Source organism: Lactuca saligna, chromosome 7 (assembly GCF_052625555.1).
Source record: "Lactuca saligna cultivar CGN05327 chromosome 7, ASM5262555v1, whole genome shotgun sequence".
NCBI lineage: Eukaryota > Viridiplantae > Streptophyta > Magnoliopsida > Asterales > Asteraceae > Lactuca > Lactuca saligna.
The window spans coordinates 30,403,751-30,475,839 of NC_136423.1; the positions used below are offsets into that span (position 1 = coordinate 30,403,751).

The following is a 72,089-nucleotide window of genomic DNA, read 5'->3' on the forward strand; positions in this document are numbered from 1 at the left end:
TAATAGAGTTTTTCAGAAATTGTTCACAATTTTTTATTTTAGAAAAAACAAGAAAAATAAACCAGCTAAAGATTGCGATGCAAGTAGTACGAATAATCGAGTGTGTAGAACCAGGAAGAAACCAAAAGTACACAAAAGATAAAGAAAAAAACAAGAATAGAAAAAGAAAAGGCCAAAACTTACGTGGCCAACGAATGTCCACTCGATGGTAACTAGTCGTGGGTCACTCTCTTCCCTACCACGTGTTGGCTACGCGTAAGCTCCGTTTCCCCTTCCCCTTTTGGCATCACGAATACAGACAGCTTGTTTTCATTCGTAAACTTTGGATTACGCTGCCCCACCACAACTCCTTTCGTCTACTCTCTTTTAAGAAAAAATTAAATTTAAAATAAGGTTTTCTTACTAACTTCTAATATATATATTTAATTTTTTTATCTTTTTGTTAAAAATACTCTAATTATTAATTTTGACACTTTTAAAAATTTTCTTTTGCTTTTATCAATCTACTTTAATTTAAGTATCTTTAACGGTAGATTTTTTAAATGTGTTTTTGATTTTGTCGTAAGTTAATATTTAATTTCTACATTTACTTTTACAAACCTCTTCTAATACGAGGAATTTTTGCAAAAGTTTCATTTTTTACTAATTAATGTTTATATTAATGTAGTTGTAAACATAAGTTATATATATCATCGTCTAGTTGTATTTATAAAGTCATCTCTGGTAATTCAATATTTATGTTAAAATATAACACGCATAGTTATATGCAAATATAATTTTTTGGTTAAGACCCGGAAGGTATGAGTAAGAAAAGAATTAGGGAAGTTTTTCCTTTTAACTGAACACATCCTGAGTTAGGGAAATGTGATGAGGGAAAGAGGTGAGAGAGCCCAATCCCTCGTTCTATCTTCTATTCCTATTGATCAATTTTTTTTTTGATTTTTTTAATACTTATTAAATTATATACATACTAAAAATTATAAAAAAAATATATATCAAAACTTATGGTTTTTAATTTCTTACAAAATAAATATAATATTTATAAGAAATATATATATATTTTTAAAAAAATAGTAAGGGAAGTTTACAACTCAATCATTAGGTTTAGATGAAGGAAAAGAAAGTAAGGGGAATGGTCTTGTGACCGACAAAAAATGATGTGAGTTTCACACCTACACCTTTCTTAAATGATACTTAGAATTTTCGTATATAAGTATATAATAAAAAAAATTAAATATCATTCTATACTTTGTTTTTATTCGTATAAAATACCAATATGTAAAACCCATTAATTTTCGTTCTCTTAAAGCTAATGCAAAGTCTACACGTATTCCAAAAATTGTTTGTTGTACTCCTTATGTCAGTGAGTGAGTGTGTATACCCTTAATGTTTGATTTTTTATTCGAGTAAGGGGGGATTCATACAGTAGCACAATTTCTTAATCCATTTCGTTGATTTTAACACTTGTCTTGATTTAATAAGTAAGAAGATACGTAATAACAAAATATTGGAAAATATTTGATCTCTTATATATAAATCAATGAAAGTTAGCGAAAAGATAAAAAACGATTTAGGGTGGATAATGACAAGAATTTTAATTTAAACTGTGTCTCATGACTTTATATTAGATCCATACGTACACTCATGATTAGAGTGATAATGGGATAGATAGCTTATGGCTGGAGGGAGTGGTGTCACACTCTATCATTTTGTCACACTCCAATACCATATAGAATGAATGATATACCATAAAAAGGGGAGAGAGAGAGAGAGAGAGAGAGAGAGAGAGAGAGAAAAAGAGAGAGAGAGAGAGAGGGAGAGAGAGAGAGAGAGAAACATTTCCTCATTTTTCCGCACACATAGGAGGGGTCGTGTTCACTACGATAAAACATACCATATAGGCTCTTACCGCATTCCACTCCCTCTAGTCTAATTTAGGGATAAGCGTAGGACGGAACTATAAGCGTAGGACGGAACTGGTACCAACCCGTCCCGTTCTCGATTTCCCGAATACGAATTTGATTGAAAGTTAATCCCGAGTACCGAACCGAATTAACATCACCGGTACCGGTATCGGCGGTACCAGTACCAAGTACCGTTTCGTATTTTTACATTCGGTACGGTTCGGTACCGGTTCCGGTACGTTACGGATCAGGATTTGAGACAAACTGTTCATCCCTAATCTAATTTTGGTGTCGGAATGAGTGTTCTCCTAAAAATCGAATCATTTATGTCTTTCCGAATATACCACTAAGTTACTAAATTGTTGTGTATGGATAAAAAAGTATTGTGTACGGATCATCACCCTTTTCAATTGCGGAAGTGATAACATGCCAAAGGCCTAAACCATTTTTTATTTTTATTTTATTTTTGAAATTGAAAATCTATTATACTAATTCCACTTTATATCCATTACGGGACTTGAACCTTCAACCTTAATGAGAAAGATAACATCAGATACCGTTGGACTAGAACCTCTTTAATGTCTAAGACAAAATAAAGGCAACAAACATACACACGAGGAAGAGATAGTCAAGATCTTCAACAACTATGTTACATAGAGGACATGAGAGTGAGTCAATATCGATGTCTTTTTTATTTAGATCAGATAGGGATGTATATATAAAGAGATATATACATGAAGAAATTTATTTTTTATTAGATCTAGTTATTGTGTAATGACTTATCACCATCCAACTTTTTAAAAAGTATCGATCCTTTATAATCCCCGCTAACAAGCTATATGAGAATATGCCATATTGTTTTCCTTTCAAATCCAAGAGTACACATCGATATACAAGCCATTGTTTTTAATGTTTGCCTTAAGTTCTTCAACATAGGAACGAATATGATTCTCAACTTTAAACCTTAATCAAACCCTTGATTATTTGCTTATGAGAGATTTTCCTTTAGATCAAAGGCCATATGAAAAGCACCTTAATAATATTGATTGAAAAATAGCATTGTCATAATTGATGACAACACTCATCCAACAAAATAACAACATCGACAAATAGTAGGTGAGGGATTATCGGCCTATCCTTTGGATGATACAATTTCATATAATGTGTTGACGTTCAAGGCCTCTAGCTTAACCTTGCGCTATTTATATTTTCCATGGAAAATATGAAACGAGAAAAGGAAAATGGACTCGTTTGATGAACCCTTCTTGAAACAAAAAACTCTTGAGTTGGAATCCCATTAACTAGAATTAGCGACTAAGATGACCCGACATATCCCAAAATTCACTTTCTCCACAAAGAACCAAAGCCATTTATGACATAAGTGAACTAAGGTCTAAGATGTACGAATTTAAAGTGTTTAACGTTTTTTCAAAGTCAACTTCAACAATCATGGTATTGTAATGGGGTATTCCGACCGAGCTGCAAACTTTGTTCACAATAAGTGGCTCGTTTATAATGTATATTTCTTTAATGAATGTCCTTTGTTCCTTTAAGGATTACAACATTCTCAATCACTTTGTAATCTAATTAATTTCTTGAATTCCTTTACAAATCTTTCAATGCCTCATTTACATACTCCCACAACCTTTTTGATGAAATTGGATGTGAAACCATGGGTCCGGGTGCCTTTTCATTCCACAAAAATTTTCAATTTCGAGCTAAAAAGTTAGGACGAGAGTGAGAGGTCTCATTGAATTTTGCATGGAAAATTTTGAAGACTTTATCCTTTATTATTTTAGGATTTGTGGTCCAACGTATTTTAACAGAGAGTCCATTAATTCTACATCAGTTTTTATTGCCATTGATGATGCTAGGATAATATTTTGAATTTTTTATCTACATCCAACATACAATTAGGTCTAATTGTTCGTTTTAGATAAAGCCTTCTTACATGGCTTAAGATGTCCCATTCATGGAGTACGAAGGTATTAATGGATTAAGACCAAGTATTAAGAGCTTTCTGGATGTCCAAAGTGATAAAGTTCGTGACTTCATGGGTCCTAGGCACATTTGGTCACTGGATCTGAAGTTTGGGCTTAAGTGCTTAAGCCATTAAGCACTTATTCAGATTTTGGCAAACCACTACGTACGCCCAACATAAATCAAGTATGCACAACGTACTGGGTCAACCACCCGATGGTGGTCAACATCAGTACGAGTACGCCCAGCGTACCAGAGGAGTACACCCCATGTATGTCCTCTATTGGGCCTTTGACACTTAAGCTTCGGGTTTTGGGCTGTTTGGACTAGTTGGATTTGGGCCTTTGCTGGACTTTATGAATATAGTGTTTTGGGTCAAGTTTTGATAATGGATCTTGGAATTAGGCCCAATTAGGGAGTTGGGCCCAATTTGGTAAATTGGGCCAATAATAGGCTTTGCATAAGGACTTTCAAGGTTATATACTTGGCATTGGGCCTTGGCCCAATAAAGAGAATGGACATGATGGATTGTTTGGAACCTTAGTCAAGAATGTTATGTTGTGTAATGACTTGGTATTTATTATGTGATAGTTTGGGATTTTCGGTGAGACAATGATCTGAGGTTTTCGGTACTTCGGCACTACTTGCGAGGTGAGTTACCTCCCTATACTAAGGGATCTAAGGCACCAAGGTCGGCCCATTAGATATGATATTCTGGCAGTTGGTAGTATGTTGAGTATGAGTTAGTGTTGCATGCTATTTGCTATGCCAATTAGGTAGATCTGTAGGACTACGTGTATGCATCTTCTCACTAATTATCTTATTACGTGATTATCTGTATGCACATTAGTTATGTTATATGTCGACATATTATGTAGGATGGGTTGAGGTGATATTGCTCCGTGCGGTAACCAACAAACCCAAAAGCATTCCAGATACGAGTTGAGGGCCAGGTGGGGCATGTCAGACTCGTACTGTGGGCTTAGGAGCATTCCAGATACGAATTGAGGGAGACTCGTGTTGTGGGCTCGGTGGCAATCCAGATGTGAGCTGTAGGCCCGGAAGGCAATCCATACTCACATTATGGGCCCAGGGGTAATCCAGTCTGTAAAGTTGTGGACCCAGTACATGCTGTTATTTGTATATGTGTTATGTGCAGTGTGTTAGTATTTAGGGGGAACTCACTAAGCTTCAGGCTTATAGTTTTAATTTATTGTTTCAGGTACATCAGGTGGTCTCGAGAAGGAAAAGGTGTGATCGTACAACTCCTCATATTTATGTTTATGTTTCTGGGATACTTTGATATTATACATTTTGAAAACAAGTTTTGTAATGATTAATGGTTTTGAAATGTTTTTAAAAGTTTAAATTAGGCATGATTTTTATGGGTGTTACAAGTTGATATCAGAGCCTTGGTTTGAGTGAATTGGAGGAACACTTATGTGAATCCAGTCTCAAACCAAGGAAAAGATTTTCAAAAAGGTTTTCAAAATACCAAAGGAGGATGCAGGGTGTACGATCAGTCGGAGCCAATAAGTAGACCCCAAAATACCATATGGTTATTTGATATTATGATATGTTAGAACAACATGTTAGTACTAGGCTAGGGATCTTCAGGAATTGCATGATATAATTGTTTGATTACATGATGCCTGCTAGCCTAGGGTTTCCTTTATATGAGATTGGCATGATTATTGTAGTTGTTTAGTGTATGCATTACAGTTATACATAATCAAGATCTTATAGCTTGAAAATGTTTGGTTTGGCCTTATGTTCTGTTCTTGTATGATTGGAGGCTTAGGGTAGGATCAAATATTCAAAAGTCTATAGGGTCCAACATTATGTATAGCTAGCATACATGAGTGTTCCAGGGTTGGAGGAAGTTTCATGGGTGGGTTGTGAGAGGTCGAGAGGCTAGTTATGAGATATCTAGCATTCCTCTAGTAGTGAGGATTGAGCGCTCGCTATGTTTATGTATATTGTTAGGGTGTTGTGGTGATACTTGAGACAAATATGGGTAGGTGTGGAAGGTAATATGGTCCCGTACTACTAAAAGCACATGACCCATACGCGTGTCAAGGAAGTCACAATCCCTAGAGTTTAGTCGGGAGTTGGGTCTCTATTATTATGCAGATTATCTGATATATTTTATGTTTTCTGAATGGTGGTTACGAGATGCTTTGTGGAAGGATCCGGATTGGGATCAGGATCAGGAGAGGGCGGCTAGGAGGGGTCGGCAACACCTGAGGTTTTGATACAAATGGGGACAGATGAGCTACACGCCAGGATTCGAGAGATCATGCATGATGAGGTTGCCACTTTGTTCTGGGCACAACTGCCAGAGATGTCCGGTTCTATTAAGACCACTATGGTCGAGAGCTTCAACGAGCGATACACAACCCTTGCAGAGACGGCTGCCGCTGCAGCTGCATCGGTTGTAACAGCGGTAGGAGGAGGAGTAGGAGCCATTCGGGGCTTTTAGTATTGGGACTTTGATAACATGAAGCCCCCTAATTTTGATGGGACTCAGGAGCCCATCAAGGCCATGAGGTGGATTCTGATGTGGAGGGGTGTTTCTTTACTTTCTCATGGCCTACTAACCAGAAGGTCAGGTGTGCCTTGAACCTGCTGAGGTCCGGGGCCAAGGAATGGTGGAGATTGACGACTGGGTCATACGTTGATGATCAAAGAGTTGTTGTTACGTGGGAGCAGTTTAGGGATATGTTCCGAGCTCATTGTATTCCATGGGTGAAACGAGAATGATTGGCTCAGGAATTTTTTTGAGTTTGATTCAGGACGGGGATTCGGTGACGGATATCACTCGTATGTTCACAGAGAGGGCGATGTTCTGCCCAGAGTTTGATTCTGAGCAGGCTCAGATGACACGTTATCTGAGTATGCTCAAGACTGACATCTGTGAGTTTGTGTCTACCCAACGAAGTGATACTCTTCTGGAATTGCAGAAGGCCGCTAGGAAACGTGAGTTGGAGATTGAGCTACAACTGAGGGAGCAGCTTCAGGCCCCGACACAATTGTAGCCGGCGCCGAAGCGCTTTAAGACTGTTGATTCTAGGACAGGGGTCAGCAGAGCCACACTTGTGGAAAGTACGACAAGGGTCATTTTGGGGTTTTGTTCGAGCTGGTAGTGGGTGCCACATGTGTGGAAAGGACAAACATTATGCGAAGGATTGTCGCCAGCCCGCCTCAGTTCCGAGTATGAGATTGTGTTATCACTATGATCAGGTTAGCCACTTGAAGACCAACTGTCTGTTGCTTGCCGCTAAGCCGACACATGCTCCCACGCCAGCTACTTTGAGGATTACAAATGGGAGGTCAGGTAGATCAGATCCCCCTAAGTCTCATGGGCGCGCCTTCCAGCTCACCACATAGGAGGCTAGGGCAGCACCAGATGTGGTTGCTGGTATGTTTCTATCCTTTATCTGAATGATCTTATATGTTTTATGCTTATTTATCTATACCTGTGTTTAGGTACACTTTTAGTGAACTCCTTGCCTGCATTGGTTTTATTTGACTCGGGGGTGAGTCGGTTGTTTGTATCCCGGATTTTATTAGGGAGTTCAGTGTGCCAGTAGGTGAGCTAAAGTGTCCGTTGCGAGTCTCTATCGCCAATGAACACGTGGTTTCTGCTTCTTTGGTCTACCGAGGATGTGAGTTGGAGATCTTCGGGGTGTCCTTCCCGATAGACTTGATTTTGATTCCCATAAGGGATGTGTGCATGATTGTGAGTATGTACTGGTTTAGTCAATTCAGTGCCATGATTGATTGCGAGGGTCAGTAGGTAGTAGTTCGAACACCAAGTGGGGGAGAACTGATTATATATGGTGAGGGCACCAGATTGGGATCAGGGTTTTGTTCAGCTACCAGGGCTCGGTAGTATATTCAGTACGGGTGTGCGAGTTATCTAGCGTATGTGGTGGATACGCGAGTTAGGGATCAGACTCCAGTTTCAGAGGTTCTAGTGGGCAGAGAGTTTGCTGATGTATTCCTAGAGGAGTTATCATGGATACCTCCGGAGAGGAAGGTCGAGTTTCGGATCGACCTGGTGCCAGGTGCGGCCTCTATCGCAAAGGCGTCGTACCAATTGGTGCCACCTGAGATGCGGGAGTTATCATCACAGATGCAGAAATTGCTAGGCAAGTAGTTCATTCGACCGAGTAGTTCTCCATGGGGAGCATCGATTCTCTTCATCAGGAAGAAAGACGGTTTGCACTGGATATGGATTGATTATAGGGATTTGAACAAGTTGAAGGTGAATAACCGTTATCCACTCCCGAGGATAAATGATCTCTTTGATCAGTTGCTGGGCGCATCTTGGTTTTCCAAGATAGACTTGAGGGTTGGGTATCATCAGGTCCGGGTCAGAGATGAGGACATGGAGAAGACCTGTCACAATTAGGAATTTTGATGCCTTGAAAACATTGAACAATGATAACAAATGTGAACCAACAATGTGAAAGCATGTAGGATGCTTATTCGATAACAACAAAACTTCAATCAAACACTTCATACAAACGTTCAAATAGTCAACAAAGAATTGGAAAACCCTAGAAATCCCTGTTTATGTCCATTTTGGACTAGGATTTCCTTATTGGGCCCAATGGACCAATAAGCTTCCAATTTGACTACTTTGGGCTTAGTACACTTAAATGGGCTCTAATTGGTCCCACTTCTATTTATTTTAATATTTTGGGCCATATTGGGCCTAGAATGAAATTAAATACTTTAATGGACCTTATTGAGCCATAACTAACCCAATTAGCCCTAATGGGCCATAAAAATCATTTCTTGATTTATTTTGGGCCAAAAGTTATCTAAATTATCTATAATTTGGGCTTAGGCATTTAAGGGCCTAATTCTTTCCTTTTCCCTCTCCAATCTTGAACCAAGCCCACAAAGAAAGAAAGTTGAATTTTTCCTATGCCAACTCACAATTGTTCATGGGGTAACCATGCATTTTTCTTATGTTCCTATGCATGGTCACTTCAAAACTCTCCCTCCTCTCTCTATTCTATCCTCGGCCGAGAGCAAGGGAAAACACACACATACAAAACACTTAAAAATCTCTCTAAGTCTTCAAGAACATCTTCTCATTTCTCTTTCAAAACTTTCGAGATTTAAGAGCTTTCAAGGAGATTTTTCCTACAAACACATCATCTAAGGTAAGTTGATGTTAAATCCATGATCTAGCTACTTCATTTCATCCAAAAATCTCTTCTAAATCCATTTAATCTTGTGATCTTACACCTTAGAAACATCTAAGTTCGAGATCCTCCAAGAAAGCTTGCTAGGATCGAATCTTCTTCATCTTTTCCTTCAAAAACCGAAACTACAACTCAAGGTGAGCTTCATACCCCTTTCTTTTCGGTTTTCAAGTGTTTTATGGGGGAGAATACAAGAAAATGTGTAGATGTATGTGTATGTGTATGCTATGTGTGATTTGATGCATGTATGTGTGTGATTTCATGTATTTTATGATTAATATGTTACCAAAAAAGGTGTAAACCCGAGATCTATGGCAATGAGAAAGGAAACAAACATAATCTAAGCTATTTTTCACAAGACAAGTCAAGAATAACAGCTTATAAGGTCATGATGAACATATTCTAATATAAAACCCATTTTTGGGTTTGAATTGTCAAAAATACAAAACTTGGGATACAAATCGACAAATCACGGTTTCTTGAAGGTCAAAAGGGTCAAAACAGTTTCTATAATCATTTTCTGAATACAAAATTTTCAAAGGACTTAAAATGTAAATTTTTAGCTTAATGGGCTAATTTTTGGGCTTTTCGGTCCAATAAGCTTAAAAATGCAAAAAAGGATAAATTTTAAGGGCTAAAATGAAACTTTCTGTAAAACAGGGGGTAATTAGCATGATAAAATCATTTTATGAGTAAAAAATGCTTTTAACTATAAAAAATGACGAAAAATGTAAAGTTTTTAGATTTTGGGCCAAAATTGTAAAAGTTGTGAAAATGGAGCCCTAACCGAGAAACACTATTCTGGAAGGGCTGAAGCTGCCAACAAAATAAATTTTGGGTTAAAATTGTGTTTTCATCAAATAAATACTACAAAAGTGTCAAGAAAAAGGTTTGAAGGACTAAAAATGAAATTCTTCTATATAAAAGGACCAAAAGTGTTATTTCTATAAAAGAAGGATAGTGAAAAGATCAAATCCCACTTTTAAACAAAATAATTCATTAATACAAAACACAAAATCCACAACTACTGACGAAACGGAAAACAAATACACTCTCAACAACAAATCTAGTTACAAACGAAGTGATTCGGTCTCGAATCAATACAAAACAACAAGCGTTGAACAAAACCATCTAAATATATACACGATAACTATGATGAGCAAACTTACAAACTTTGGGCTTGGAAGTTTCAAATCATGCTGGTTGGGCCTTGCTAGCCCATTAACATGATCTTTGGGCCCAAAGGGAATATGTGTATGTGCTATTAGGCCTGCTATGACCCGATTTCATGTAAAAGGACTTTCAGTGGCTATGATGTGCTATTGGGCCCTAGTGGCCCATTAGTATTGCTATTGAGGTCAAGAAATCAAATGCGAGTAGGGACAACGTGCCTTTCGCATTCCCGACAGCCTAAATAACTCACAGAAATAACGAGACTTCGTACTCCCCTTTTCCTCGTTGTTAGGATTACGAGAAATCAAGGTAAACAGATTTAGGACGTTAATCAAAAGTAATCATGGTTGTTGGATTAAGTGAGTAGTAACGGGCGACGCCTATAAGGATCGTTCGAAACTTGTAGTTATAAACTATTCATTTTCTAATGCATGATTATAACGACTCACAAACCCTAATAGTTAGCAGAAGCAAGTTTGACTTTGATTGAAATGTAGGGTTTTTACAAGATATAAATTTCAGGTTGTCACATCAACCAAGTTGCATAATATGTCTCAAGGGTTTCGTACATATAAAGAACGCCGAAATCCGAGTTATAACGAAAAAAGTTATGCCTCGTCGAAGTTTTACGGCAAAACCTGCACGGCACCAGGAGACGTAAATAGTGAATTTTTGATAAAGGACTTTATAGCCTTAGTGATCTAAACAAAATTTTTAGTATACGTTAAACCGAGAACATACAAAAAAAGAAAGTCAAAATCTGACTTTGTATGAGGAAGTTATGGATTTTCTACGATTTGGCATGGCAGTGCGCGGCCCGAAACTCGAATTTAAGCTCGAGCGATTTTTGGCCTCGCGACCTAAATGAGAGTTGAAGATCTCATTAATAAGAACTCAACGATAAAATGATAGACAAAAACGGAGTTCGTATGAAGAAATTATGAATTTTACGCGAACATTTAACAATATAATCTCCTCCTACTGTTAAATTTAAGATCGGTCGAGAAGTAGCCGACGGAGTCTAAATGAAAGTTGTAGATCTTGTTTTTACCTACGCGTGGATATAAATAACGTTGAAAACAGAGCTCATATGAGAGAGTTATGATTTTTCGAATTCGGTAATAAGATGTGCGAAATCGGGTGACGTGGCGAAATCATGGCCTTTGCTTTCTCCCCAAGGCTAGCCACCAGATGGTGACACCTAGCCATGGACTCGACGAGTAGGTCCCCTTAATCGACGAGTAGATCTGTTTTCCAGCCTATAAATAGAGGTGTTGGGTTCCCTCATTCTTCACAACATTCCAACCTCTTTTTTCTCTTTCTAAACTCTCTCTCTCTACCCCCCCCCCCCCCTAAGCCTAGGTAAATCGCTAGCACCCGAAGGAAGCTCCGAGGCTCGCGAAGCCCTGAGAAAAGAGCCTTTCGGCTCGGGAACGCTGCTCCAGCGAAGCCCGGTTTTCGAGAAAACCCGTTGTAAGTGAACTATGCCTACCTTATCTTTAGTATAGCTTATGTTTCAATATAGTAATGTTATTAGGACCTTATAAGGAGTATTTAGGCTATTATTATGGGTTATATAAGTATTGTTTAAAGCTAATAGTAGTAATATCTATGCTTACCCTTTTCTCTAGTATAGCTTATGTTTCAATATAGTAATGTTATTAGGACCTTATAAGGAGTATTTGGGCTATTATTATGGGTTATATAAGTATTGTTTAAAGCTAATAGTAATAATAGCTAAAATATTAATTAGTATCGTCACACGTTAAAGTAAACTCTGGTGGTAATGATACTAGGTTTCGTCAATGGATAATTGTTTTAGGAGTAACGAAGTGTTGTCCGAGTGCCGACTCACCACTTTACCCGGTGAGTACATAATTACTTTCATCTTACACATAAATATGAAGTATTTAATATAAATTACGTGTTATGTGTGCATACTATCTGAATACTTGTTGTCTATGCTGGATGAATGATTTTATATATGTTTTAAAATGATTTAAACTGTATATGTATTTTATATATGCAAATATGTTGAGTATGACATTGGTAGATGAATAATGAGATAAAAGATGATGTGAGTAAACATTGGCAGCTACAGACTTAGTGCCTAATAAATAACATCGATAGCTATGGACTTAGTGCCTATTAGACAAACACTGGTAGCTATGGACTTAGTACCTATTAGGTAAACACGGGTGGTTATGGACTTAGTACTCGTTAGGTGTTGGTAGCTATGGACTTAGTACCTGACAGCTATGGACTTAGTGCTTGTTAGATAAATATTGGTAGCTATGGACTTAGTACCTACACTGGTAGCTATGGATTTAATACCTGATAAATGAACTTTAGCAGCTATGGATTTAGTGCATTGGCAGCTATGGAATTAGTGTCTGTCTTATAAACCCTAGAAGCAAGGGACTTTGAAATGAACGAATGCAGGATAGCTGACTCTTAGGGTAGACCTTTAAGAGTAAGGAAGATAATGGGGATGAGTAATTGGGTTGATTGTTTGATGTTTAAACATAATAACTATATTATTGTGGGTTGAAAACCCTATGTACTCACCAAGTTTGCCAACCTGACCCACTCAGTTTATTTATATTACAGGTGTTGATATGAAGTCACATTACACTGAAAGATTAAGGAGATATAAATCACTAGTGATAATAAATGTAAGTTCTGTTTATACTTATGTTTCTGTATTAACGATAACATTCCAAATGTTTTAAAATGAATAAAAATACTTTTCTTCGGAAATGTTTTGATAAACGTATTTATCATGTTTTACTTGGAACAAATTCCACAACATTTTTATTAAAAGAGGTACTTTGATTTTTATAAAGCATAAATAAAATCGGCATTTTCTGGCCGCAAAAATGAGGATGTCACACCCTCTGACATGACAGATGGGGCAAATGAGCCATTTTATAAGGGACTTAACTGGAAAAGTTAACATCTTTATTTAAAATGAAAGTCTTTGCAAGATTTTGAAACCATAGAGAGTATTTATGCCAAAAATTCATCATAAGGACTAAAGTTGGTTGATTTTGCCCACAACATGAACCATTTTTTTAAATTTTGTCTAATTATATATTTTTAGATAACAAACAAATATTATATAAAAAAAAGAAATATGTGATTATGAAACTATGAACTAAAAAACTACAAATATATCATAAATGTTTTAAAATATCATTAAATCAAAAAAAGACAAAATACATTGGGGTGCAAACAAATTGAGTCGAGTGCGAGCTTGACTAGGCTCGAGCTGTCAAGTTCACGCTCAACTCGTTTCGATCATTATGATATGGAGCTTGAGATTGGTTTGTATAGATTTATACATGTTCGGCATTGACTCGCATACAACATATCCTAATTCTCTAAATTGATATTTATTAAATAATTGCTATTTTAATATATAAAAATAAAAATATTTATTATTATTATTATTATTATTATTATTATGTGTAGGTTCGTTTAAGTTTATGGACATAATCGAGCTTAGTAAGACATACTTGAGCTCAAGCTAGTTTAATAAATAAACCTAATATTAAATTCGAGTTTGGTTTTGGTTGTGTTTGGCGCGCCACAGCTAGCTGATAAGCTAACTTATTTTTCGAGTTTTTTTATGTTGTCGTGTTTGGTAAACCAAAAAGTAGTTTATAAGCTAGCTTTTTGAAAAGCTACTTAGACTAGCTTTTTAGGAGTCTTTTTAAAAATTTCTAAATACATCCCTTAATTAATTATAGAAAAACATACTCTCACATGTCTTTTTATGTAATTTTATATATTTCAGTTAGTTTTACCAAACGTCATTTTTTATCAGCTAGTTTTTTATTTAACAGCTAGTTTTTTAGCTATTAGCCAGTTTTTCCCCTAACAGTTAGATTTTCAATTAGTACACCAGACATAACCTTAGACTCATTTAAAACTAACGGATAGCTTTGACTCATTTGCAACCTATAACAAACTATAATTTTTCTTTTGTAAAGTACCTTATGTGTAAGAAGTGGTTATTATCGTCATAACCATATTTTGAAAATAAAAATAAAAATAAAATTTATCATAATTTTTAAGCACTTTATTTAAAAAAGAAAAATCAAATATTATGCTACTTTTGTTAATATTCATCTTTATGCTTACTAAATCAAAATAAAAATATAAAAACTGAGAGAAGATTATAAAAGATAATCGGTGGATAATAGATTTCATATCTTATTATTTTATACAAGTAAGAGGATAAATAAAAAATAAAATAAGATATTATTATTTTTTACACATAAACATGTTTCAATTTGTCTATTATCCACTTTAATAAAAAATTAATATTTTCCCATTGCTATTTTAGTTAATTATGTCTATAAAAAAACAATTAAATATGATTATTATATTTCTATAATTTGCAAATGGATCAAAATTAAGGTCCTAATTTGCAATGCCTATTTTTGTAACATGTGATGCTGCCGACGAAGTTTTTATTTTATAGCAAGGGGGAAGCGGAGGACATTGATATTTTGAGTTCCCACCATTAATGAGAAAACAGCCATGATTGCACCTCTGTACAGTGTACCCATTGAGGCCCTCACCTTTACGTATACTCTATTTAACCTACACCTTGCTTCGCTTTCCCTTATTCAACGGTAACTATTATTCTTCAACTACCCTTTAATTTGCTCAAACAGATTCGAATGAAATCGATAACTGTGTGTTCGTAGAGAGTGACACAGAAGAGAACAGTTGTGATTTTAGAGAAGGAGAGCGATGGATTTGAGTTCGTTTATTACTTCCTTGACTACTTCGTTCATCATCTTCGTGATTCTGATGATTCTGTTCGGCTGGTTGTGCACGAAACCAGGGAACACAGTTGTTTATTACCCGAATCGGATCCTTAAAGGTATGGATCCATGGGAGGGAAGCAGATCGAAGACACGTAATCCGTTTTCTTGGATCCGTGAAGCTTTTTCTTCTTCTGAAAATGATGTTATCGCCCTGTCTGGTGTTGATTCTGCTGTTTACTTCGTCTTCTTGGGCACTGGTTAGCCATCTCTCTCTCTCTCTCTCTCTCTCTCTCTCTCTCTCTCTCTCATGATTTTGAATCTCAGTTGGATTTTTCATGCTCAATCGTTAACAACTTTTAGAATAATTTAATCTGGTTTAAAGCATGTTCACGTTTTGGATTAGTTCAAAGCATAAAAAATTGTAGAAATATATTCCAAATCAAAACTCTAACCCCAAAAATAAACACTGATTCATGTCAAACAACAAATTTAGAGGCTAATCAATTTATCCTTTTTTTTTTTTTTCAGCATTTGGGATATTTGTTCTATCGGGTATTGTATTGCTACCACTATGTTTGCCGCTTGCCACCACTGAAAAAATCGCCCGAGTCGTGGATTCTACTGGGAAAAATGCTTTCAACGACCTAGACAAGCTTTCCATGGCGCATCTCAAAGTTAGTAAATCTCATATATCTAACTTTTAATGTATTAAATAATTTAGAAATCAAGAAATATCAAAAAATTAAGAAATATTTTCACAAGTATGTTACTTTTACTTTAGAGTACATTGATGTAGTTTGAGTTTTACTTTTTTTTCATTTCGGTATAAATTTAAAATTTTTATGTAGATTTGGTCTATTGTTATCACAAAAAAAAAAATACATTTTGAGTAAAGATAGCTAGTAACTCAAACTCTCAAAGGACGAAATTTGTATCAATTTTGAGATACCAAGCGACCAATTTTGGAATTTACTTGTTATGATTTATCGTAAGCTAAGATATTTTAGAAGGTAAGAAATAACATTGTAATTATTATTATATTAAAAAAAAATAACATAAGTAATTAAATAATTGGTTATTTTATTTTTGGAATATTGAATATATTATATATACATTTATTGATGTGATGTTCCAATTAACTTTCTATTATTAAACTCCGTCACTTGTATCTTTTAGGAACACGGATCGCGATTATGGGCATTCGTATTAGCTTGCTATTGGGTATCGTTCGTTACATATTTCCTTTTATGGAAAGCATACAAACACGTATCCGATCTACGCGCCGCCGCATTAATGTCACCGGAAGTAAAAGCCGAGCAATTCGCCATTTTAGTCCGCGACATTCCAACATCATCGGAAGGCCTTTCTCGAAAAGACCAAGTCGACGCATACTTCAAATCAATATACCCCGACACCTTCTACAAATCACTTATAGTAACCGAAAACAAAAAAGTCAACAAAATCCACGAAGAATTAGAATTTTGTAAGAAAAAACTCACCCGAACCGAAACCATAAAAGAGATGAACCCGGAAGCTCCGACTCCGACCCACAGAACCGGGTTCCTTGGGCTCATTGGTAAAAAGGTGGATTCGATCGAATACTACAATGAGAAAATTACCGAATTGACCCCGAAACTTGAGGCGGCGCAGAAAGAAACGGTGAAAGAGAAGCAACAAGCGGCGGCGGTGGTGTTCTTCACTAATAGAGTAACAGCGGCTGCGGCGGCTCAAAGCGTGCATGCACGGATGGTTGACACGTGGACAGTTCTAAACGCGCCGGAGCCCCGACAAATTATATGGACGAATTTACCGAAATCGTTTTACGCACGGGAGATCCGACAATACGTTGTGTATTTCATCGTATTCTTGACGATATGTTTTTACATGATTCCAATCGGGTTGATTTCGGCTTTCACGACATTATCTAATTTGAAGAAACTGCTTCCGTTTTTGAAGCCGATTCTTGATCAGGATATGATTAGAACAGTTTTGGGGGCGTATCTTCCACAACTTGCGCTTATTATTTTTCTCGCTTTGCTTCCGAAATTTCTCTTGTTTTTGTCGAAGGCGGAGGGGATTCCGACTGTGAGTCACGCGGAGAGGGCGGCGTCGGGGAAATATTTTTACTTTTCGGTGCTTAATGTGTTTATCGGTGTTACAATTGGTGGGACCCTTTTCGATTCGTTTAAGGATATCCAGGAAAAGCCCGACTCCATAGTTGACAAGCTGGCAACAAGTCTTCCTGGCAACGCTACTTTCTTCCTCACTTTCGTGGCTCTCAAGTAAGTAGTTAAAGCTCCTACAGAACAAAACAGATTGTAACTAAGAATTTATGTTGATTTATTTTTTATGTTAAAATTTAGGTTTTTTGTTGGTTATGGGCTGGAGTTATCGAGAATAATTCCATTGATTGTATTCCATTTGAAGAGGAAATATCTTTGCAAGACTGAATCAGATATAAAAGAAGCATGGATTCCAGGAAATCTTGGATATGCAACAAAAATTCCTAATGACATGCTAATTCTCACGATTGTTATCTGTTATTCAGTCATTGCTCCTCTAATTATTCCATTTGGGGCAATATACTTTGGACTAGGATGGCTAGTCTTCCGGAATCAGGTAACCTATTTTTTCAATAGTCACATCGTGGTGACTAAACTCTTTGTACATCATAGTATTTGTAGGATGTACAAAGAGTTGACCGGTTTCCTACATCATCTAGGAAACCGGTCAAAATTAAGCTGTGATTTATCAAGCTTAAAAGTACGTTGTCATATCGTGATCTTTCAGGTACTCAATGTCTATGTTCCGTCCTACGAGAGCTACGGGAAGATGTGGCCACACATCCACGTGCGCATCGTGTCCTCGTTACTACTGTTCCAACTCACAATGGTGGGTTACTTTGGAGTAAAGCAGTTCTACTTCACCCCAGTCATCTTCCCACTTCCGATAATGTCTATCATCTTCGCGTTCGTTTGTAGCAAAAAATTTTACAGGTTTTTTGAGTCCTCAGCACTTGAAGTTGTGAGCCATGAGTTAAAGGAAACTCCAAATATGGAACGTGTATTCAGATCCTTCATTCCTCCGTGTCTTAATAGTGAAGAAGAGAATGAAGAAGAACAATTGCTTAATGCCGAGAGAGGAAATGTTAAACAGTATGATGATGCGTTATCGCAAGTTTCGAAAATAGGGGCGAATGTTTGAGAGGAAGGAGGTTGTGTGGTTGTGATTTGTGTAGGGTAAAATGTTAATTTGAGATGATGTGTTTTGTTGATATGATTAGTTAGGGTTTAGCTGTGTGGATGTATCATGTGTTGTTTGTTGTTGATATTGTGTGTATTCTTAGTGGAAATAGATTGTTAAAACTCCAATTTGTAAGTTGTAACACACATGTGGTTAAAATAGATAATCTTGTATGGTTTGGTAATTTTGTAAGCTGTGAATTATTGATAGAATGATTTGATGAAATGATATTTCCACATTATCGTGGATGTTTTAATAACATCTAATTTGATGTTTTGAACCCTTGGTTTTGTCAATGACAAAAGTTTCTATGTTTTATTTTCTACCGTTTTAATATAATATTTATGTCAATTCATCATAATCGTGTTCATCATCTCATTATCACTTAGAACATGAATAAAAATAAAAATATCTAAATGGAAAGACATGAAAAGGTAAGAATAAAATAACCCTATTCTAATTATTTTGATACCAAAAGAGTTGATAATGGTTATGCTTTCCCTATGCTTCCATGTAATAACAAAACCCTTTTGGATTATTCCTTATTTAATGATTATGCCACATTTATTTTGATTATTTGGGTGATTTTTTTCGGAAACAGCAAATAGATATATTAATAAAAAGTCCAATCTAACAAGGAGCTAGAAGGGGCAAGAGAAACAAAAGAAGTTCAAAGGAAAATTACAAACAAGAGAAAGGAGAGATCAACCAATCCACACATTTAATATCCTTTCTACCCCCTCTATGCTTACACCAAAGAAATACCATCATAATGGTGTTATCAGCAATCTTAGTAGGAGAGATGTATATGTGTTGAAATACTTTCTCGTTTCGAGCTTTCCAAATCCACCAGAGCATACCGTAGCAAATAGCTACAAGCATCTTCTTTTACTTCAGGCAGTCAGGAAGCAGCGAAGTTAAGAAATTCGCCCACCTGAGTAAAGTTTTGGTTATAAATTCCACACCACTTCAATATCCATTCATGCGTGATAGCAGCAGATCGACACCTCACTAGGATATGGTCTGGATTTTACGATGTTTCGTTATAATAGCAGCAAAGCTTAGATTCGACAGGATTACCCCTCCTTTTCAAAGCCACAACAAATGGAATTCGACCCATAATGGCTCTCTAGATAAAGCACGTGACCTTGATTGGAACTAGTTTCAACCATGAAATTTTAGAATCGAGTGGACAAGGGAGAGATAGGTCAAACTTGGACATGATTATACTAGTCATAAATTTCCCATCAGGTGCTAGATCACACTTCCAAGTGTCCTTAATATTATTTGGGTGAAATGAGGATATCTCCTGAATCAGTTGGGACAGTAAATGAGACATATCGATAACTTTAATGTCTATTCTCCAGTTGCACTCAAATCCACCCGGTTTAATGCGATCATCCGCTTTACATTATTTGATTCTCTCCGGTTTATAAAGATCTGATAAATTTGATTTTAATGTCTCATCTCCGGTCCCTTCGTCCATCCAGAAAAGAGTGTTGTTGCCAGACTGAACCACTCTCTTTACTATATCAGTGTGGCGTAATCCAATGTTCTAAATGTCACAAACTGTTGCAATGTTATTCTATACATTCATGATGCTTTTGTTTGACATGTAATATGTTGGCTTGCCCAACAAGTGGTAGTGGATACCACTAATGATAGCTTCCCATAGCGAGTTACGATCTGTGCGAAGTTTACACCACCATTTTGTCAACAGGGAAATGTTGAGGGAATGTAATGAGCCCACTCCAAGTCCCTTCATTTTCTTTGGAGCTATGATCTTTTTCCATGAGATCCATTTTATTTGGGTGACTAACCCTTGTTTTATGTCAATTACACTAATAGTTAGCATATGGTACTAAAAGAATTGATAATGATTATGTTTCGTATTCTTTCATGTAAACAATAAACCCCATTTTTATGGGTGTTGATCCATATACAATAGTGTTTAGCCATACACAACAATTTGTGATTATATATTTGTACCATACAACTCCATAAAGTATAAATTGTTGTGTATGATCAAAAATTGTTGTGTACGAATCACTATCTATATTTTATTCCCTTTTTTAATGAGTATGTCACATTTCATTTTAATTAGTAGATCTAGGTTTGGAGTATCATCTTTCTTCTCATTCCATATTAATAAAGCAATATAATAGGTAATATATTCTCATTAAAATTTTTGAAATGCATTAATTATAAATAATAGTTTTAATAATTAAAATTAATATATTTCATATTTAATTATAGTAATATTTCTCATAATTAATGCATCTTATATTTACCTTCAAAACACCTTTTTGAAAATCTCTTCATAAAAACCGACAACAAAAGACGACATTAAAATGACTAGTTTGAAACTAGCCGAGAAAGAGCACAATTAAATGACATGTACACACAACACAAGCACCCACATATCAGTTGAAACTTTGTTTTTATTTTATGTTCATTACTAAAAGAATATCCGATGATTATATTTCGGTTTCTTGATTTGATTTTTATTTTCGTAGTAAAGGTGGGTTCATTAATATAAAACGCTATAAGTTAGAAATTTCGTATTATTTTATGGGTTCTAAGTTTTGAAAAAAAATATATTGGTTTGGGTAAAAATTTAATAGTTTGGCCTTCCATTTTCAGGAAAAAGACATGAAAAAACCAGGCCACCTGGCCCAAAAGGTGTTATGCGGGCCTCCAAGAAATAAAGAGTATATTTTGATACACATTATATTTGTTTGATGTCAGATTATTTATTTATCGAATTAAAATATTTATTTCAAAGTAAGTCCATTTGTAACACCATCAATTATATAACAAAAAAAAAAAATCATATTAACATATTGCTACAAATCATAATTTTCTTCTTCTTCAATAGGTGAAGGTACGTCTTCATTTTCCCTTTTAGGTCTAATCCATCTCCCAAATTCATTCGAAACCAACCCTTTGTTGCTCAATTGATACCAATACGCAGGAATTCTAAGCTCATTTACAAGCATATCACAATACTTATTCACAAGTGCCAAATCCCGTTTAGCATCCGATCGAAAACTCGAATTGCTACTCACAAATCCATCAACAAGATGTAGATACGTCTCAGGATGATGAACACCGATGAAATTCGACCCACGTTTCAGAAAAGGTGAAGCTCTTGCATCAAGCTTCAACTCTGCTCCAACATGGTGGTAAACCCAATCAAGGGTACCTGTCAAATCATCGAATTTTTGTAAAGTTTCATTGAAGACGATACCTGGCATTCGAGGGACTAGATCTTGTTTGATTGTGATCCGTAGTGCTTTGACGCCTCTGTGGTGGAGTTCATCCCTGAATGCGATGTTTCCGACTCTAGGTGCACCGAAGGAGATCACGCTTATCGGAAGAGTTGGAAACGTCATGGCGGCGTCGTACGCGTTCAGTAAAGCTAACGCGCCGCCCAGGCTGTGGCCGGTAATCGTGAGACTCACTTGTTCGCCGGTTGATTTGTAGAACTTCGTTAATCGTTTTATCTCTTCCATTACTTGCTCCGATGCACTGGTTTTGTTGTATCGTGTTGACATACGCTTCGATTTGTAGATACTCAGAAACCCTCGCTCCACCTTCGCTTCTCCGTGCCCTAATGGCTCGAGATCTCGTTGCATATCTTCATACCATTCGGAAGGAAGCACAGTGCCACGCCACGCCACCACGATGTCTCTTCTTCCGATCCTCTTCGATTCAAGATCATCACTCACAGCGATGTAACCCATCCAATTGGAATCCTTACTCCATGTATCAGTCACGTATGATTTCTCAAGCCATCTAGGGATTTCAAATTGCGACATGGCGTAAATGTATTTTCTCACATCATAACCATGTTTCGTAAGCCCTAATTTTTCGAAAAACTTCCGGCGATTAAACAGACAGCTTCCACAATACTCCGAGAACGAATCAAAATCAAAAGCGTCGTATGTCGCCTGAGAAAACTCGCCATATTTAATCAACTCTCTACGAACAAAAGGATGAAGCGGATCAAGGAGGTTTTCCCAATCGGAACAACCGTGGATGTCGCGCCATATACTCGAAATGTCTTCCTTCGGTGACATCGTCGGCAACTCCAGCTTCGCCTCCGCCTGAGCAACAACGTTCCAGTCATTACGGTGGAGAAAGTTCTTCAGCGATGGCTTTTCGATATACAGATTCAAGAGGTTTGAGATCGATTTCGCTAAGCGAGTTGACTTATTTGATCTCTTATCACCATCGTTAATGGCAACCTCGTTGAAAGAAGCGGTTATCACAAGGCGGCAGGCGTGGTTGTGGTTAGCAGCTGAGAGCAGTTGATGACAGTGGTTGACCGGATTCAAAGTGGCTACCATGTTAATCAGATTAGGACTGAGAATTGAACGACAGGTAGAAGAACTTGTTTATATAGTAGAAGAAGAATCAAGAATGTACTAAAATTGCTAGATCCAGAATAGGATATGATGTTTTATGAATAATGTACAAGTTACTAAATTGGTACGTGTTTGTATTTAAAAGTTATTGGTGTGGAAAATAGAATTTCAGCTTAGATCTCTCTAGTCAAAATCTGGCCGCGTTTATTCGAAATTCGTTGGAAGTAACCCAATTTTGGTCAAATGACATATATTCAACATGTGTTCACAAATTTTCAAATGTTTATAAAAGTAGCTAGAAAATGATAGTAAATACTTGGAATTTGATATTTGAAAGCTGATCCATGGTAATTTTTATTTGTATTAAAGTGTTCGATAAAAATAATTGTAAATTTTTTAAAGGTATAAAGTTATATTAATCTAATAATTAAATGTTCTTAAAGGCTAATAGATCTTAAACTTTTAGATTATGAAGTTTTGTTTGAAATAAAAGTTTTAAACTCATCAATTCATATACATATAATATGTAAGAATTTTTTTCAACAATTAGGGGCACGTGCCCCCACATTCCTCTGCCTAAATGTGTTGAAGAGTGGTAAGGTATTTTTTTTTGTTTCTTTTATAAATATATAGAAGATAAGAATTGTAGATTAGTAAAAAGTTACTGATATTAAAGTTAAATAGAATCTACTAACATGTAAACCAAATTTTATGAATATGTTATGCTATCAATATATTATATAAGAAAAAACAAAATACACTTTAATTAATATTAAACTTCAATATCAATAATAATAATTTACTCAGCGTCTCCACAGTCGACCTGGTTGCTTCTGCTCCTGCATTCTCCTAAATCATCATCCCAACAAATATGTCAAATGTCTAAAATACCCTTCATTTCTGACCATAACAAATGCAATCACTCAACATTTGTAATGATAAAACTTTCGCTAAATAAATCAATAAAATGATGAAACCACATTATGCTTTTCTGTATCTTGCCAAAAATTACACAATACAAAACGTGACTTTTTTAATTTTTTAATTTTTTAATTTTTTAATGTTTTACCTCTGATATTCTTTAGAACGTTCAATGAACTCTTTAGCTATATCATTTCCATTGTATGAAGCAAGAACATGTCGAATATCACCAGGCCTATTTCGTGCAATATCTGCAGTTAATAATTAAAAAAAAAAAAAAAAGAACCCATAAATCCCTTTTAATCCAATAATAAAATTTTAAAAAAAAATTAAAAAACAGTGTTTACATTCAAGAAATGGAATAAGATCAACTAATGCAGTGTCATCAGATTCACATTTCCATGGTTTTACTGGAACACAGTTTTCTGGTTGAAGGCAACTCTCAACAGCATTCCCACTCACATACAATATTCTTGAAGGATCTCTATTAAGTTTTGACAAATCCTACCAAAAAATAAATAAATAAACTATTTACCTTGATTATATTTAATAAAAGATTTTATTTAGAATTTTAAATAAACATACTCTATAGTGTTTCCCGTCTTGATATCTAGTTGCAGCTCTTGATAGTCTGTATCTTATGCAGTGGTTTCCATCTAATCTATCAACAACAGGATCCACATACTGCAATAACAAAATAAGGTCTTGAGAATATAAAAATAAAGAAAATAGAGGAAGGGTAAAAAGGTAATTTACCATGGACTGTTGATCGGAATAGATTATAATTTCATAAAATTGGGCTAGCTGTTCTAGAAAGTCATCGACTCCTGGTCTTTTAAATGTTCTCCAACCTCTCTCACGCTTTCATCATAAACATGAAAGAATAAAAAGTTAATTATTAAAAAATTGGAGATATGATTAAATTGAAAAAGAAGGAAAATGTTATATAATTATAATTATAATTAAAATTAAAATGTATAGTTATATTATATACCTTCCAATCAGAGTAGAGTAAAGTTTCATTGAGGTCCAAAACCAATGTGAATACATGTTGCTCTTGTGGATGCAAATCTGGAAGGAGTTTATCTGATAAGGGTTCTGTAAAACCCTAAGAAACAACAAGATTTTTAAGCAAAAAAAAAAAGATTGAGGAAAGAGGTTTATATTATATTATATTGTATTATATTATGTTATATATACACACTCGAACATGTTCTTCTGTAGATTCACGCATCTCCAAATAAAGCTCAACTAATTTAGCAGGAACTGAAAACATTAAGAAAATGGAAAAAGATGAAATACATAAATAATAATTAAAAAAAAAGTAAAAGGAATAGATAAATATGAGAAAGCAATAAGAATGAACCTGTCATTGCAGTTGATTTTAGCATGGTTTGAAATTTCTGCAATTATAATAATTATAATAAGTAGATATGTAAGTCACACTCCAATAGACAATAAGGATGTCTGTTATAAGTCTCATTTTCATTTCACAAGGGTATTTTTGTCATTTTGTCATTCTAATATGTTGCATAATTATAAGTCATATAACTCATACTCACCTGAAATGAAGACAAATCATCACCTATAGAAACTTTTTCCATTGTACGCAAAGCCTTTGTCTTCTCATAAACTTCTTCTAAACTATATGCTGCAAAAAGAGATATAAACTATAAAGCATTGCAATTGTTAATTTGTGATTGATATTAAGAATATAAAAATAAAGAAAACAGAGGAAGGGTAATAAGGTAATATACCATTTACCACTACACTCACCATAGGTGGCATAACCAGCAGTGGCAACACCTCCAGTAACCGCTGCAACTAAAGAAAACTTGAGAAAACTCCATGGTTGTCCTTTTCCACCACCACCTGTGGTGGCAGCTGCTGCAGTTTCAGGTGGAGTTGATGATGATGTGGACTGATCACTCAGGGTAGAAGAAGAAGAAGAAGATGAGATGATGGACTCTTTGGAAGCATTTGTAGTGACACTAGAATACAAATGAATATTCTTGTTGCTCTTCAAATTCAATAATTTGGAGGAAATTCGTTTGGATTGAGTAATTATTGACATTCCTCTTTATTTGGGATCCTGGTGAAAACAATAAATTATTGACAATCGTATATCATGCATGATTTTAAACTAATATTGTTTGAGCGATTCTCTTTATACTGATCTTGAAAGCCAATTTATGTCTTTAAGATGTTGTGTAATGACTTATGAGAGCTCTAAAAATTGTTATATCACTGATTTTAAGCCTCACGAGAAAGCCTTGGGTCGTGAGGTTCTGATACAGTGAATATGAAAACATGAATCGCAGACAATTAAATACTTTTAAACATCATTTACCTCCTAAAACTATATTACTAACATTCTAACAGTGGATCATGACATGTAAATTAACAAATCGAGAGGTGTTTGAATTCATTTTTCGAATATATACTTGAAACCCAACAATGTACGCCAACTTCTCTTGTTTTAGAAAGAATAAGATCACACAAGAGAGGTGATGTGAAAATACACAAATGTGTTTCTTTCTATATAAAGGCATAGTTTGAGTTTGTTAATTCATTTTATCAGTAGTACCAATTTGCCCTAATTTTTTAGGATTTGTTTCAGGGAAAAAACTCCCTTTCTCCAAAAACAATAGACACTGCTGATACAGAGATTTAATCGATAAAATATCTTCAGAATGTTATGTTCCTATTGAACAATTTCAAGGCGGTTGATAATTTTCTAGGAACAGCAAAAATAGGTTTTAACAATTTTGAGGTAAGAAAATCACATGTGACATACAAAAGTCAGATATTTTTCAGAATATTCGCACATTAAGACATGAGGATTACCTATATCGAGCATAGATTGAGAACTGAAGTGTTAGAAATTGGCGTCGATAATGCTCCAATTTGTAGTTAGCTTGAGAGGTGACAGCTAAATCTCATCGTGGCACTAGGGTTTAGCAGAGGGTTTACTGGGAAGGAGATGTAAAAGAGTGCTATTTAGGGTGTTCGGGATTTGCTTGTCAGCTTTAGGCCTTAGGGCATCTCTACTCCGTGTGTCATTTTCACATTAAAATGGCATTGATCCATCCCTAATCCTAATTCCATTTGTTGCATCACGTGTATGTTTAAACGAATAATAATGTTTAAATGAATAATATATAGAGAAAATTACAAAAATAGTTTAATTCCTTAATTATTTTGTAAAAAAAAAACCCTTAAATTATAAAAATAGCCATCAAAATCACAGATGAACTTAATCCATCTTTGATGTTACTTGTCTATCTGCGAACGTACAAATCGCTAAAACACAAATGTATTTTAACGACTTATACGTTCGCAGATGAACTCAGTACATCTATGATTTTCCATTTTTCAGGGGTATAAAAACATAAGTTTTTTTTATTCTTTCATTTTTCAAACTTTTTTTTTGAAGAACTCTCTCTGCATGCACTATAAACCTATAAACGATTTCATATTTTAATTATTTTTCGAAGTTTTGTTGCAGAATTCATTTTATTAGAGATGTTTTAAATAAATATTCTAAAGAAATAAGAGCTAAATTGATAATTTTTTGCAAAACTTTATATATAATAAGAAAAAAAAGGGTTTGGTGTCTGCAATCAGCCGAACTCAAGTAAGTTTTCCCAAAATACTCATACATGTTTATAATATGTTTTGACTTGTGAATTTGTGAATTGCATGCTAGATTAGGGCTACGAATCTAGGAGACATGCCTTTGTATGTCTACTATACGAGTTTATAGAGTTTCATGCTAGTACTGATTAGTCAGTAATAGGATGGCTTAACTAGGTTATGCTTGGTTCTGATTACTTGATGTTCAAATGATGTTTGCTTTGTGCTTTTAGGAGTTCTAGCTAGCTTCAGCTAACTAGTAAACGAATATGCTATGTTACATATTATGGGAACTAAATAATTTTAGAGGGTTAGGTTTTAACTTTATTGCGCAGCTGCTGTTTGAGTCCAACCGTTGTAATTTGAGACCTCTCATTTGAATAATTATCTAGTTTTTGTAATATGTAATTGTATTCATAAGCTAGTTAGAGGAAGTTAGTGGGAGTTACTTCCGTAACTGATGGCAGAGATTGGTGTGGAGTTTTCCTTAGGAAAACCTAGGATGAGATCTAGTGATGTGAGCCTTATATGTGAGGGGATTGTTGGATATAGAGTAACTTGGTTGAGTTAAGGCACTTCTTGAGGAAAGTATGAATAAATGTGGAAGGTAGTATGGTGGTATTGAAGCCAGGGAGCTTGTGGAGTTGTGATTTCCCCGATTTGTGTATTTGATGCATATTCTGACAGTTTTCATGGTCTATCTTCAGTATGGTGGTATTGCGAGGCATGCCAGTGGGCATTTCCGGTGCTAGGGAGGGTTCAGGCTCAGGTTCTTGAGCCAGACAACTTTATGACCAGATGAAGGGTTCATCTCATATGAGATTACACTCAGTATCCTTGAGCAGACTCATGTGATCTTTAGCACAGTCAATAAGGGTATTCGGGAGATTCTTGATGAGAGATTGAGTGGCTTTCACGTTGAGATTGTGATGCAGCAGCCGGCGCAAAAGTTCCAGGATCTCTATCGGACTACTAAGACGGTGGCTGAGATCACTGCTTTGTTCAGGAAGAGGGCACTTTTGGTTCCGCAATATGTGGCGGATAAGGAGATGAAGAAGGCCCGGTACCATGAGATGCTGAGGAGTGATATTCGACAATTCGTTAGCCGATCCCACTGCAAAACGCTGGAAGACATGATAACGAGGGCTAGGTAAATGGAGATTGATTTGGAGATGGAGAAGAATAGGAAGCCAGAGTCTGTGACGTGTGTTGGGGGTGCGGGCAAGAGGCCCAAGGTGTCTGATTCTAGATTGAGAGGCTAGCATGACCGTAGCCGTTGTGGCAAGTACGACAAGGTGCACGAGGGGACGTGCAGAGTAGGTGGTTTTGGCTACTTCAAGTTGGGCCGGATTGTTCATATCAACAAGGATTGTACTTGTGCCACCCCACCACTCAGTTATCTGATCTGATTTGCTTTCAGTGCAATCAGATGGACCACAAGAAGGCCCATTGTCAGAGTTTTGTTGCAGCAAGACAGGTGTCAACACCCACCCCTACGACTTTGAGGATTACTGATGACCGTTAGGGTCGGGCAGATGTGTCAGCAGCAAAGAGCAGGGTTATCCAGATGACGGCAGAGGAGGTGCGTTCAGCTCCCAATGTGGTAATGGGTATGTATCTTCTCCTTATCTCTTTATTTATATTGAATTGTTGCTTATGTTGGTTGTGTTTTATTTTAGGATCGTTCCTTTTGAATAGTATATCTGCTTTGGTATTATTTGATTCCTTGGCTACCCAATCTTTTGTGTCACTTGTGCTTAGTAACAGATTTGCTGGAGCTCCGAGGGAGCTAGATTGTCCTCTTGATGTGGAGATTGCTGATGATAGGACGGTTAGGGTGGCAAGAGTTCATTGGTATTATACTCTCCAGTTGTTTAGTGGGTGGTATCTGGTTGATCTGGTTCCCATTCCTCTGCGTGGGAACAAGGTCATCGTGGGTATGGATTGGTTGAGCCATAATAGGACAGTGATCAAATGTGAGCAGAAATTTTTTGGGTTTGGACCCCAAGTGGGATAGAGTTGGTGAATCAGGGTGAGAGACCGCAGTGTGGGCCGATTATGTGTTTAGCAACGAAGGGCAGACACTATCTTCATTCAGGTTGTTCAGGTTTTGTCGCTTATTTCATGGATACCCAGGATAAGGGTAAAGCAGTTGCGGGCAATGTGCCGATTGTACAGGAGTGTCCGTATATGTTCCTGGAGGATTTTCCTGGGTACCTTTGGAGAGGCAGGTGGATTTCAGGATTGATTTGATTCCAGGTGCATCTACGATAGCTAAAGCACCGTATTGGCTGGCTCCTCTCAAAATGCAGGAGTTGTCTATACAACTGCAGGAGCTGTTAGACAAAGGATTTATCAGGCTGGGCAGTTTTCCTTGGGAAGCCCCGATTTTGTTTATGAAGAAGAAGGACGGTTCTTATCGGATGTGTATCGACTACCGGGATTTGAATAAGGTAATAGTGAAGAACAATTATCCCCTCCCGGGGATTGATGATCTTTTCGACTAGCTTCAGGGTGCATCTTGGTTTTCCAAGATTGATTTGCGATCGGGTTATCATCAAATGCGGGTACGGGATGAGGATGTGCAAAAGACAACTTTACGGACTCGATATGGTCATTATAAGTTCATGGTGATGCCATTTGGGCTCACTAATGCTCGTGCCGCATTCATGGACCTTATGAACCACGTGTGCAGACCGATGTTGGATCGATCTGTGATAGTCTTTATTGATGATATATTGGTCTATTACAAGACTCAGGAATAGCACAAGGAGCACTTGAGGGAGGTGCTTGAGACCTTGAGGAGGGAGAAACTTTTTGCGAAGTACTCCAAGTGCGAGTTTTGGTTGCGTGAGGTGCAGTTTTTGGGGGACCTTCTCAATCAGAAGGGTATTCTGGTCGATCCGACCAAGGTTAAGGTCGTGATGCAGTGGGAGGTTCCGAGGTTTCCATCTGAGATTCCGAGTTTTCTTGGTCTGGAGGGTTAATATCGGAGATTCATCCAAGATTTCTCCAAGATCGTTGTTCAATTGACTTGACTGACCAAGAAGTTGGTAACTTTTCGATGGGGGCCTGAGCAGCAGACATCTTTTGAGACTCTTAGACAGCAGTTGTGTGAAGCGATGATTTTGACCCTGCTGGAGGGTGTTGTTTACTACGTGGTTTATTTTGATATTTTGATCACATATTTGGGGGTAGTATTGATGTAGTGGGGTCACGTGATCGCTTATGCTTCAACGCAGTTGAAGCCTCATGAGGCAAATTATCCGACGCATGATTTGGAGCTAGGGGTGTGGTTTTCGTCGTCAATGTTTGGTGGCATTACCTCTATGGGGTCTAATGTACCATTTACACGAATCACAAGAGTCTGAGGTACTTGATGGATCAGCCAAATCAGAATATGAGGCAACCTTGATGGTTAGATGTGGTGAAGGATTATGATTATGAGATCCTGTACCACCCGGGGAATGCCAATATGGTGGCCGATGCTCTCAGCCGCAAGGCGGTTGCGACTCCGATTAGAGATCTATGTTTGAGGATGATTATGATTACTCCATTATTGGAGCAGACTCGTGAGGCATAGGTTAATGCTATGAAGGAAGAGCATTAGAAGAGCGAGTAGTTTGTGGGTAAGGTGGCTTCCTTCGATTTTGATAGCAGTGGATTATTGACCCTGCATCGACGAGTCTGGGTTCTATATTGGGGCAGTGTACGCCAGGTTATGATGGAGGAGGCCCGCAAGTTGAGGTTCTCCATCCATATCGGGGATACGAAGATATATATATATATATATATATATATATATATATATATATATATATATATATATATATATATATATATATGGATCTTCGTCCTGATTATGGGTGGCCTTGCATAAAGCGGGACGTAGCTTGGTATGTGGAGCGCTGCTTGACCTGCGGGAAGGTCAAGGTCGAACATCAACGACCTCAAGGCAAGATGCAGCCGTTGGAGATTCCCATATGGAAATGGGAAGACATCACTATGAATTTTATCATGAAGCTTCCCAGGACTGTGCGCAGAGTGAATTTTGTCTAGGTCATCGTGGATCGGTTAACTAAGAGCGCGCATTTCATACCGAACCAAAAGAGTACGTTTATAGAGAAGTTGGCCGAGATTCATGTTCGGGAGGTGGTGACACGTCTTGGAGTGCCAGTATCAGTGGTTTTAGAATGGGATGTTCACTTTACTTCCAGATTTTTGAACCGGTTTCATGACGAGATGTGTACTCGTCTCCATTTCAGTACAACGTTTCATCCGCAGACTGATGGGCAAAATGAGCGGTAATTCAGACTCTTGAGGATATGTTGCGAGCGTGTGTGTTGGATTTTGGTGGGAGTTGGGATACGTACCTTTCGTTAGCAGAATTTTTGTATAACAACAGTTATCACGCCAATATCGATCAACCTCCTTTTGAGATGCTTTATGGGAGGAAGTGTAGGACCCCGATTTGTTGGGGCGAGGTTGGTCAGCGAGTCATGGGGAATATCGAGGTGGTGTTCAAGACCACTGAGTTGATTTAGCAGGTTCGGAGCAGGCTCTAGACAACTCATAGTCGACAGAAGAGTTATGCTGATAGGTGTCGGCCAGACTTGGAGTTCTAGGTGGGAGATATGGTTCTCATGAAGGTGTCGCCTTGGAAAGGTGTCATCCGGTTCAGGAAGCGGGGCAAGTTGGGCCCCAGGTATATTGATCCCTTCAGGGTTTTGGCTAGGGGTGGGCCGAGTTGCTTATTGTCTAGATCTTCCAGCCGAGCTCAGCCAGATCCATAGTACATTTCATGTCTCTCAACTGCGGACGTGTATAGTGGATGATTCCGCAGTTGTACAATTAGAGGATATTCACGTGGATGAACGTCTGAATTATATCGAGAGACCAGTGGCAATATTGGATCGGAAGACGAAGACCTTGAGGAATAAGACTATAAAGCTGGTGAAGGTGCAGTGGCAGCACCGCAAGGGGTCGGAGTGGACTTGGGAGCTCAAGGAGGAGATGAGAGAGCATTATCCAGAGTTGTTCAGGGTAGAGGAATTCAAAGACAAAGTCTGATCCAAGTGGGGGAGAATTGTAACACCTGATGGTTTCAAGATATTATTTATTTAGTTATCTATTTAATGGACTAATTGTGTAAGTTGTGTGGATTTAGTGAATTTAGTCCTTAGTGTGTGTGTGAGCTCGCTGAGGTCGTACGCTAGGCGTAAGCCTGGTGTACGCAGGGGGTAATTAGACCCAGGTGAAGCGCAGAGGCATGCACGTATGCTTAGCGAATATGGTAATACATGTAGCATACGTGGTCAGACCAAAACCCTAATTTTTAGGGTGCAAGCCCTATATAATGGAATTATGTCCCAAGAGGTGGCCTCCTTATCAGCCTCTTATGTCCAAAAACCCTAAAGTCGAGTCTCATCTTCTATTGTTGAGTGTGTGAGATTTTGGTGCTTATCTTGGTGCATTTTGAAGTAGTTGAAGGAGCTTGAGATTCATTAGTCTAAAGAGGAGGTATTGGATCCAGAACCTCTACTCATTTGCAAGAAGTGTGAGGTATCAAGTTCTTTTCTTGATTTTTATATGTTTAGGTCTCCTTTTTGGTTAAATAGTTTTGTTTTTAGCCATGGTTTGGATGAATGTTAAGATTAGGACGTCCTAAAGGCTTATTCTTTAAGATCCAAGGTCCTTGTGGACTCCTTTAGCATAAAGGTGCTAACTTTATGGAGTTTAGGGGCCTCGTGCATTCGTTAAGTCCTTTTTGAGCTTTGGAGCTTCTTAGGGTCATGCATGGACGTAAAGTTAGTAAGTTTACGCGGTATTTCAGCTAAAGGGGTCAGATCTACATCATGGAGAAAAGTCTTAATGGGTTAGGAGCTTAATCTTGAAGTTGGCTGAAATGGTTGAGTACATTGGGTGTACAAGCCTGTACGCGCAACGTACAAGCCCTCTATGCAGGACACTTAGCGTACCAGATGAGTACGCCCAACATACTCGATCTATTGGCATTTCATTGTTGGACTTTCGGTTTGGGTCTTGCTTTGGGCTTGGGGGGATTAAGGTTTGTTGGGCCATTTGATTCTAGCAATTTTGGGCCAAGTATGTTATTGGGCCATGGGCTAAGGCCCGTGTAAAGGAGTTGGGCCCAATTTGAAATTGGGCCATATTTTGGGCCTTGGTGGATTGTTTAGCTATGGGCCCATTGGATTGTGGTTGGGGACTTCATTCATGGACCAAGCTAAGGTAAGGGTAAAATAGTCTTTTTACCCAAAGTAGAGATTTTTTGTTATATTGTAGCTCCCAAATGTTAATTAGTTTTTATGTGGAAATTGATAGCTCGGGGAGCTGTAGGACCAGTAGCCAGGGATCATTCGTTTCATCCAGCTTTTCGAGGTGAGTTTCCTCACTAGGTTTAGTGAGTTGAAGGCACTAATGTTGGCCCATGCTTATGCTATGTTAGTAGGCTAGTTGTCTTCGTGACTCTTGCATGTATATGTGTTTATATGGTTGTCGGGCTAGGGCCCGATGTCGGGCGGGGTTCGATGACTATTTGTATGCTACGTATCTACATGGTTATTGCATGCGTATGTGATTATTTGATATATGTTATATGTATGTTGGGCGGGGCTTGATGCCGGATGGGGTCCGATGTCGTGTGGGGCCCATTATATGTTTATTGTATGTATGGTGTGAGGTAGTTTGAGGAACTCACTAAGGTGCTGTTTGTTTTTTCTGAGGCAAAATGTCTGCAGTCTGCAGACCACATTTGTAGACCTCTGCAGTAGAAGAGGTGGACCAAACGTCTGCAGTCTGAAAAAAGAAGACTGTTTGTTTTTTTAACATCTGCGGGCTATTAAAATAAACTGAAATCTAAATAAACTGATTTTTTAAAACTTCAAAGCGAATTTTTTATATATTTTTACGACTTTCTTATAAATATATAACGAATCTAGATCAACTTTTATGTATTATTATATAAAAAATAAAAATAAAAATGGTATTAATTCATATACATATTTGATAAAAACCAACAACTTTGATTGTAAAGTTATAACTAAACATTATAATTAGTGATCAAAGAATTTGATACATAAATAGATGGAAATAAACTTCGATTTTTTCAAATAAATCTATTAAAAACGTACGATAAATATTTTCTCGAGAAATTGATGATACTCTATTAAATAAAGTTTTACAAAATTTTGGCAAAAAAATATAAGAATATATTATGATATATTTTTTTTTTCATATTTATATAAACAACTTCAACGACTATTATTATAATAAATTTTTATTTATAAATTTGTTAAAATATCATGTTTGTATCGTCAAATGTTTTTTTTTTTTTAAGTTTTGTAATTTTTTTTTTCATATTGTTTATCATTAATAAAGTTGGAAAAAATATAAATTAAAAAAAAAAACTTAAAAAAAATAAAGATATATATGTTTTTTTAAGCTAGAAGATGTCTGAAGATGTTAGAAGACTCTGGTCCACATCTGCGCCAAGAAGAGGGCGCACAGACATTTTTAGGTCTGCAGTCTTCAAAAAAACAAACAGTCTGCGAAGACTAATGTCTGCGCGTGGTCTGCGCGGCGCAGACAGAAGACTTCTCGCAGATCTGCAGATAAAAAACAAACACTACCTAAGCTTTGTGCTTACGGTTTTTAGTTTATGTTTCAGGTACTTCCGGTTCCAAGGGGAAGAGCTCGACTTGACTTCATTGCACACACCATTGAGATTCCGCATTTGATATTTGCTCTGATTTTTATAACATTTGATACATTGATTTCGTTGAGATGTATGACTGATATTTGAAAATACTATTTTATCTATTATAAAAACGAAATTTTTTGGACCATATTTTTGGATGTTACAAAAAGTTTTAGAATTAAAAAGACGCTTTAAGTTATCTCAAAATTAGGGATGGTAAATCGAACGGTCATTTTGCGTTTTAGCGTAAAGATAAGATACAAATTATTTTTTCTTAACTTGAACACAACACAACATGATATGATAACATGTTTTTGTTTGTTAACACGAACACGAATCAATAAAAAGACGATACCACGAAAAAAAACATTTGCAAAATATCATATGTAAGTTATTGTAGAAAATATTATTTAAATACGACAAACACAAATAACACGACAATAAATAACATAAGACAACATAGAATGCTACTAAATATACACGTCTTTTGAGCACGAACACAATGTTTTGTGCTATTATCGTATTATTAGTGTGTCAAATTTTAAACACGAACACAACATCATGTTTCTTATACATAACACGAAACAACACGGATACAAATTCAAAATTCGATTTCGTCACAATTTCGTTTCGTGTTGTGTATTTTTGTTGTGTCGTATCAAATTTTGCCACCTATACTCAAAAGTTCATTGGAGAACAATGCCTTGATGTGTGTTTCATGTTTAAGCGTTTTTGTTCTCACTTGGGAATACTAGGAGTGGGGTATTTACGTTGACGAAACAATGTGTAATGTATACCGTTCACATGATTTAATGTGATGGTGTCAAATCGGGCAACCTTTCTTTTCTAATACGATACGATCGATAATGTTTTATGTAACAAGAGCACGACACGATGTTGTTTTTTTCACTAACACAAAAATAAACCAATTAAACCACGACACGCAAATGATAACATAACATAAACATTAGTTTATTGAATTCATACTTAATCATAAATATAACATGACAAACATGAAAAACACGACAATAATAGATGTTAAATCATGTCAATTTCGAGTCATTTGTGAACAAGGACACGAGGTTGTGTTTTTTAAACTTTACATGAACACAACACATTTAAAATTTAATTTCATCTCGATTTAGTTTCGTTTATTTGTCGTATCATCGACTGACACCCATATCTATTTGATCAAAACTAGTTGGACATGAGGCAACACGAATGGAACTATGTTTAAGTATTATGGCTGTTAAATTTATTACATTGGATAAAACCAATGTAATGGCTGTTGAATCAAGGTGCAAGAAGCTTAAGAAGTTCGTACAAATCGAGACATTTTCAGTATTATCGAATGATTGTGTTGTTAAATTATAGCGATTGTTGAAAGACGAAATATACTACAAATCAAACAAATATCTTCAATGACCTTCACAATCGGTGTTTGATCCGTACTTCTACTTCATTGTGCCAAATAATTTGATCACCATAATGAGATTAGCATAAAGCATTCCTGAAAGCAAAAAGGATGCTTATATCATGGAATTAAACTTGTACTTCAGTTGAGAATTGTCAATTTCGACCACAGAAACCAGGTTGTTCACAGGAAATGAAAAATACCAACATGAAACCAATTCCAGGCAGATAGACAATATGTCAAACAAAAGCTTCACACCAGTTAGTGGCTATAAGCCTATAACCCATGTCCAGATTGGAAACAACACGAACAAACGCCTGAATTTAGATTACCAATGATACTAACCATAATCAAAATTAAAATCAAGATGATTGATATCATTTTCATCCTCTATGGAAATGATAATACTGGCACGATAATCTTAATCGCTATCACTTTCGTAAGATTCATCATATTCATGCATCCAGTAATGAAACCAAGAGTTGTCCACCGAGTCATCTGCATACTTAAGGTCTTTGATCTGTTCCATGCAAAGTTTTCCTAAACTGCCATCAAGATCAAGGTTATAACACATACGAACATCTAGGGATTCAAGGTGAGGGCAGCCATTAAGAATGGCCTTGAGTCCATTGTTTGTGATATCACTATCAAAAAGATCAAGATGACGTAACTCAGGCATGTTATTTGCGATGGCAAGGGCATCATTGTCATTTTCAGTTTGTGGGTGCGGTTCGAACTCTTTGCTGTTCAGCATGAAGGACTTGAGTTGAGGGCAATTTTGTCCGATAACTTCGATGTCGTATGCGTCGATAGAGATGTAAGACAGGTGAAGTTTCTCCAACATGGGTACCCTTTTGACTGCGTCACTCAACTCATCGCCTGTGACATCGCAGTTCTTAAGGCAAAAACTCTTCAGTTTACTTGATCTGTGTTCACAAGTCACCATTCAGAGCCATATAAAAGCAACATAAAATTATTAAAAGACTAAGATTAATGGCGACGTGAGGGGGGAAGAAGCCACCGTAGCACAATGTAATGAAGGAGATCACCGGTGCCAAAACCCTGGATACTGATATCAATCAACTCCCCACAGCTTAGATCGATTGCCTGCTTAGTCAACGCCTCAAGATCGTAATCCTTGTCACAAGCTTCACCTGGTTCATGCATATCGATGATCCTCCACATCGCCGGATCCTTGCAAATTATCGACCATGTTGTGCACACTTTCAGTGCACTGTTGAGTATCTCTTTAGCATCTAATCTCCGAATGATATTTGCCATCAGTTCATGAGGCATTTTCAACCAATCCAGAGTTTCCTCCATTGCTAACTACGGGTCTGCTGCGGAGGTCGACGCCATTTCAAATATAAGCTACAATGGTTTTACTTTACCAATGTATTTTTAATATCTCTAATTACGGGACGTTTGGATTACCCAAAATTCTATTTTCTCCAGATAAAAGTTATTTCGACTTTTCTGTGTTCTGCAGATACAGTCCTTTGAGAAAAAAGAAATTACATCTTTCATTTATCCCTAGAGAAAATTTGAAAAATTATCCTTAGGTTGCTATGGGTCAAGAACGGCGTGGAGAGGCCGAGATGGTCCCTCCATGCCGAGGAACATTGCCCTTCTTAATGTTCCGTTGGAACATGTGGAGATGACCACATAGAGTAACTTCTAGTGGAGGAGAAGATAACAATCTTTAATATATATATATATATATATATATATATATATATATATATATATATATATATATATTATTTTAATCATTTTAACCTATAAATACATGGTGTGGTGTGGGTTGATAATTTCCTAACAAAAATGAATGTGATATAAAAATGATATGACATGTGATGCGGTTAAAAATTAATATGGAGAGTTCGGCTCATACCTAGGATGGACATATGGACTGGGGAACCGGCTGAAACAACCCGATGGTACCGGTCGAGTCGGAACCATGATGATATTCCTGTAGATTTTTGGAATCGGGAATCAGTATAACCGGCAAAAACTAGAATAACCGGAAAAAACCGGTATAACCGGCAAAAACCAGAACCGTATGTTGCTATTTCTCGAGGATCGATTCAAACATTGAAGACACGGCAAAAACCTGTAGGAATCAGAACCTGTAGAACTGGCGGTCCGGTTTTGTTTCCATTTTCCACAAAGTTTGATTTCCGGATCGGTTCCAGCCGGATCGGTTCCTTTACACATCCCTACTCATACCCATGCATCTTACGGTTATAACTTTTACAACGATAACATATATCCATTAAATACTTATATAATTACCATCCTATCCTTATATAATCGCATTCTATGAGGCCCCACTTTTAATTACTCTTTCGGTTATATATTAATTTATTGGGTATGAGACACGTGTATTATACGAGTTAATTAATTAAAACAAATCTAAATATCAAAATGTAAACATTAAGTATTTTTAAAATAAGTAAGAAAAAACATATTTATTTCAATTAAGTATCATATTTATTACATTTAATATTTTACATATATAAATATAAATATTTTGTAGCTTTTTAATTTTAAAATTTGAAAAAAAAAACTTAGAAATTGACGTGTGGATATTATTTATTTAAAAAATACAACAAAATGACAAGTGTCAAAACCCATAAGAGATTGACATGCGATAAAATAAATTTTTATTTCTTAGAGTAGATCGATTTTTATTTAAAAAAATATTAGACAATTATTCTAGATTTATCATATTTCTCTAATAAAAAAGTTTGGTCACTTTTTGGTAAAACCCAGGAAGGGTGTTTGGATTTAATTTAAAAAAATAAAGACATTTGTTAGAAGTGTTTACTAACTTATTCTATGGTAACTATTTTTTTAAAGTTTATTGGGTGTCCACTTTATCATTCTAGTTACACTTTTCGGGTTATAATACCCAATGTGTAAATTGGCAATACCAAATAACATGTGATAACTTCTACCATTTTCTATTTTTAATTTTTTTTTTATGTTTTTAATTTCTATTTTTCTAATTTGTTTTATTTTTTTTAATTTATGTCATAATATTTTTAAAAAACATATAAATTAATAAAAAACATTATTAAATTAAATACTTAATTAAACATACCATTTTAAAAATAAAAACGTCATTACAAAGAAAGAAAAAAACATTGACCGAAAACATACCATAGTCTAAATAATTTCAAAAACATAAAATCGATACACTATCATTCGCCTAAATATCTCCGTTCAATCTTCACCTTCATTTTTCGAAACACTTTCGCCTGTCTCGGTGGCATATTCTCCTCGTTAGTTTGTAGAATAGTCAAATCCTTCGTCATGCGATCTTCCTCGTTTTCTCGACGAAGGAACTCCAAATGCTCACGTTGGAACTCATATACATGTTGTCACACCCCCAAACCAGAACGGCGGAAACGTTCGGGGGTGGAGGACGTCATGTAAGTATCACAACACATGATTATATTAATCAAAGTGTAAACAACCATTGCATTAATAAGTATAAGATTTACATAAGTGTCTAAACATTACATATTCAAACATCAAAGTAGATACAATAGAAGATAAGAGTCGCAGATCGGTACTAGACAGTTTTCTCAAAAGCTTCGGGAGTGTACCTATCTACTGGATTCCTGAGAATACAAGTTATTTTGAAAGAGTAGATCAACATTTAAGCTGGTGAGTTTATAAGTATTTTAGTTATATGAAGTATACTCTAAGTTCTTGGAAAAGTTAATTGGTTCCTCCAGAAAATCCTATATTTTCTAACATGACAATATGATAACCATAATAGTTATCTCTACACATATATAACATAATATCAAACTGATAGTTAAATGGGTGAATCTGCCCTAAGCCCACAACCAAACAAGGAACAAGAAGTAAGGCGGAAGTCACACATTTCACTGTCAGTCGGATATTAATTATGTATAACTATGGTGTATAAACTAAGGAATTATAAAGTTAACCATTTAAGGTCCTTTATGTTATACTAATTTTAAGAGAATGAATGACGATGTTCCAAAAAATTCTATATTTTCTGCTTTACAACTGATAAGTAGTTTTAATTCCATAAAACTGTTCCATATAAGTAATATTATACTTATAATAAGGTTTAACATAATTTTAACTATCTATAAAATTATAAGAAGGATGTCTTCCTTATTGTTGATGTAAAGTGGTTTTAAATCCCATAAAAACCATTATGATAAGTAGTTTTAATCACATAAAACCTTTCTGATAAGTAGTTTTAATCCCATAAAACTGTTCTGATAAGTAGTTCTAATCTCATAAAAATTATTCTAATAAGTAGTTTTAATCCCATAAAACCGTTCTGATAAGTAGTTTTAATCCCATAAAACCGTTCCATTTGAATTATGAAAAGTGAATACTACAGTAGTATTTCTTAAAAAGAATAAACTACTGTGAATAACTACCCTAATATTATCCTGGTTAATTAGGGTTTAAAATGTGATAAAGTTGTAACCATGTTGGACTAGAATGAACATGGCGACCTACTGGTGTCGAAACTGAATATGTGATATTTGTCATCCCATGGCTAGTCTACCTGACTGTAGCTAGCAGTCGGGATATGGGATTGTCAGTCTCGTATAGATCTATACACATGTAACGCCTATGTTTCTGGGCTTGTCATTAATGTTGATATAATACTTTAGGTTAACCTTTGTAACCCGTTTTGAAATAATAGAAGTGTATTATTTGAGTATTATGTGTTTTGTGCTTAATTGTGTGTCTTAATGTAATTAAGAATAAAAAAAATAAGCGTCAAAATGAAATGTTAGACAAGCTCAATATCTATGGATAATGTTGTAGTAGTTGAAACGAGGTTTCCGAATATATAAAGAATGCCGAAATCCGAGTTATAATGAAGAAGTTATGACATGTCGAAGTTTCGTGACAGAACCGACAATGCTGAATGACGTAAAAAGTGAATTTACGTTAGAATGATATTTAGCCCTAATGATCTAAAAAAATGTTGTAGAGTTCGTTAAACCGAGAGCGTGCATAAAAAGAACGCCCAAATCTGACTTCGTATGAAGAAGTTATGATTTTTCGAAGTTTCGACTTAACAGTATGCAACCCGAATACTCGATTCGAGATCGAGTGATTGTTGGTTGAAACAATCTGAACGAGAATCGAAGATCTCGTTGATAGTAGCGCATTGGTGAGAAGACAGACGAAAATGGACGTCAGATAAATAAGTTATGAATTTATAACGAAGTTTTTCTGTCCCGATCTACTAAAAATAAATAATAAAAATAAAAGTCAAAATTAGCTGACGGAGTCTAAACGAAAGTTGTAGAGCGTAGTCTCACCTACGCGTGGATATAAAGAACGTCGAAAACGGAGTTCGTATGAAGAAAATATGAATTTCCAAAATTTTTAAATGATTAATATTTATTAATTAATTTTTAATTCGGATGTATATCCGAAGGAGTCATCGACCCAATCCGAACTACGCCCAGCGTACCCCGATGCATGCACCGCCTCGGACTCGAGTGCTCCGATGATGCATGCAATGACGTTTTTGGTCACGTACACCCCGCGTAATTGATTACGCCCAACGTACGTGCGAGGCTCAGCCTTTATAAAAAGCATGCGAGGGCAGCCGGCTTCTTTTGCCAAATTTTCTCCTCTCTCCCCCGTTTTGCATCATTTTACGTGCTAGAAATATCCAGAAGCCCAGGTATTAATCCCGAGCCCCGAAGCAAGTCCCGAAGCCCCGAAGATCCCGAGAAGTGAGATTTCCAAGCCGAATCTCTGCCCGCAAGAAGTCCGTTTTTTTTGTGAAGATCTTCCATATCTACCGAAGAATACTACTTCTACAAGTCGTAGTGCTGTCCGATCATCCGCTGATCAAGTGAGTGTGTAGTTGCTTTCTTCTAATGCATAATTATGAAGTATTTTATATAAAATACGTGTTATGTCTATATTTTGTTGTTATAAGTGTGAATGTATATTCACTTTCTTCTATCTCATAGATCTGATTTATTCTCTATGAAATACGTGTTATGTGTGTGTGCCTCATTTGTTATATGGAATATGTATTGATTGAACATGCTATACTGGTTTTAAACTATGTATAAAAATATATATATTTTTATTTACTAATATGTTGGGTAGAACATGGGTAGATAGTTGATGTGTGATAAACAGATGAGAGGCCTCGATGTTGTTGATGTTGACCTAGTCATCTAGCGGAGTATGGATGACGACCACAGACTCTTTCTAGATAGTCCAGTGGAACGCTAGCAGGTTCATAACCTGTAGGTGTTGTGAACAATGTGTTCACCGGTGTACTCTATCCCTCTCATGGTTGCCTTTAGGATATCTATTGTTGCGGAAACCCCTTAGCAGTAATGTCCATCTCGATGAAAATCCTAGATTAGGTCCCTTGAGATAGATGTTGTTTTAGGGACATAAAGTGAGGATAACGGGAATGGGTAATCAGGTTATTGTTGGATGGAGAAATTAAATATAATTATTTATTGTGGGTTGAAAACCCTATATGCTCACCAGGCTCCCAAGCCTGACCCACTCAGTTTTATTTGTATTACAGGAAGTGGCGCAATGGCATAAGATGGATGAATCACCGAGTTTTGATTATATAATGAAAATGCATCTCTTGATGAAATGCTTTGATAAATATTATTTTATCATATTTTGTTTTGGGAACAAATTCTGCAACTCTTTTAAATCAAAAGGATTTACTCTGAAATTATTTTAAAAAGCATAAATGAAATCAGTCTTTTCTTGCCGAGATTTTGGGAATGTCACAACACATAATGTCCGCTCTCCCTCTAGGAGACTCTGGTTACAAGAATATAACATAACAAGTATTGTTATGTCCTGAATACGTACCATCACATTTTACTTTGAATAAATATCAAATTATATCCTTTTATTGATAAAGTAGTTTAGATCTCGTATACTTATCTAGGAAAATAGATTTATCGTTTGTTTCATAAATTATACCTATTGTAATTTATACGTTCTATATGATTAGCATGATCTATCATGAAAATATCCCTTTGCTCAGCATGATACAAAGGTAATGATACTGAATGAAGTAACCTTTTATATTCCCATATGTATAATATATATAATTAAGAAGGAAATGACATTCGGACAAATATCCTCACCTTAAACCACATCCAAACAAGGAAAATGAGATAAGGCAACTCATTAGTCCTAAGCCATTTAAGTCTTATTTATATACTTATACATATGAACATGATTTTGACAATTATAATATGGAATAGTTTATAAAACCTTTTTCAAAGAGTTTAACAGTATTAAAAGAGTTTTAACAGTGTTTCAAAAAGAGTTTACGTGAATTTAGATATAACATGACTTTAAGTCATTTTGGAAGTATTTGGTAATCCTTAAAAGCATAAGAAAATCCTTTGTGTAATAGATATCATAAACAATTATTAACATAATTTAACAATTGTGTTCAACTTGTATTCCCCCTGCTTTAAAAAAGCATTAAAAATCATTTGAAAAGGTAGATTAAAGGGGTATGAACTCACCTTATGTGGGTGATTCAATTGAAGATTCGTGTAAGGATGAGAAATTCCACGAATGAATTCCCGCGACACAAACGAGTCTTAAATGACATATAATGGTATATATATATATATATATATATATATATATATATATATATATATATAGACATGTAATTAGTGTTTTAAAAAACTAACATGCAAGGAAACACTATGTGATTGCATCAAAGGGATTTAAGGCCACACAAAGGTGTGTACGACCAATGTGTGTATGACCATTGTGTGTATGACCACATGGGTGTACGTCCATGGAGTGTACAACCACATGGGTGTACGGCTATGGAGTGTACGACCATACACTCTTGGAAGAGGTATGCTAAAATGGTGTTTTATGGTCCTATCTAGCTTCCACTAAGTGTTCATGATCCTATGTTAGGACATGAGGTGAGTTTGAGGCCTAATCATGCACTAAGCAAGGGTTTACGGCCATATGAGGTGTGTACGACCGTATACCCTTGGTGTTCATGCATTAGATAATAAATCAAGGCTAGGAATTATGAGTTTCACAAGCCTAACTAGTAGATAGAAGAGAAACTCACCCTTTTGAAGGTTCCTAAGGAGTTCACGGCCCAAGAACAAGTAGGTGTTCTTGGTGAAAGTGTTGAATACTTGAAGATCTATCCAAAAAGACGAATTTCATGGATGAAATCAAAGGATGATAGTAGAGTAAGAAGGTTATCAACCAAAAAATGGAAGAATCACTTACACTTTGGAAGATTTGGATGAAGAATCTTGATGATACTTGAGAGGGAATTGGATTTCTAGACTTGAAAGTGTGAAAAGTGTTAAAAGATGAAGGAATAACTTATATATACGCATGGGGTTCACGGCCACTTTAGGTGTACGACTGTACACCCATGTGTACGGTTGTACACTCCTGTGTACGGTCGTGCACATGTGTACGGTCGTGCACATGTGTACGACCGTACACTCCTCTAAATGGAGTGTTTGGCTCGAATGCAATATGAGGAACTTAAGTTAACTCATCCCTAAAACCAAACCCTTAATGTATTAGGCTTAAAACACTCAAACAAACCCTAAACAATGCTAAAAGATAGCAGAAACGAGTATGACTGTGATTAAATTGAATAACTGTACAAGATTGAAATTTCAGGTTGTCACACATGTTTTAAGCACGATTTTGTTTTGGGCGTCAAATTCTGTTTCAATTCCGCTTGCTCTCAAAGTGTACTTTCTCTTTCCTTTGCATGTCGTTAAGCTCGCCTTGCTTTTTCGCGACATATCGATTGTTAAGACGGGGATATCTCTTCGATGTCATTGAAGTCGTCCGGTAGCTCATCTATGTCCGCATTGAGGTCAATGTTCATGCGTGCGTCAAAAATGTCGACCGAACGCGAGCAACGAGACCTCTTGGATTGTTGTTCCGAAAATGTGTCTGTTTAATTCCAATTTTGGTCGTCCTTAACAATCTCCCAAATCTTTTCGTGCTCGAAAACGTGATCTGTCTCGACATGATATTGGTCCCTCGCCGCTCTATGAACATCAAAATAGGACACACCATTTTGCTTGTGCGAGGAAAATTTGTTGTAGATGGAATTGAACTTGGTGCACTTCTTGCTTATTTGAGTCCACTTGCTACACAACATATCGTGATTACGATAATTTTCATCCTTATCCAAAATAGTCCAAGATTTCCCGATCACAACTTCCTAAAAAGCAACTTTTCTCATATCGTTTCTGAGTTGTATTTTTTGATGTTCCACACTACGACACCGCCAACACGTATTCTTCCTCTGCAGTCCACCATGTTGGAGGTTCTTCTTCCGATTGCTCCACCGCGACCGCTTTCCCTTTCCTTCTTGCTCTCCCTTTGTTGGCCATTTTTTTCGGCTCCCCCCGCTTGCATCTCGGGTACAGTTTCTTGCGTTGGTGGTGGTTTTGTGGTATTTTGTTGCTTGGTAACGAATGTGTGGAAAAAGTTTTTGTGGAAGAGTTGTAGGGAATCGTGGTAGGGGTGAAGCAGGATTGAAAAGGTTATCGGAAATTGGAAGTTGCAGTGTGCTTTGGGAGATGAGGATGTTCGCGTACACCTCATATTGTGTAAAACCGAGAGGAGGGGACACATTTGTGTTTGAATGAGTGTTGGGATTTGATCTATATCGTGTTGTGTGTAAAAAATGAAGTGAGGAAGGAAGGTATGAACAAAAAATGAGGTGAAAATGTGTATGTATGTGTGTGTCTATATATATATATATATATATATATATATATATATATATATATATATATATATATATATATATATATATATATATATAGTAAGTAAAAATCTATTTTTTTTTAACATTTGAACCGTCTTTCAAAGGACATATTTACGACCGTTTCCAAAAAATGGAGAAAACTTGGGCCTTTCCACCCGTTGCCAAACTAACGACCCATAACGTAACGCCTAATAACGGGATAGGGGACAATGTTCCGTCCGTTATGCCTGTGTTATTAGGTTGCCACGTCAGAAAAACGACAACCCTTGTTGCCTATACCAAGTCGTCTTAATATTTAGAGAAGTTTATTCATGAAAAGACACCATAAATAGACAAGTTAGACTTATTTATTATTTTTTGATATAAAAATTTATATTTATGTTTTTAACAAAAAATATTTGCTTTTGGAGTTTTGGTTCTGATTACATTAGAGGAGTTCTACTTTAGGTTCTCTATTCATTGCAAGCAGGGTTGATTCAACAGATTTGAGGCCTGGAGCAAACGTAAAAAGGAGGCCCTTCAATTTAGCAAAGTTTATAGTCATATTGCTAAAAGACATGCACAAATTGTAACGGATAGCAAATAACTTTCAATTATTGGAAGTTACAAGAACCTATTGTTTTCATAACTTTGTTCATAGGTTCTTTTTGAGATTTAATTAGTTGTTCAATTAGTTGTTTAATGTGAGAACACTACTTTATGTTAGTATTTTACTATGAATTTAATATGTATAGTATTGTAGTAATTATAATATAAATATATTCAATTTTATATTGCTATTATACTATAATATATATATATATATATATATATATATATATATATATATATAGTAATTTAGTAAATTCTAATATAAATGTTAAATATGTGATTGTTCATATATTCAGTGATGAATAATGTCATAAAGTTGTACATACAAAATTTTAATGTGAATATTAATGTGTGATTGTTCGTATGTTTGTTGATGAATAATGTCATATCGTTGTATATACAAAATTCATAGTAGAATAGTAACATAAAGTAGTGTTCTCACGTTATCACAATAAATAGTATTCCCATCTGAACTTAATCATATATATATATATATATATATATATATATATATATATATATATATATATATATTCTCACCTCCAATAAATGTTTTCTCAGCAACATTGTAATGATTGGTATTCTTACTTGTTACTTCTAGTCATCTATCTTTTTACTGAATCATTTTTCCCAAAGAAACTTAATATTAAACTCTAGATGAAAATAACCATAAACCATAATGAATCACTTTTCCCAGAGAAACTTCATATTAAACTCTAGATGAAAATAACCATAAACCATAAAAACCTCCAATTCCAAATTTCTCATAAGTCATTATGTCCGAGATTAAATGCTCACCTAGTTGATTTTTAGCTATAAAAAAACCTCAATTACTTGTTTTCGACTATCAAATACTCAAATACATATATTATCTAAGATTTTAAGAGATTAGAAATTTAATATCGATGGTAAAAGAACAGGAGAAACAACTCAACAAACTTACAGTTATTTTATCAATTTAGTTCGAACAGGCAAGTGGACAATTTAGGTTTAGGCAGTTAGGCGACCGACGACGAAGTCCGACGATTTGTGGCGTCAGTGAGGCGATGGAAGCGTAGATGAGAGAATAAATAATTCAGATTGTTGCGCCAAAAAATTATCATATGGTGATGAAAAGTGAAAATTTGTTATGTTTGAAGTTTGAGAGGAAGAACAAGAGAAACACTCAAACATGCGATAACCGTTCGCCGCTTCAGCTGCATTAGTAATCTGTCGTTCTGAAAAAAAAAGTAATCTCCCAGACTCCTCGTTTTTTGTACCATAATTTTGGCTCTAAGTCCCATCGTAATCTAGCTCTTCTTAATTTTGTCCAAACTTTACGTTCACATACAAATTAGGAGCACATTTTTATGAGTTACACTAACCGTAACTCATAGGGCTCCGACATTTGGCGAGGCCCAGGGCAGTCCTGCCCCTAGGGCCGACCCTGATTGCGAGGCCCACGACAGTTCTATTCTTTTAGTTTGATTTAAAGTATGTTGATAAAACTAGTAAAACCCTCTAAGATGGATGCACACTTAGGTAAATCTTTTGATTATTCCACTACCTTAGATTACCTTAGATTATGTAGTTGATGCAATAAATCCCTAACATTTTTTACCATTACGGTGAATCAGTTTTTACCATTATGGTAAAAATAAGGTGGATGCTTGACCTAGGAAACCAAGGGGTATTTTAGATACAAATCATATAGCTTGTTATGCTACAACAATTTTGTAGTTTAATGATATTTTTAAAACAATATTTATATTTTAATACTCACTTATGACATTATACCTTTTTATTATACCCTTTGTTGTTAGCCCAATTATATTAATTTCTACATTATACTTCTCAACGCATGGCTTTGTATTCCCTTTATATATGTACATTGTTGGTACTATGTCATTTGAAAGGCAATTAGAATGATACCATTCCGTAAGAATTTATACGTGTTATCTGAGTTACAGGGTTTTATATGGGGTACAACTTCCAAGAGCATAACTTGGATTGTATGGGACAAAACGATGAACTCCAAAGAGCTCGGAGGACTGGGAATTGGGAGTTTAAGAGCTCTCTACCTTGTTCTTTTATCGAAATAGCAGTGACGATTTAGGGACGATATGAACACGATTTATAAAAATGTAATTAAATGTCTACCGTGATCAAAGAGGTTTGGGAGTGTTGTTTCTAGCCGTAACAGGAACATCGTTTAAAAAAGAATCAACAATATTAATATCGACATGGAGCATCTCAATATATATTTAATCAACCTCTTTTATAGGTATGATGACATTGGAGAAAACTTGAACGCGGGTAACTGGTGCTAGAGTCTAAATGGGGGAGGATAGTTCACTGTCTCATCATTAAGGAGGGAAATTAACTTACCCACCATCAAAGGAAGAGTTTAACCCCAAAAAAATAATCAAATAAATCATTCACAACGGGAAGAGCTTTCCACCACTGACAAGGTGACCACATATCTATTTTTTAGTGGAGCAATTGTTAAAAATATGAACCTCGTTTTCCTCGAAAGCATTGAAAAGTGGACAACATGGGGCTTAAAATTAGAGCTAAATGGGGTAGGGATTTATTATGGTCGGGATGCATGGGCTAACAACCTCTTGTATTGTACCTTGTAATTCCAACCTTTTGCTTGTTCATTTTTTAATAAAGTCTAGCTATTAAAAAAACATGAGTTTAAAGGATCTATTTGATCAAAACAAGTTTAATATGCGTAACAATAATGGATACAGCTGCTTAAGTATTATCACTCAAAGCTCATATGACCATTTGGGTGTAAAACCAACAAAGTGGCTGTAATGTCAAAGAGATAGCATAATGAGTTCAAGGTAAAGCTTTTCCAAAAGTAAAAAAAATGTTTACCTAGTGCATTTAATATTTGTACATTGTTAGATATTTCCTAACTTTAGTCCAGGAAACTAGCTAGCATTACATGAACCAAAAACATAACACTTCTAAGCAGATACATATATAATATCTAAAGCCAAAGTTCTACACCTGCAAACAACACAAAGACATAAGCAATATTAACCCACTGCTTGTGAATATATGATATTGTAGCAGTCCGTAAGGCAAAGACTGTTAAGTTTACTTGAGCTGTTCACAAGTCACCATTCAGAACAAAAAAAATTAAGAGACTTTAGTAATTTTTCCTAATTCGAAGATTATAGTTGAAAAGTTGAATTAAGAACTACAACTGATGGAAGTGGTGCGTATGAATTAAACTGAATAGATAAATGGGAATTGGGAAGGGGAAGAAATTAACATACCTTAGCAGAATGTAATCAAGGAGATCACGGTGCCAAACCCCGAGATACTGAAATCGATCAATTCCCCACAACTTAGATGAACTGCCTGCTTAGTCAGCGCCTCAAGATCGTAACCAACATCCCGAGCATCAATCGGTCTGTGCATGTCGATGACTTTCCACATTGCCGGATCCTTGCAAATTCTCCACCATGTTGTGCATACTTTAAGTGCACTGTTGAGTATTTCTACATCATCCAATCTCTGAAGTATATTTGCCATCAGTTCGTGAGGCATTTCCAGCCAATTTGGAGATTCCTCCATTGCATTCAAGGGGTTTACGGTGAATCAGTGAGTGTCGACGCCATTTCCAATTAACCGACATCCATTTCCAATTGACCGACGTTTCGGTTTAATCAAAATATTTCCTACATGTGACTATGAAATGTGTGAATTACAAAAGCTTCCCCTAGACTCTTGTGTGTTCTACAGAAGAAGTCCTTTTAGATAAGAAATTGCAATGTTCCACTTATCGGTGATTATTTTAAGTAAGACTGTCAAATCGGACAGTCGTGTCGTGTTTTTGTCTGACACGACACGACATAACAAAGTTTTGTATAACACGGACACGACACGACACGATGTCGTGTTTTTTTTTCATTAACACGAAAACGAACTAATTAAAATACGACAACACGACACGACACGACAAAGATAATATTACATAAACGCGACACGACACAACATCGTGTTTTTTAATGTTGACACGAACACGAATTCAAATTTTGATTTCGTCCAAATTTCGTTTCGTTTCGCGTATTTTTGTGGTGTCATGTCATAAATTGACACTCCTAATTTTAAGAGTAAACTTAATGTTACAAATATTTTATAAACACTGTCGTTATTGATGTGTTAAAGAAAAATATATGTACAATGGGAAGTGTTTTAAACAAAATATACTTTTTCAGTTTTTATACAAATAACTACTAATTCTGTAACTAATTCACTAGAAAATCACTATCGTTTTATTTTCGAGTTAAAAATGAAAAGAAGTGGAATGAAAAAGGAAGGAAAAGGGAAAGAAAGGGATAAGAATCCTCTCAATTAGCACACATTTGGACGGATAATTTCCATGGAAAAATGCATATTTTTTCCTTCTCCATTCACATTTCACTTCCTTTTTTTCCTTAAGGAAAAACTCAAGAAAACATTTTCAACCTTTTCATTCCTTAGACTACACGGTGCACCTTGTACCGCATACCGCGGTAAGCTACGGTATGCGGTATACACCATACCGAGGCATAAAAAATGCGGTATGCGGGAAGTGAGTGGTGGTTTTGCCGCTATTTAAAATCACCAAACAACACAAAACTCTCTCTAGATTCTTCCTCGACTTCGTCCGATGCGTTGGCGTTGCGGGAAACATAGTTTATAGGGGACGTCATCCACACAACACTTGCTTATTTGCAAGAAAATGAATGCGAAAGTTCGCGTAAAAAAATAAATAAATCCTCTTCTCTGGAGAGATCGTAAAGCGGACACAACCAATCAGTGAACGACTATATTTCTGATGATACAGTGTTCGCGGAAAAATTCATGCATCGGTTCCGGATGCGTAAGGTATTATTTTTATGCATTGTTGATGATATCCAAAATCATTTCCATATTTTCGGCATTGGGTTGATGGAAGAAGAGGTAAAAAATATTTCTCCACAATCCAAAAATGTAAGGCTGGAATTTGTCAACTAGCATTCGGCATAGGACTGAACTTATGGGATTAATACTCGAGGATGTCAGAGTGCATGATGCCTATACACGTTTGATGAAGCTATGATTATCCTATATCACAGTCGCTATTTACGCAAGCCTACAATTAGCGACATCCGTCAGCTATATACAACAAATGAAAAAATGCATGGGTTCCTTGGAATGATGGGTAGTACTATTGATTGTATGTATTGGGGTGGGCAATATGCCCTTGGGAAATCATATATGATGTGTCCTTTGTAGCAAATGGGATGTCATACAAGCATGGGTATTACCTTACTAATGGTATATATCCAAACAATTCATGAAATCATTTAACAAACGATTAAAGTTTAAGTCAGCACAAGAATCTGGTAAGAAGGATATCAAGCACACATTTGGTGTCCTAAAGAGACGTTGGTAGATACTCACAGTACTAACCACACCCGATGATGAGGAGGGGCGAAAATGGGCATGTGAGCATGGCCCAACTTTTTTAGGGGCCCATTTATTTTTTAATGCTATGTAGGAATCAAAATTGAATCTATCCAACACACGAAGGCTGTCCAACACCGAAGGAGACTAGCGATCATTCAAGCGAGGGTAGATTAAACGATTAGGGTTTAACTCCGAACACTATCTGCTCCGTGCTCACTGAGTTTGGTCTTCTATTACACCACAATAAAAAGGTATGCTTTCTCCGGTCAAAATCTTTCTTTGGTTATCTAAGGATGCAAATTTTCATGGTTTCTTTTCATTTATATGTTGGTCGATGAGGTTAGGCAAGAAAAACAAGTTAATTTTGGTGAAAATTTGCAGAATTTTTATGTAAGATATTAAGATAACATAGTTATAGAGAAGATTCCAAAATCGATCAATGTATATGTGGTTTTAAAGCTCTATAACCAAATTAAAAAAGAAAAAGAAAACAAAAGAATAATTGACATGCACAAAATATTAGTTTCCGATTACATGCAATGGTCTAACATATGTTGGTAGAAATTAGAAAGTATTGTTATATATGAAGTACAAAACTGATGTGTTGGGAAAATTATGTGATTCAAGGCATAGGTTAGAATGAAAAGCAAAGAGAATGAAGGGTTCTTATAGTTTATCCTTATTATTAGGCAAACCTACCTAATTTGTGATTGATTAATTGGGTTGTTATGAAAAAAATCTTAATTTTTTTGTAATTTGATTGTCTGCAACATTCACAAATTAACAACTTGACAGCAACGTTGTATTAAATCTTCAACAACAACAATTTTAACAGATCAATAGTAGGTCAAAATTATAACCCATGCATCCTTTTTTAGAGAAGAAAATCCATAATAACTTTTATAAAACAATATTATTCTACCAGCTAAAGAGACTTGACAGAAAAAAAATGTTCATTTATGTTGTTGAAATTTAAAATTATTTACGTTTATTCATATAAAGTTTATTGTCATTTTAAAAAACTTTAGTATATATAATTTAATTCGTTACACGTTGCAGCCTAAGGGACTTTTTTCCCACTCGTCCCGGGCATTTGAATCCTCAAGGCCGACCCTGGTACCGACACGATCTATGGATCATAGACGAATAAATAACCTCATGTACACATATATCATATTGCATAATATGATTTTAGAAAATGAGGGGAAAACGATTTTCCGCTACAATGAGAATGAAAATTTACCAAATGTTGAAGGAGTTGGTATTGGTTCGGAGACATACATAGCTACCCGATGGGAAGTATACGACCAACGTGGGCACCACAACCTTCGTGCTGATTTGGTAGAACACATCTTCAATGCTCGAACCAGTCCCGTTATTGACGATTTTGTTGAAGATGACTTGTTTGACGATACAGACATCAAATCAATATTGTTTGAAGGAGATTCAGACGAGAAATTTGATGGCGTGCCGAACGACGATGATTAGATGTCACATATTATTATACTATGTTTCAATTATGTTTTTTTTTTTTAATATGTATTTTGTTTAATCTTAATGAAGTATTTTCCTTTTATTATTTTTAATTTATTATATTTTCTTCAATTAACAATAAAAAACACAAAGAAACTAAAGTGTGATATGACACCCACAGTTTTTATAGGGTGTGATGAAAAATGACATGACAATTGAAAAAGTGTAATATGACACTCACCAAAACAAAGGAACATGGGTTATTTTATATGGGATTTTGTTTTTACATGATCTTACTTGCAATGATGTATTTTCATTCAAAACATCACCACAAGTCCACAACCACCTACGCATCTCCTATAAACCCATCACAAGTCAATGATTCAAACAAGGGAAAATACCGGCAATCGTAAAAAAATGGGGACTATTTTCAAAATTTAAACATGAAAATGGACATTTCCAGGTATAGACATTCATTCCGCGGAGGTAGCTCTGCGGAGCTCTGTGAAATCTATTGTAGCTCCGCCGAATGACAAAATTGTAAATAAATTTAAAAAAAAAACTCAAGATCCATTCCGCGGAACTACCTCCGAGGAATGAACTCATTCCGTAGAGGTAACTCTGAGGAATGGATCTTCAGATTTTTTTTTCACATCGATTCTTCGGGATTTATATTAATTCCCAACTAATTATTTTCATGGAAAAGATTATGATAATATGATAATCTTTTCTTGAAAGTAATTAGTTGAGGAATGAATATAAGCCCCGAAGAATCGATGTGAAAAAAATATATGAAGATCCATTTCTCGGAGCTACCTCCGCGGAATGGATCTCAGCTTTTTTTTTAATACACAGATTTATTTATGATTTTGCCATTTCGTGGAGCTACAGTAGATTTCGCGGAGGTACCTCTGCGGAATCCATGTCTATATCCGGAAATCCAATTTTTTGTGTCTATATTTTGAAAATACCCCTATTTTTTTTTACTATTGCCGGTATTTTCCCTTTTATAAACATTATTTATAATCAAAATAATTCTCTCTATTTAAAAAAAACTAAAATTAAAACCGTAGATTAAAAAATATAAATAAAAAATAAATAAAATAAAAAACGTAGACTTTCCATAAACTGTAGCCTACGGTTTGGGAAACTGCAGGTGTTAGAGAGCAAACTGTAGGTTTTACAATACATACGATTTTATATCTTGAAAATGATTTTTTTTATACAAAACACGAAATAGTAGACGATTTTGCGAAACAGTAGACAAATATAAATACCTACGGTTTCGTGGGCTATTTTGGGACATTTCCTAATTTTTGACTAAAAATTGCTAATCACTTCCTTAATTCGGCTAGATTAGTAATTACCCCCAAAAAGATAATATAAAACATTTTTCATCTTAAAAAAATGTTGTTTTCCTTTCAAAAAGCAGTCTTTGGTTCAAATTCTTGTGAAATTTATTTTTTGAAAATTGACTTTCTTTTTAAAAACTTTACAAAAAATATAGAAAGTTTTCATACTAAAAACAAAAATTTGTTCCTACATGGTGCATGTGCTTCTTAATACTCCACAAATGTCTTGCTAAATGATGTTTTTAATTGATGAACTAAATAGCTCACATATGCCTACGTACGGGCTGAAATGCAAAGATTTTGACACAAGGGACAAATAATTAAAAATACATGTTATAACTACCATGTCATGCACAAAGTGAAGATCAATCTCAAAATATTTGATGCAATGATGTTAAACCGGATTTTAAGATAAGTAAACAACACTAACATTGTCGCAGTAAACCAATGTGACAGACAAGGGTGTATAAAGTAGCTCATGAAGTAAGTTGCAAAGCCAACAAGTTTCAACAACAACATTTACATAACAACATTTACATCCGCACGATATTCAGCTTCAACACTAGATCGAGAAATAGTACCTTACGTTTAGAAGACCATGCTAAGAGATTCTGACCAAGAAAATCATAATAGCTGGAGATGGAACGCCTAATGGATGGACAACCTGCCCAATCAACATCAGAGTAAGCGATCGATCAGGCCTTGAAAAGGGGAGACATAGCGTTGAAGACCATGGTGAAAAGTGCCCTGAATGTATGTAGGGTCATGCATGTGGAGACATGAAAAGCGTAGGTAATATCTTGATGGGTGAAAGTCAAGATACATAAGAACACCTGCAAGGCTGTGTACAAAGTTGGATCAGGGGGTGGTGCCATCAAACTTGGTTGAAGTATCAAGTCGGGTACGGGTCAGTTTTCATTTATGCATGTTGGCTCGCTCTAGAATCTCTGATGCCATGTTGACTCACATAATTCCCACAAATTGGGCTTAGGCCATGCATTCCAATATATATACAAAACATAGAATATTGGCCTGGTATGAAAACACGGGCGAAATATAAGCAAAGCCTATCTAACAATATGAGCTACATAATACATACAATATATACGCAAAATCCAAAAATGTCTTGCTAAAGGCCGTTTAGTTTTGGTTAAATCATATATTAAAATAAGGTTCTAGTTGTCACAATTTTCGTTAAAATGAGATTTTCATTATTCACATATAAAGAATTTGTCCTTATGGCCGACACATTATAGCTATGCATGAATTATTAAGGAAGGCACAATCTCACTTTTTTTTTTTTTTTTTTTTTTTTTTTTTTTTTTTGTTATATAAAAGGTTTTCGTGAAACATATAGTATTAAGTTGCTGAAGTTGGAAGTTATTTTATACGCCTGACTACAAAATCTTTTGAAGATTTTCTAAAGACATTATTGAAAACGATAATATAAAACAATTTTCATCTTAAGATGAATGTTGTTTTTCCTTTCAAAAAGTAGTCTTTGGTTCAAATTCTTGTGAAATTTAGTTTTTTAAAATTGACTTTCTTTTTAAAAACTTTACAAAAAATATAGAAAGCTTTTATACTAAAAACGAAAATTTGTTCCTACATGTTGCATGTGCTTCTTAATACGCCACAATGTCTTGCTAAAGGACGTTTTTATTCATGCAGTTGCTCACAAAAAAAAAAAAAAAAAGAGTTCGAGTTTGAGTCTATATTAAATATATATAAACGTTAATACTTTTATATAGAAAAATTATTCAAGCAAGCAATGTATAGAATATACACCTTTATCCAAGGATCGATGGAAAATATGTTGGCTGCCGATCAATAATATCCAAGAGAAAACACCAAAAACATTCGCACTACAAGAATATTAAACTGAGGTGACGACGCTATCCCGACGACAAACGTCGTCGGTACAGGTACCCTATGCCGACGACAAGTTGTCGCCATAGCTTTTGAAACTTTTGACCAATTTCCTTTGACCACTATATCTGTGCTGACGATAAGTCGTCGCCATAGGTCTGGCGGGAACGACGAAAATGTTGGCGGTAAGTTGAAAATCTATACCGACGACGTGTCGACGATATAGGTAAAAAAAAAGTATTTTCCATTTATTTTTATTCCAAGTGCCAGAAAATGTAAACGACGTAGTTTTGGGATACCCTATGCCGAAGACAAGTCGTCGGCACATGGTTTTTAATATATATATATATATATATATATATATATATATATATATATATATATATATATATATATATATATATATAAAAGGAATAAGTGAGACGTCGTCGTTTATGTCGATCCTATACAGACAACATGTTGTCGGCATAGGGGTATACCCTAAAGCAGATACGCAACTTTCTTTCATTTGCACACAGCGACTTCTTTCTCCATTCTATCCTCCCAAGCATGAAATCGGCTACCCAACGACAATATCCAGCGATTAAGCCAATACAAGGTTGTTTCTACCCCTAATTTGTTTTTTATTGTGTTTTGGTATTGATTTTTACCCCTAATTTGGGTTTTTTTTGGTGTTTAGGAACCGGTGGTGAAGCTCCACCGATCTAGTGACTGCCTCACCCTTCCACCGTCTAGTGTTGCCGCCTGTGGCCACCACCAGCCACCACCGGAGTATTACTTGCTTCTTTGACTAGCCAAAAAAACGGAACATCACAAGAACAAAAGGTTAGTTTTTTCTCCCCTAATTTTTATTGAAATTGAAATTGAATTGTGTTGAAATTGTTTGTTGTTTGTATATATATGTGATTGTGTTTGTATATATATATGTGATTGTATATATGTGATTGTGTTTGTATATATATATGTGATTGTGTTGTATATATATGTGATTGTTGTTTGTTGTATATATATGTGTTGTTGTTTGTTGTTTTTTTCTAATTGTATTGTTTGTTTTGTATATATATGTGATTGTGTTGTTGTTTGTTTAGGCTTATACTTTAAACAAATTAATTTTATGAAATTGATATTGTTTAGGTTGGTATATGAAATTGATATTGTTTATGTTGGCATATGAAATTGATATTGTTTAGGTTGGTATATGAAATTGTATGAAATTGATGTTTTTTAGGTTGGTATATGAAATTGAAATTGTTTAGGTTGGTATGAAATTTTATGTGATCTTTGTTTAGGTTGGTATGAAATTTTGTATGATTGTGATCTTTGTTTAGGTTGGTATAAAAGTTTATGTATAAAATGTAAAATATGTATGAATTGTGTTTAATTTATTTAGTTATTAATAGCAACATATATATATATATATATATATATATATATATATATATATATATATATATATATATATATATATATATATATAATCTTTTTAGTAAAAGTATTTTATTTTCATTTCTATTTGAAAGTTATAACATAAAACAAAATAATAAAATTACGCTGTTATTAAAAGTAATATTAAAAGTATTTTTTTAATCTTGTTTATGGTGATATATATATATATATATATATATATATATATATATATATATATATATATATTAAAACTATTTTTTATCTTGTTTATGGTGCTATTAAAAGTAATATTAAAAGTATTTTTTTATCTTTAGTATTCTCCGTGATTGATCTTTCGATCATATATGTTTGAACCATCTTAATGTTTTAAACAAACTAATAAACTTTAATGTCAATATACAAGATAAAAAAAAACAAAATAATATAAAACTAATAAAAATATGTTTATTAAGTTAAAAATATTTAAACTTTAAAAGTTATTAATACCAGCATACTTTTTTTTATCTTCTTAATTAAAGTATTTTATTTTAATTTCTATTTGAAAGTTATAACATAAAATAAAATAATAAAATTCCTTGTTATTAAAACTAATATTAAAAGTATTTTTTATCTTGTTTATGGTGGTATAAAAAAATATATAAAAAAACAAAATAATATTAATAGGTATCGGGGCATAAACTTGTGGGAACCCCTTCGAGCGGGTATCCAAGCAGATATGCAAAGAGCTTATCGAGAGCGCAAGTATCAGATAAAAAAACATTTTGAAAGAGTTGGTGGATATCGTAATGTGGAAAGAGAAAGAAGACATCCACCGAATGATTGGACCGCCCAAGCTTGGAACGATATAATTGATTTATTGTTTTTGACTGAGGAATACAGACGCACGTCGGAAAAAAATAAAGTTACTAGGTCGAAACTTCCACACACAAGTGCTCACGGATGTAGGCCCTATGCTCAACGACGTTATTTAGAGGTAATAAAATACATTAGTATTATTTAAAATTGTTATTAAAATTTGTACAAATATATTTATTATTTTTTCACTTATTATAGAAACAAATGGGAATCAAGCCGCAACATATTGAGGGTTGGAGACAAATGCGCTACAAAAAAGGTTCGCGTTGGTGTACAAGTCGAGCAGAAGAAGACTGGGTAAGTGATAAACGAAATGAATATGCTGTTTAAATATATTATTATTAATTATAGTTTCTTGTTTAAGGAATATTATTATTTTTTGAATGTTTAAGTTTAGTTGTTTGTTTTAATTAACGTATGTTAATTGTTTTCCTTATTTTAGGAGAAAATTCAAAATGAATATGAGAAAATGCAAAACGAGGTTAGGGAAGGAGGATAAGTAAACGAGGAAGAATGTTTAGAACGTGCCCTTGGGACGAGACGTTGACATGCTCGCGGGGTGGGTAAGAGACCAACGACCAACTTCGGTTTAATTCCAAATGAACGGCCTTCCACTTCCAAATCATCTCAATCTCAACCTCAACCTCAATCCCAATTCGATGCACAACAAATGCAAGAATATTTGCAACAATATAATGCATCATTGGCGGCTTGTATTCCGAACTTCCAACCACCACCATTTCCTAACTTTCTATTCAACTATAACACACAAGCAAGTAGCTCTCAACAATTTGCTGAAAGGATGGAAGAAGGAGAAGGAGAAGAAGAAGAAGAAGAAGAAGAAGAAGAAGAAGAAGAAGAAGAAGAAGGAGAAGAATAAGAAGAAGAAGAAGGAGAGGATGATTATGATAATGATGATTGATGTTTTTTTAGTATTATGAACAATGTTAGTTAACTACTTATTGTAATATTAAACTTGAATTTGATGTTTTGAATTTGAACAATGGTACCTAGTTAATGTATTTCAATTGATATATGCTGCAATGTTTTTTTTGGATTTGTTAAAAATGCAGGAATGGTAATGTACAAAACCTGTAAAGCTAAAAAAAAACCAACCAGTAGCTATCCCGACGACTAGTCGTCGCTATAGGTCCATAACCGCTAACTGATAAAACCCTATAGCGACAACACGACGTCGTAATAGCTTCAACTTGTGCAGACGACTAGTCGTCTCCATAGCTATCCCGACGACTTGTCGTCGCCATAGGATTTTAATAAAACTTTATTTTTTTCCCCCTGAAAATGTTGTTGACAAAATCTGTGCCGACGACATGTCATCGCGATAGAGCGAGCTATACCGACAACATCTATGCCGACAACCTAACAGACCTATGCCGACATGCCTGTGCCGACGACTTGTCGTCGCGATACCCTATGCCGACGACTTGTCGTCTCAATAGAGCGAGCTATACCGACAACATCTATGCCGACACGCCTGTGCCGACGACTTTTTCCCGACGACTTGTCGTCGCGATACCCTATGCCGACGACTTGTCGTCTCCATAGGGTCTGGAAAGCTACTTAGACTAGCTTTTCAGGAGTTTTTAAATTTTTTTTCAAATACGCCCCTTATTAATTATAAAAACACATACTCATACATGTTATTTTATGTAATTTTATATATTTCAGTTAGCTTTTTAGCTAATTTTACCAAACGTTATTTTTTATCAGTTAGTTTTTCAGCTATCAGCTTGCTTTTTATTTAACAGCTAGCTTTTCAGCTATCAACTAACTTTTTAGTTAGCATGCTAAATATAGCCTAAATCCCATTCAGTAATGTTCTTTAAACAAAATATAACAAAAAAGAAACAATTTTTATTACACCTAAGGAGAACTTAATTAAAAATTGACCATGATATCATCAATGGTTAAAAAGACAAATTAGCAAATCATAAATCACTGGTACATTGGATGGTGAATTACAAATTTACCCAATTTAACAAATAATTAATCTCTTTTTTCCATTACAAATGGTGATTAAGTCCTACCTAGAAATCTAAGGCTGTTATTAAAAATGGTTTTTGGACCTTATTTTATTACAAAATTTGTTATTGTTATATATTAAATTATTACTAGTCAACTGATCAGAAATTTAAGAACAATAGCCAACTAACTGAAGAACCTATTGGTTCGGGTGCGATTAATGGATGAAAGAATAGAAGTGATGGCCATGAAAGCGAAACCAATAGTAAGGAGAATAGTAGCAATGATCCCGCGATGAAGAAACTTATGAGTTTCCGAACGGAATTTATCAAGATTGAACGCCAAATTGATGTTTTCATTTACTGCAGCCAATATGATTGCAATGACAGCAACAAAATCATCTATCGTTTCCCGTAACTCCATTGATGCAGCAAAACCAGCACCAACCCCCGTTGCTAAAATATAGCTGACCAACTGCAAAATTTAAAGTCCACCATATGTGTCTACCATTAATCTGAAATAATGTGTGTTGTCGTCTTTTAAAAAGGAACGTACGTTGCATGTTTACACAAAACAAAAGAAATCGTGTTTTAGTGTCACATTCGCTGTACATTTTTTTGTGACAAAGTGTATAAACATTTCGTGTTTTTCCCTATATATTGGTCTTACCTTATCTCCATAGAAGTCAAACTCTGGGAGACACGAATGACGAATCAACCTCTTCTCCGTGCGTGCATAATATAAAGCAAAAGGAATTTGAATCAGCGAGTAGACAGCACCGATGACAGCGATCGCAAAAACATACCTATCATATCATAAATGAAAATTGTTAAATTACATGTTCATAAAAGCAAAAGGTGGAAGGTGGAAGGGATGCATATATACCTGTAAGTTTTGAGATCCTTCCAAGTGATCTTCTTCTGTCCTGCAAGTTTGTAACTGTTAAGAGCTATGTACGTGGCTGAAGCAACTAAAATCAGAAGAGTGATGATCCTCAGCACCAGGATGGAGTATGCTACGGATTTGACTGTCATGGCTGCTTTTGAAGATCAATGATTGTTGTGATGTAATGGGGTTTTTTTTATACAAACTGTAAAGACAAGACCTCGTGCGCAGATGTTTCCAAGGTGTTTTTTTTTGTCTCAAGCACCGTTTAGGAAGCTAATTGCCACATCACTATGATATTTTGCACTTGTTTTTTATTTTTAGTTTAGTAATGAACGAAGCTGCCGGCCTCTGACTTCGTAATTTCCAAACTATCAAAGTCGTTACGGGCCATATGTCTTGATGGACAAGCATTTAATTTGTGTGATTTTATAAAAAGTTATTCATTAAAACCATTTGTGTCTTTAGAGAAGGTAGGCGATCTAGAAAACTAAACTAGATAGGGTAACAAGCTAGATGGCTAGATATATTAGTATTAATGTTAACAAAATCAATTGAAAAATACATACTACTAAAATCATGAACCATACCGAATTCGTAAAATTTTCTCCATGGTATTTTTTAAAAATGATTCATTACCTTTCATTTGTTAGGTAGATAATTGCTCCTTTTTCAACGACAGGAAATACATAAATCTTAAAAAAAAAAAATCAGTAAAATCTCAACAATCTTTCTAATTCTTAAAAAAATCAAAACATAAAAAATAAGCATGAGTATTAAAAATCCTAAAATGGTGTTTCCTTTAAAATATTAAGAAATTGCCCCTTGAGCTTGAACTTGGTTGCTTCTAGGATTGTTGGGAAATTCAACGATCTTTCTAATTCTTAACAAAATCAAAACATAAAAAATAAGCATGAGGATTAAAAATCATAAAATGATGTTTCCTTTAAAATATTAAGAAATTGCCCCTTGAGCTTGAACTTGGTTGCTTCTAGGATTGTTGGACGAACTTGACTTGGGGGGTTGCCCTCTCTGCTACGAATCGCATACTCCTCGAGCATAAGGTAGGCGGTGTTCGTCATGAGGTGTACTATGAAGTAACCGAAACAAATAGAAATTAAACAAAAAAAGGCCTAAAAAGGAACAAAAAAGAAAACTACAACGTAGAGGAATACAACGAGGTCGTGTCAAGAGCAATTTGGCTTCGCATTGCTAAGACTCGATTTTCAAAAAATAAAACCTAAATAGAAAATTAAATTTATGTGGAATAAATCCCGCAGAAAGAATCGAATACAAAAGGAAAAATTATCAAAAGAACTTAAACCGTTCCCTGGCAAATACACGAAAAGCTTGATGTGTAATATATATATATATATATATATATATATATATATATATATATAGAGAGAGAGAGAGAGAGAGAGAGAGAGAGAGAGAGGTTCAGATGTTTAAAGTAATTATTATGTTATTGCATTCATCAATGTAGGCCAATAGAAATTATATAAAAAATTAAATAATTAAATAAATAAATAAGGGTAATTTAGTAATTTGTTTAGTAACTTCCAAAAATAATCCCTATAATCATGGTATTGATTTATAATCTAAATAAATAAGCGTGTCTTCCTCAATCTCCCACCCGATAACGCCCTAGCATCCTATAGGGTATTGACGCTTTCAGATCGTGTTCGGAAACCCTCACTGATCATTCAAAAATAATCCATGGGGAAAACCTCTTCATCTTCAACGAAGAGGGTAAACAGTCAAATCGGACATACTTCCCGTATCCGAAACCATGGAGATCAGAAGTGTTCTTCACCTTCGTTTCCATAGGTAGATGAAACAAATGGTTAGCGAGCTCTAACATGGTGTCACGCAGATCCGAAGAGACTTTATGGGTGGCTAGGAAACAATTTATCCCCTTTTCACGATCTAGGTATGATTTTCGATTAGGGTTCTTATTATATCAATTTGGGGTTGCTGGAAATCCTTTTCACACACACAAATCGGGAATTCCTTGAACATCAACTTGAAACACATTTTCTTCTTCTCTCTTGCGATACCACTTCTTAATCAACATCGCTTGTATGAGAATCCATGGACTATTCCTCGTTCTCACTCTCAGCTTCTCTCCATCTCTCGATTCCAGTCGCACGCAAAACACACACACACACACAATCCACTCACTGACACACACACACACACACACACTCTCTCTCTCTCTCTCTAATTCTTCACGGTTTTTTGGGGAGAAAAAGGAAGGTGTTTGACTCCTAAAAAGGCAGAAATAATCGAGAATGGCAGGAATCATCTAACTTTCGGAAGTATCTCGTCTGCTAGCCTCAAAAGGGTAAGAAGGCAAGTCTCCCTTTGATACGTCGATTCCAGTGGAGAAGAAGTTATTAAAGCTGATGAATTGCTGCGATTTAATACAATTTGATTTAAAATTGATTTTTAAATGCCTTCAACTGTTAGGAACTTAGGATAGTTTGATCTTTATCTTGCATTTTACTAGAGTTCATGGGCATTATAGAGAAACGTTTGAGTTGATAGTTTGTGTTGGTTGAAATGTTCTTTTTATCGCAACTGAATTGATGAAGACTTATGTAGGGATTGGGACCATATTCCACAAGCATCAAGAAAGCTGAAAAAGATGTAAAGGAAATGGCCAAAAGGATCAACGATTTATGTAGTAAGCTAATTCTATCGGAATAGAATCACGAACTCAAATTCTATTGGAATGGAAACACGATTTCTAATTCTGTTGGAATGGAATATGGATTTTGTTATCATTGATTATACATGTTCTACAAGTTTTGGTTATTGGTTTTAGTGCAGTTAGCAAGCCCGCTTATTTTTCCAAAGGAGTATAGTTTTTTATTTATCATTTGCTAATGCGATATTGGATTTTAAACTACAATTGGATTTGTTTTTACAAAAGTTGATGCTTGAAGAACGGACAACAAAATTAAACGTGATAGAGGCTTCTAAAAATCATTCTTAAATTTATGAACAAAATAGACACATTTTCTAAACTCTCAGAGTTTACGGATTTAGTTTTTGATTTAGTATGAATTTTCTGTGATTTTTCTAAATCAGTGCAGAAATGGTAAAAAAAACGAAAGGGTTTTTGACATAGTAGCACAAGGAAGTTTAACCAAGTTACACATTTAGTCACTCAAGTTTTTTTTTTGTGCACAATTAATCACTAAAGTCATAATTTACATGTCAATTACACCATTTTGTTCCCTGATACCGGAAGAATCGGTAAATTTATTGACGTGACATTTTAATTTTGAAAATACAATAAAAAAATTATGAAGGCCACGTACACTTCCTTCTCTTTCCAGTGGCACTGTACTCCCTTAAAGGTAGTGATAATGAACATCATCTTCTTTCTAGATCTATCGTAACCTCCTTCTCTCGTTCTCCCCTCCTACGGACCTAAACCTCCCTGCAAAGTCTCTTTTCCGATACCCATTCTTCCACTGTGAGTGAGATAGAGAGAAAGAGTTAGAGGGAGAGGGACCGAGGGAGAAATTGAGTGAGATTGAAGCATGTTACTAAGTCACAACGATAGTGAAACGTAGTGGTTGCTGCCACCTGATTAGTTTGTAGATGGGAGAGGAAACGATGTCAATGGGTCGACCCAAGTGACCCACTATAGGAGTCAATGACATCCATATGAGTGAGCACACTCCGCCTATGAATCAGAGAACGAAACCCATAATCAAGCAATCCATATAAACATCACCAACTACAAAACACAACAGATGAAGTTGTTTGATTGAAATCTGTTGCGGGTTGAAGGCTACCAAACACAACATCATCGACTGCAAAACCCAAAAAATGAACATACATGGTTTAATTAAAAGGGAAATGTTGCATAGACATGAAGATACCTAAAAATGGAAGCACTCTCTATTGCAATCTATGATCAGAAAAAAATGAAGATCGATACTTTGAAGAGCATCGACTGAACCTCGTTCCTACAATTATCCTTCTGTACACAAAAATCAAAGCATTAACCACCTAATTTCTGTAAACGATTTGACTATATGCAATAAAACGATGTCTGGGAATGGAAACAAGAAATCTATCAGAAATTAGAAATCAATTAGCCTACAAATATGAAATTCATAGCTTAAACGGTAGATCAAATTAACACATAACCCCTATTGGGTTGTAGAAACATGTAGATAAGTGTCGTTGTCGGCTAAAGAAGCAGCGCCAAAGGAGGAAGAAAAGGTTTGTTTCATGTGTGCGTGTTTAGAGTAAGGTGCAGTTCCGAGTTTCCACAGCTGTGATTTCTCTAAGAGGGTATATCACGACCTTCAATGGAAGCCATGATTTTTAAGGTTCATTAGAACAACATGAGAAGGAGGTGGAAGACATGGTTTTTTAAGTTTAATAAGAAAAGGAGAATGATGTGCGAAGAAGAAGAACCACATACATGTGAAAGAGGCAGAACAATCTAGGGCTTTTTGGTTTTTTCAATTGTAAAGAAAATAAAAGGAATTAGAATATCAATGTCTATATGAGGTGGACTACTTATTGCCACATCACTATGCCAACTAAGCCTGGTTAACTTGGTAACCGGCTAATTTTAGGTTCAATCACCTAATTAACAGGTGAAATGCAATGTAAAGGATCTATTGTGCACAAAAAATACTTGAGTGACTAAATGTGTAAATTCGTTAAACTTCCTTGTGCGACAGTGTCAAAAACCCAAAACCAAATTACAAATTACAACTTTCATAACACTTTGTAACATGTTTAGCAAAGCGTTAATCCTTCATGACTTCATATTTTGCGTGTGTTTTCTATTGGGATATAAATTTATAACAGAAAAATGTTCACTAAATTGTAAGAGCCTTTATTATTACAATTAATACATGCTGAGGCATAGTAAACATAGTTATGTTTTGCTACATATTCTATTTATACAGAAAATGTTACCATACATCATAAACATTTTGATAAACTATAATAGGTATAATATACGTTACAAAAGGGTACATTTCTACAAAAAGGGATTTCAATTCCACACTACGTAAATCTGTTAATGAATAAATTTGTGAGACATTCGTTTCACGTTACTTCCAAAGTAACGCAACAAAAGTCCTGTAATTATTACCAAAATCTCGTGTAGGGAGAGTGTGATCGTTGTGTATAGATCTATATTAGGTCTGAAAACCACACACCTTAGCTGCATGTAACAGCTAGACAAACAAGTCTGGGGTGACAAATGTCGTTAACATTCTGATGCCTGAAGAACGTCGTATACAAGGTCGACTAAGTCATAGTAAGGTTATAATAACTCACATGGATTATTAACAAAACATAAGATTTACGGGATTCTATTTAAACAAATGAGTTTATGTCACTTTAAACTTGCATGATTTACAATTTCTATGGAAAATACTAGTACATTAATAGTCTTGACATTTAAGGCTACATTACATAACATACCTTTACAAAGAAAGGATTTCATTATTTCATTCTAAAGCTTATGAACTCACCAACTTAATTGTTGATTTTTTTTCAAAACTACTTGTATTCTCAGGGAATCAGTAAACAGGTAAACAACGGTTTTTGAGGATGGGACGCTAAGGCGTCAAACATTTCATTTTGTCAACATAATGTAATTGATTTAGAAACATGTAAACTTATACTACGGTGTAACCTTTTCAATTATTTTATGTTGGTTGTTTGTACTTTGAGCACTATTATACTCATTGTTGTGATACTATACATGAAGTACTCCACCCCCGGACGTTTCCACCATCCTTGGTACGGGGGTGTGACAGCCCCTGCCCTACATCGGGCCTCTCCTGTCATCGGTCGTCACCCACTATATACATACTATATATATATACATAATATATATATATATATATATATATATATATATATATATATATATATATATCACATAATCATGCTAACATATATAATGATCATAAACAATAGCATATGATTCATCCATCAGGCCTCGGTCCTCGCCCGACATCGAGTCGCGTCCGATATACATGGTAGCACATAGGACATGCAAGGTTCGTAAAGACTCCTAGCATCCTAAAATAAACTACAAGGGGCGATATTGGTGCCTTAGACCCACTAAACACAGTAAGGAAACTCACCTCAACTACTGAATGTCACAGCAAAATCCAAGTTGCTGCCCTAGCGAATCCCCGATCTATCAATACAAAATAGCACCCAATTAATATTTGGGTTACAATCCACAACCATAATTCCAACAATCCATACTTGGGGTAAAAATACCATTTTAACCTTCACCTAATTTGGCCTAAGGCTAAGGCCCAAACTCAATAACTAAAAGGTCGAAAACCAATTAATCAACCAAGGCCCACTTATGGACTAATTTTCCAAATTTGGCTTAAACCCCTTCATGGGCCATAACCTAAAGCACAACAATTTTCCTAGTCTAAACTCTTAGTCCAAAAGCTTGATTGCAAGTAGCCCACTAAGGCCAAAAGCAACAACGTCTAAGGAAATGACCCAACCGAGGCCCAGAAGTTGTGAAGCCCAATAGACTGATTACGTAGGGCGTACTCAGTTGTACGCTAAGCATACACATAAATTGGGTTGTACACCACGCGTACTGACTTGTACACCCAACATACTCAACCATTAAGAAAAAATCAACCTTAAGCTCTTAATGCTTAAGACCAGAAGCACAAACCACAAATCCAAGTCCTAATACGAATCTATAACCATAAAGTCTCTGACTTGGTGACTTTGCATACCCCATAAAGACCCAAAGTCACACCCTCAGTCGAGGCGGCGGAACACGCTAGGTTGTGCGACTAAGTTCATCAACCACATGCAAATTGAATATATAACACAAGTACAAAAATTAACAAAATACGATTCATGTTCCATCTTGATATTTGAATACATAAGTTTACAAATAATAATAATAATAATAATAATAATAATAATAATAATAATAATAATAATAAATGAATTACCTTAACACACGGGCATATAATACAACCGTAAGTAAACTAGGTCACCTATAATCCAATCTATCTTGAATGCTTGTTATGTGATTTCCTGGGAATACAAGTTTTGAGAGTTAACACAAGATTGGTGAGTGTTACAGGTTTTCTACTAAAACCAATAATACTTTTAATAAAATAACATTCATGTTCCATCTTGATATTTGAATACATGGGTTTTTACAAAATAATAATAATAATACATGAATTACCTTAACACACGGGCATATAATACAACCGTAAGTAAACTAGGTCACCTGTAATCCAATCTATCTTGAATGCTTGTTGTGTGATTTCCTGGGAATACATGTAGTTTTGAGAGTTAACACAAGATTGGTGAGTGTTACAGGCTTTCTACTAAAACCAATAATACTTTTAATAAGTCTAAAAAGTATTATCTTTGTACGTATAATAGTTAAAATAGTGGTTGCAATGAGTCTTTAAAAGCCCAAAATGTATTTCGGTATAAGTAAATCCATACTTTAGAATGTGTTAGAAATAAATCCTTCAAAACCAAATTTATCCTTTGTATTAGTAAATCCATACCTAAAAACCATATCTATAAAGAATCTCTTAATATACTTGAAAACCAAACTATACTGTTACATAAGTAATTACATACTTAAAATAGTTTTGAAAGCAACTAAGCCCATGGTTGTAGTGAGAGAGAGAGAGATATTCTAGTTAATGTTTATAGTGAGTCCTATAACCGAGCTATATGACTTGAGTGTACCCCTACAACGCTTCATTGGATATTGTAGTAAAAATTGTAGACACCTATCACTCGCTTCGAATTATCGGTCGAGGGTTGTAGATAGCAACCGTAGGTGGGGATGTCAACCCTATATAGATCTATACATACGTACCTCGCTCTGAAGATTAACGGTTATAGTAGTGTGGGTATGCTAAGTGTTTAGACTCAACTAATGAACAATGAAACGTCTCACTAAAAAGCCGTTAACTAAAAAGTTTGTGAATAACTCTCAACCGTAACTTAATTATGATTAAGTCACTAAGCATAATGAATATCCTTATATATGGTTTATAAAAGTCGAGTATGTTTGACATGTCAAAGTGTAATGTGCTTGTTTTTATAAAAATGAATATTTCAAATTAATGAATATATATATATATATATATATATATATATATATATATATAAATGTATAAACGTTGTATACTTAAATATATAGATAAACATAGATAGTAAAAGCTTGAATCCTTGAAATACCATAGAGTTTCAAAACGTGCTGGTAATAATATGCAATGTGACATAAAAATCATATAGTTTTGTATCATGTAGTATTTATTGTGTAAACAGATTATTTCACATTAAAATAACCATAATATGTATAGGAAAAGTTTATACTAGTTTATTGTAACAATGTGATAAATTGTTAAATAATAATATTTTCTATAAACTAGGATTATTGTATTTTCGCATAAAAAGGTAATCGGTTTGTATAAAAAAATATTGGCACGTGTATTCCCCCCTCCCCCACCCTCCGAAATAATTAAAATATTAAAAAGGGGTCGGTAAGCACTCACCCTTGAAGCTTGAGTTCGAGTTGTTCAAATTCAAATTCTTTTGAGAAGGTTGACGTTGGAAACCTAAAATCCACAGTTCTTGAACTTTGAAATATTTCCCGGACCGTTTCGTAACGAGTTTAAACTATAGGGGACTGATTTGTAACTTTGCTAAAGTATATGGGCTTTTGGTAATTTAAATACATGGTTAGGACTATTTTGGTAAGAAAAATACCAAATGAGGGGTTGATTTTGAATAAATGGACATTGTTAATGGATTGGGACTGATTTGATAAAGTTTTGTCAAGTGAGCGTTAGTTTTGTTTAATTTAAATGAAAGTTTGACTTTTGCATTGACCTTTGACTTGGTCAAAATCAGAAAACACATATTTAGGTCAAGTGCCGTTTAAGTCGATCAAAAGGGCTTTTGTGCCCGTTTCCTTTGGTTGATCGGTTAAAGAAGGAAAGGGGATACGAACATACAAGCTTATGAACGAATTCAATGGTAGGAGAAGAAAAAACACGACGGCTCACAGATGGCACAATGATCCGTCGATTGATTGCGAGGTAGCGGCTATCTCCGGCGTTGGCGAGCCCGAAGGGGAAAAAGATCGAAGCTGCGGGGGAAGAGGCGCACGAGGGTAGTGGCGTCGCTCCCGGTGTTTGGTCGAACCGAAGGAAGAGAAGAGGTAAAAGCAGCGAGGCTCTCTCTCTATCCCGTCCGGCTGCTAGGTGCGAGGTCCGGCTTCGCAAGTCGATGTGGTCTCCGGGGCATTGTGGTCAATGACACACACATGTGTGTGTGTATATATATATATATATATATATATATATATATATATATATATATATATATATATATATATATATTTTAATTATATAACAAATAGGTATTATGATAGCACGACTAATTTGAATCTTTTGAAGTAGCATACGACATCAAAATATATGTACATATATATATTGAACTTGTCATTATACAACTTATAAATATTTTTCACAATAATAACTACAATACATTTTATATATATTTATTTGCCGTGATGTATACATCGACTCTCGTGCCCTCGTATCGATTCATATAAATTTTCTAAAAGTTTCTACTTGATGTTCAGATCGTGGTGATTAAAAAATGCAGACGAAATTGAATTATGTTATACTAATCTCAATAAAATGACGTTTAAAATTTCACGTTTAATTAAGCTGATAACGTTTGATTTTTGACTTTTATAAATACTTTTATATAAATAGTTCAAATAAGAAATTAAATTAAAGGCTATAGTCTGAGTTTAAAATGCTTTCGAAATTCACATTTGAGGTGTGCAAGTCCCTCAACGGTTAGAAACAGTTTTGGCAGTTTTTAAGATATAAGTATTATGTTTTTTGGATTTTTAAAACGGTTGTCTTTTTTGCATATGATAGTTGGTTTGGACGTTCCTTATATTTTTAGAAACAGGGAAATGCATACTACGAGACTAGAGTGTTTGTACAGCTCAAAATAGCTTAATATGAAACTTTAGTTT

General features: G+C 35.2%; 5 protein-coding genes and 1 pseudogene across 5 annotated transcripts; 2 read left to right on the forward strand and 4 right to left on the reverse strand.

Moving 5' to 3' along the window:
* The first annotated feature begins 14,779 nt into the window (after nucleotides 1–14,779).
* ERD4 (Early-responsive to dehydration stress protein (ERD4)) lies at nucleotides 14,780–18,487 on the forward strand. Its single transcript, XM_078962876.1, has 5 exons — nucleotides 14,780–15,317; nucleotides 15,589–15,734; nucleotides 16,237–17,342; nucleotides 17,424–17,679; nucleotides 17,851–18,487. Exons 1-5 carry the CDS (start codon nucleotides 15,044–15,046, stop codon nucleotides 18,262–18,264), a joined length of 2,196 nt encoding a protein of 731 aa, XP_078819002.1. The 5' UTR covers nucleotides 14,780–15,043; the 3' UTR covers nucleotides 18,265–18,487.
* A 2,565-nt stretch (nucleotides 18,488–21,052) lies between these two features.
* On the reverse strand, nucleotides 21,053–22,741 carry DLAH (alpha/beta-Hydrolases superfamily protein). Its single transcript, XM_078963728.1, has one exon. The coding sequence runs from the start codon at nucleotides 22,653–22,655 to the stop codon at nucleotides 21,150–21,152; it is 1,506 nt and encodes a 501-aa protein (XP_078819854.1). The 5' UTR covers nucleotides 22,656–22,741; the 3' UTR covers nucleotides 21,053–21,149.
* Nucleotides 22,742–23,349: 608 nt separating this feature from the next.
* Nucleotides 23,350–26,693, reverse strand: LOC145003784 (mitochondrial import inner membrane translocase subunit TIM50-like). The gene is made up of 11 exons (XM_078962696.1): nucleotides 26,442–26,693; nucleotides 25,371–25,686; nucleotides 25,157–25,245; nucleotides 24,961–24,997; nucleotides 24,799–24,860; nucleotides 24,589–24,702; nucleotides 24,351–24,455; nucleotides 24,180–24,278; nucleotides 23,942–24,098; nucleotides 23,743–23,845; nucleotides 23,350–23,522 (listed from the first exon to the last, which is right to left on the reverse strand). The coding sequence occupies exons 2-11, from the start codon at nucleotides 25,666–25,668 to the stop codon at nucleotides 23,477–23,479; spliced, it is 1,110 nt and encodes a 369-aa protein (XP_078818822.1). The 5' UTR covers nucleotides 25,669–25,686; nucleotides 26,442–26,693; the 3' UTR covers nucleotides 23,350–23,476.
* A 2,104-nt stretch (nucleotides 26,694–28,797) lies between these two features.
* LOC145006787 (uncharacterized) lies at nucleotides 28,798–29,247 on the forward strand. Its single transcript, XM_078965839.1, has 2 exons — nucleotides 28,798–28,840; nucleotides 28,910–29,247. The coding sequence occupies exons 1-2, from the start codon at nucleotides 28,798–28,800 to the stop codon at nucleotides 29,245–29,247; spliced, it is 381 nt and encodes a 126-aa protein (XP_078821965.1).
* A 7,535-nt stretch (nucleotides 29,248–36,782) lies between these two features.
* Nucleotides 36,783–37,720, reverse strand: LOC145006788 (F-box protein SKIP19 pseudogene; annotated as a pseudogene).
* Nucleotides 37,721–61,318: 23,598 nt separating this feature from the next.
* Nucleotides 61,319–62,166, reverse strand: LOC145006789 (CASP-like protein 4D1). Its single transcript, XM_078965840.1, has 3 exons — nucleotides 62,018–62,166; nucleotides 61,802–61,937; nucleotides 61,319–61,606 (listed from the first exon to the last, which is right to left on the reverse strand). Exons 1-3 carry the CDS (start codon nucleotides 62,164–62,166, stop codon nucleotides 61,319–61,321), a joined length of 573 nt encoding a protein of 190 aa, XP_078821966.1.
* Nucleotides 62,167–72,089: the final 9,923 nt, after the last annotated feature.

Bases quoted from the DNA above. Each gene is read 5' to 3' on its own strand.
- ERD4 (XM_078962876.1), top strand. From the start codon at position 15,044: ATGGATTTGAGTTCGTTTATTACTTCCTTGACTACTTCGTTCATCATC. The intron at 15,735-16,236 runs GTTAGTAAATCT...TGTATCTTTTAG, and splicing joins TTTCCATGGCGCATCTCAAA to GAACACGGATCGCGATTATG. The intron at 17,343-17,423 runs GTAAGTAGTTAA...GTTAAAATTTAG, and splicing joins CTCACTTTCGTGGCTCTCAA to GTTTTTTGTTGGTTATGGGC.
- DLAH (XM_078963728.1), bottom strand. From the start codon at position 22,655: ATGGTAGCCACTTTGAATCCGGTCAACCACTGTCATCAACTGCTCTCA.
- LOC145003784 (XM_078962696.1), bottom strand. From the start codon at position 25,668: ATGTCAATAATTACTCAATCCAAACGAATTTCCTCCAAATTATTGAAT. The intron at 24,998-25,156 runs GTGAGTATGAGT...TTATAATTGCAG, and splicing joins ATGATTTGTCTTCATTTCAG to AAATTTCAAACCATGCTAAA. The intron at 24,099-24,179 runs GTATGTTTATTT...ATTTTTTGGTAG, and splicing joins AAGACGGGAAACACTATAGA to GATTTGTCAAAACTTAATAG.
- LOC145006787 (XM_078965839.1), top strand. From the start codon at position 28,798: ATGACGGCAGAGGAGGTGCGTTCAGCTCCCAATGTGGTAATGG. The intron at 28,841-28,909 runs GTATGTATCTTC...GTTTTATTTTAG, and splicing joins AGCTCCCAATGTGGTAATGG to GATCGTTCCTTTTGAATAGT.
- LOC145006789 (XM_078965840.1), bottom strand. From the start codon at position 62,166: ATGACAGTCAAATCCGTAGCATACTCCATCCTGGTGCTGAGGATCATC. The intron at 61,938-62,017 runs GTATATATGCAT...ATGATATGATAG, and splicing joins AAGGATCTCAAAACTTACAG to GTATGTTTTTGCGATCGCTG. The intron at 61,607-61,801 runs GTAAGACCAATA...TAAATTTTGCAG, and splicing joins TTGACTTCTATGGAGATAAG to TTGGTCAGCTATATTTTAGC.